At 32.6% G+C, this 70,496-nt stretch overlaps 10 protein-coding genes and 2 pseudogenes across 11 annotated transcripts in view; 7 read left to right on the top strand and 5 right to left on the bottom strand.

The window, feature by feature from the left end:
- Positions 1–2,197, bottom strand: part of LOC112416363 (uncharacterized protein At5g41620) — a 3,340-nt gene extending 1,143 nt beyond the window's left edge. The window contains exons 1-3 of the mRNA XM_024769966.2: positions 1,793–2,197; positions 976–1,101; positions 1–664 (exon numbers count right to left, since the gene is read on the bottom strand). The exon at positions 1–664 is cut by the window's left edge and continues 1,143 nt beyond it. Coding sequence (XP_024625734.1) covers positions 1–664; positions 976–1,101; positions 1,793–2,053 — 1,051 coding nt within the window. The 5' untranslated portion in view covers positions 2,054–2,197. The remainder of the gene's footprint in view (positions 665–975; positions 1,102–1,792) is intronic.
- Positions 2,198–5,623: 3,426 nt separating this feature from the next.
- On the bottom strand, positions 5,624–6,962 carry LOC11435140 (uncharacterized). The gene has a single exon (XM_003626476.4). The coding sequence runs from the start codon at positions 6,761–6,763 to the stop codon at positions 5,993–5,995; it is 771 nt and encodes a 256-aa protein (XP_003626524.2). The 5' UTR covers positions 6,764–6,962; the 3' UTR covers positions 5,624–5,992.
- Positions 6,963–9,148: 2,186 nt separating this feature from the next.
- LOC11434665 (hevamine-A) lies at positions 9,149–10,256 on the top strand. The gene has a single exon (XM_024769821.2). It carries the CDS (start codon positions 9,158–9,160, stop codon positions 10,067–10,069), a length of 912 nt encoding a protein of 303 aa, XP_024625589.1. The 5' UTR covers positions 9,149–9,157; the 3' UTR covers positions 10,070–10,256.
- Positions 10,257–21,745: 11,489 nt separating this feature from the next.
- LOC11431765 (DNA-directed RNA polymerase III subunit RPC10) lies at positions 21,746–23,955 on the top strand. Its single transcript, XM_003626468.4, has 4 exons — positions 21,746–21,898; positions 22,288–22,416; positions 22,510–22,603; positions 23,674–23,955. The coding sequence occupies exons 2-4, from the start codon at positions 22,288–22,290 to the stop codon at positions 23,802–23,804; spliced, it is 354 nt and encodes a 117-aa protein (XP_003626516.2). The 5' UTR covers positions 21,746–21,898; the 3' UTR covers positions 23,805–23,955.
- Positions 23,956–28,938: 4,983 nt separating this feature from the next.
- LOC11431764 (rRNA-processing protein FCF1 homolog) lies at positions 28,939–32,491 on the top strand. The gene is made up of 9 exons (XM_003626467.4): positions 28,939–29,182; positions 29,265–29,330; positions 29,434–29,539; positions 30,254–30,296; positions 30,501–30,573; positions 30,958–31,045; positions 31,630–31,686; positions 31,774–31,852; positions 32,108–32,491. Exons 1-9 carry the CDS (start codon positions 29,112–29,114, stop codon positions 32,119–32,121), a joined length of 597 nt encoding a protein of 198 aa, XP_003626515.1. The 5' UTR covers positions 28,939–29,111; the 3' UTR covers positions 32,122–32,491.
- Positions 32,492–34,287: 1,796 nt separating this feature from the next.
- Positions 34,288–38,108, bottom strand: LOC11431339 (protein ABIL1). Of its 2 annotated transcripts, none has more exons than XM_024769583.2 (10): positions 37,927–38,108; positions 37,722–37,802; positions 37,361–37,443; positions 36,549–36,699; positions 36,358–36,457; positions 36,154–36,246; positions 35,945–36,032; positions 35,763–35,815; positions 34,983–35,103; positions 34,288–34,789 (listed from the first exon to the last, which is right to left on the bottom strand). In XM_024769583.2, the coding sequence occupies exons 2-10, from the start codon at positions 37,767–37,769 to the stop codon at positions 34,780–34,782; spliced, it is 747 nt and encodes a 248-aa protein (XP_024625351.1). In that variant the 5' UTR covers positions 37,770–37,802; positions 37,927–38,108; the 3' UTR covers positions 34,288–34,779. The 2 variants fall into 2 exon arrangements, with proteins under 2 accessions (XP_024625351.1, XP_003626514.1); XM_003626466.4 differs by having other exon boundaries at positions 34,983–35,089; positions 37,927–38,107.
- A 3,134-nt stretch (positions 38,109–41,242) lies between these two features.
- On the top strand, positions 41,243–42,312 carry LOC120576801 (DNA-directed RNA polymerase subunit beta''-like). Its single transcript, XM_039827294.1, is given in 1 exon segment — positions 41,243–42,312. A coding segment is annotated over 1 exon segment (864 nt). The 5' UTR covers positions 41,243–41,346; the 3' UTR covers positions 42,211–42,312.
- A 131-nt stretch (positions 42,313–42,443) lies between these two features.
- LOC120576802 (30S ribosomal protein S2, chloroplastic-like) lies at positions 42,444–43,340 on the top strand (annotated as a pseudogene).
- A 33-nt stretch (positions 43,341–43,373) lies between these two features.
- LOC120576803 (ATP synthase subunit a, chloroplastic-like) lies at positions 43,374–47,957 on the top strand (annotated as a pseudogene).
- Positions 47,958–50,801: 2,844 nt separating this feature from the next.
- On the bottom strand, positions 50,802–54,490 carry LOC112416518 (uncharacterized). The gene is made up of 2 exons (XM_024770553.2): positions 54,321–54,490; positions 50,802–53,022 (listed from the first exon to the last, which is right to left on the bottom strand). The coding sequence occupies exon 2, from the start codon at positions 52,884–52,886 to the stop codon at positions 51,099–51,101; it is 1,788 nt and encodes a 595-aa protein (XP_024626321.1). The 5' UTR covers positions 52,887–53,022; positions 54,321–54,490; the 3' UTR covers positions 50,802–51,098.
- A 4,459-nt stretch (positions 54,491–58,949) lies between these two features.
- Positions 58,950–61,804, top strand: LOC11425690 (probable serine/threonine-protein kinase PBL26). The gene is made up of 5 exons (XM_039828030.1): positions 58,950–59,061; positions 59,240–59,418; positions 59,541–59,730; positions 60,118–60,509; positions 60,845–61,804. The coding sequence occupies exons 1-5, from the start codon at positions 58,950–58,952 to the stop codon at positions 61,802–61,804; spliced, it is 1,833 nt and encodes a 610-aa protein (XP_039683964.1).
- Positions 61,805–64,295: 2,491 nt separating this feature from the next.
- On the bottom strand, positions 64,296–68,721 carry LOC11432841 (wall-associated receptor kinase-like 21). The gene is made up of 7 exons (XM_024770026.2): positions 68,612–68,721; positions 66,585–67,169; positions 65,665–66,117; positions 65,449–65,564; positions 65,091–65,351; positions 64,795–64,995; positions 64,296–64,699 (listed from the first exon to the last, which is right to left on the bottom strand). The coding sequence occupies exons 1-7, from the start codon at positions 68,691–68,693 to the stop codon at positions 64,640–64,642; spliced, it is 1,758 nt and encodes a 585-aa protein (XP_024625794.1). The 5' UTR covers positions 68,694–68,721; the 3' UTR covers positions 64,296–64,639.
- Between the last annotated feature and the right edge of the window lie 1,775 nt (positions 68,722–70,496).

Raw genomic sequence — 70,496 nt, 5'->3', positions numbered from 1 at the left:
TTGTATGAAGAAATGTTTCAATATCAACATGTAACTTGTCAACTATTGAATGTGTCTCTAGGAGATCACTGCCAATACCATCTTGAACTAGCTTCATTTGCGTGCGCTCGTCAAGCCAAGCCTCTGAAATGTGAAGTATTAGCCTATCAAGGCTATCACCTTTAATGTGATCCTTATCAGCACTATTATGCATAATAGAACGTAATTCGTGTTCATAATCTCTTACTCCTTTGGCAAAATCATCACACAAATTCTCCAAAAGGATCCTTTGTTTTTTTTCTCTTTCGAGATCTCTCAGAGTACCACGTAACAAAGACTTCACTTCATAAAGCTCACTAGCCAGTTTCTGATACAGGCTTTCTGAATGCTTTCTTAACTTCCTTTCATCTTCAATCTCTTCCTTGACTGATTGAACTACAGCTTTGATCTTTTCATGCTCTTTGTTCTTGTTAACAAGTTTGTCTTCTGTTATTTTCTTCATTAAGCTCTCTATTTCCTGCTTATTCATTTTCTTTTCTTGTAGTAACTCTTTTACCTGTGTTTGAGAAAGATCTAGTTCCATTATCAGAGCTTTCACTATTGCTATATTCAACGCATCCTGTTCTTCAAGACGCCAGCTACGGTCGAGAACCTTGACTAACTCTCTGGATGACTCTTGTGTAACCTGTTTTATGAAAAATAACACATTCATCTTATTATACCGGATGAAAGGGTAAAAGTATCATTTTAAAAACCATCTGGTTTACATACACTTTTAAAGACTTTCATTAAAAATGCCTCAGAAGGTTCATCAACGGTAAATCCCTCATGGTTTACAAATTAAGATGCAGATTTTCCTCAAATCAATTTTAATGCTTCATATCCTTGTTCAAATTCGTATTTACATGTTCATTCATTCATATTTATTTTTCTGGTGACCTAATATGTTAAAAACCATAAACTTCTTGAGATTCAAATGGAATCTATTTTACTTACTTCCATCGAGCTAAGGCAATTAGCAGGGGCCACAGACTGTAGAGCCGAACCATTTCTGTCAACTGATTTACCCTGCTGAACAACTGATGCTTGAACACGTCTTCTCGAGTCTCTAGCAGATGCTGGCTGTATTGCGGAACAAAGTAAGAACCAGCAATTGAAATTCGAAATATATATATAAAAATGTCATCAAACATTAGTATACAAAATGCTTCAAACATAATCCTGACTCTAGGAATTAGTGTTTGAATTGAAAGTCTTTCAGTTATCAATAAAGGAAGAACACAATTTTATGGACATTGGATATGGATACTATGTCACCTCTCTTCGTAAAGAGCTCATTATCATAATTCAATGTTATTTCATTCTTTGGCATCAACATTAGGTAATAGTTGATTAGAAAAGGTTCATAAAAAAATAAGAAGAAAATATTTAAATTAAAATTCCTCTAATAAAAAATCAAAGAGCAGATCAACTTCATAATGATAATTCCTAATGTAAACCATGAAAGTATAATGTTATTCATACAATTCTACATCACCCTCTTAATTGATATATACAAACTACAAGCCAAACTAAAGTCACCAACTTTTAAAGCTGAAACAGAAATTTCCAATTATAGGCATCTGAAAACAAAACAGTATACAAAAAGATAAGAAGAAATTTAGTACATGAATAATTTTACCAAAAATGTCATTGCCATGTAATATACATGTGATTGAACAAAGTGTAGCATATCTTGATTAAACTAGTACATAAGCAAATTATACATGAAAAAATAAAAAAATTGAAAATGGATACAAAACAAGAAAAGTACCTGGTGAGAGGGAGGATGCTCATGGTGGTGGGAGTGAAATTCCCAGAGTTTAGCACAGAGATTTCTTGCAGAGAGTGTTTTTGAAGTGGGAAAGTTGAGGAACTGTTGTTGTTGGGAAGAAGGAAAGTCAACAAGTCTCCAAGTGGGTGGTGGTGTTGAACTTGAAGACCTTCCTCTTCCTCCTCTCTTCTCCACAAGTTTCAGCTTTTCCACCATTATTCCTTCTTCTCTTTTCTCCGTACATTTTTCTCTTCTTTCCATCTTTAACTTGAAAATTTAAACTTCAATTTTTAAAAAACATTCAAAGTGTTTTGTGTTTGAAAGTTGAGAGTGCCGTGTGTCATGAAGTAGAAAGAATATTAACCTGTTAAGTAAGTTACAAACTCAGCTTTCTTCTCACATAGCCACATCAATAGTTCTTCACTGTGGGGTCCATTCTTATTGAGTATTGGGTCCTGTCTTTCCCAATCACCTTAATTTTCTTGTCCCTTTTGTCTTGTCTCCTCGCTAAATTATTTGTTTCTTTCTCACTTTTTTTTTTTTTTTTTAACCAAGATTAAAAAAACAGGAAAAAAAAGGATAGGTATCTTTTTGTATTGTAATTAAATAAGTTACCATACATAAAAAAATACTTGAATGAGATAATAAGAGATCTCTTTCAATTTAGCAAGAGATCATGGATTCAAATCGAATTATAGAAAGAAATTTAACAATCTCTACATATGCATAGAGGAATCCAAAACAAAAAAGACTAAATTCTAATCCAAGTCTTTATGGTTATGTAGACTCTCAATTGGTTTAAAAATACATTGCAAGTTATTTATGCACAACTGAAGTATTAGCAACATTTTCTTATCTTTTACTTGGTAAAATTCATGTAGATTTTCATAATTTTATGTCGATAAGAATTTTAAAAATGGTGTGAACTTGCATGAAATTGCATCCAATAAAAAAGAATGTTAAATAAAGAGTGTTATTTTTGTAAAGTAGTCCAGTGGCTAGATTCACACACATTGAGCTACACTTACGGGACAAATAAAGAGTGTTATTAACACATTTCTTCGAGACACATATCGGTGTTCATAAAACAATCACATAACTTTGATAATACTGCGTCATATCTGCTTAAAGAAAATTCAACATATACATCGAACAACAGAACGCAACCGTTGGATGAAGTGTTTGAGCTTCATCATATTGGCTTTGAAAGGCAAACAAAAAAGGCCATTAACCAATTCTATTTTTCTGGTGGAAAAAATAGAAAAGGAGGGTAACATTAAAAAGCCTAAAGTTCAGAGGTCAAGATTTGAATTTGTCATTTTGATTTCTTACATGCTAGGGTAACCTAAGCTCCCCCTATGGATGCTACGAGCATTGTGTTTGTTTGTTCAAGAATATTATGCATCTCATTATGACTAAACACCTTACTAAAGGAAGATTGGAAGGGTGTTTATGTTTTTGACAATAAGATTGAAAGAGTGCTAAAATTAAGCACGCGACTTATTGAATTATGGGATGGCACAAGTGGCCGTGATAAATATTGTGGTTCGTTGCTTCACCAAGAAAGAATACAAGTAGATAGATTTGTGGTCCATCTTCCCTCTCATCACATTCACATGTCATGCCTTGGAATTTTTTCCTCTAAAGGAGACATAGGAATGAGAGGATTGGCTAAAAATAATTGGTTATTGGAGAGCAAAAGCAACTCCATTAATCATTATAATTGAATAATTCTAAGAAGAATATAACCAAACTTCCTTTCACATACTTCGGTACGGGTTTTTGCATAATTGAAGATGTTATGGCAGTGATGTATCATTCTGTTTTTTTTTTTTTATGAACAAAAAAAAATTAATGGGTGCTATGGTCAAGAAATAATTATTAGTCCCATAATTAAACTATCTTATTGTTTGAATTTTTTCCACCCATGACAATAAGAATGGGAAAAAAAATATTATGATTGCTATACCAAAAAATACACTGGTATAGACGTATTTTTGTAAAATGAGAAGAAAAAAAAATTAAAAGTATTATAGGTAGGAACTTATGGAGTATGAAGTAGCTTCTTCGAGATATTAATATCTAAATGGGTCCCGTTTAGCGTGCGTGACCTTAATAGGTTTCGTATGGTAAGAGAGCAATTTTTTTTAATTTTTTTTTTTGCTTTGGTCCACTAAAATGACCTTTGGTTTTAGTTGCACTACAATCCTTATCTAGTGTAGCAAATTAAAGTAATTAAAAATTTTCACAATAATTTCACTCAAACATTATTGCTATTAATATTACAGGGCTAATGTATGAATATATTAATTAAATGATTAATACCTCAAATTCGTCTTTGAATTTTAAAAAATCGGTCAAATTCGTCTTTGAATTTTGCGAAATATCTATTTTGTCCCTGAATTTACAAAATGTCAATCAAATCAGTCCCTCCATTAAGTTGGTGTGTTAACGGAGGTGACGTGTAACGTTAACCTCTTACAATGCTTACCACGTCAGATGCCACGCAAGCAGGGACCAAATTGATGAATTTTCAGAAAATTGTCAACGGCTCTTTCTCCTCTTTCTCATTAACGGCTCTTTCTCCTCTTCCTCATTAACGACTCTTTCTTCCCCAAATATATAAATTTGGAACCCTAAAAACTGAAGAATGATTCTAGAGAAACTAAAATGAAAAATTGATATATTTATAAGGATTAAAAACATATTTATCCCTATTTAAAAATACCATAATATTCTTTAAAAAACATAATATGTAATTACTAATGTTATTTTTATTTATAATTATATAGTTATTATCATTAAAACTAAATCAGAATTAATCAAGGCCTATGAGCATGCTGGGATTTTTTCAATTTTTCCAACATTGCCAAAAACACCCTTTGTTAAATGTAATTACAAAATCAATTGGTATTTTTAAAATCTATATATATATATATATATATATATATATATATAGGGTTTTGCTGGAAGACACCTTTTATGAAGGTGTATTTTAGCAAGATATTCTATGATCATTTGCTAAAAGACACCAACTAATTTTTATAAAGGTGTCTTTTAGCAAAGTTATAACTAAAAAGTGGAAATCACACCTTGAAGTGTGGGTTGCTAAAAGACACCTTCATGAGTGGCTTCTAGCAAAACTCATATATATATATATATATATAAATCTTAGTAGTCAAGTAATTTATAAATCTTGACCATTCAAAATCTTCCTAGTACATGTATGTGTAATTTTTCTTTATAAATTGTATTTATAATATATTTTCAATTAATATATTTTTCTTCCTTAAAAAAAACTATATTCTTAACTATTTCATCAAATTGTCAAGAACATTGCTTGCTGGAATTTTGACTAGAAGATAATAGAGATGAAATGTATTATGTTGCTGGGAAAACTTTTCAATTTTTCAACAATGACAAAAACACCCTTTCTAAAAATTGAATCCAAAATCAAATGCATTTATTAAATCAATATATATTAAAAAGAATACAAGCATAGTGGGTCACTTAGCCTATTAATCTCAACCATTGAAAATATTCAAACTTACATTCAATGGATAACATTCCTTTTGCAAAAAAAAAAAAAAAAAAAAAAAAAAAATTCAAGTCTTACACCGGTAGGAGACCCATGAAGGTCATGCAACTTAGCCTTTGCCATCTAAAGAGCCTGTATCAAACATTGATTCATCGTATTTGTTGTGGATGTCTAACCCCTTCTTGTACGACCCGCTATTGTTGGCGGAGTAGGAAGCAATTTTTTTAGTAGGACTAGGAAGCTACTAAAAACATTGCGGTTTAGGAAGGCTAATAAATAACATTGCGTATGAATTGACAAATTTGGCTTGTGATTTTACTAGTTAAACCACCATCAAAATTTAAAACTTCTCACTAGTATTGTCATGGAAAATTGTCCTTCTAAACTTTATTATGTATTTTTGAATGATTGAATTACTAAAAAGCAACAAGTAAAAAACTTGAAAACAGAGTGTAGTGTAGTGTACTCTACTTTACTACAACAACAAAAGATAATAGGGACTGAATTACTACATAATAGTCCCAAAGCATGGGAAAAAATGTTGCTAAATTTGACTCTAAATTTTCCAGGAGAATCTCCACCGTCCATCAAAGTCTGATTACACTATATAAACTACCACTAATCATAGAGTAGTTTTTTTTTTTCTTCTCTTTTTTTCACTGTTACCTGCTGATATGGCTATTCCTCTGTGCAACCAAACAGCATAAGAATCCTGAACCCACTAATCCTTTATTTCCCGCCGATAATTCTCTCACTCCATTCCATTCCTTCAACGCCGTCGTTTTGGGTGATGAAGTAGACGACGTCGTTGTGGACCCTTCATCCACTGATGACTCCGCATCGCAAGATTCGCTTGAAACTTCTTCTCCGGCCACCGTAACCTCCTTCGGTTTCTGTTCCAACAACTTTTTCCGGCGGTGTTTTATCTTCTCTCCCATTAAGTCATGGTAACCTATCGCTGAGATTTTCTCCAGTGCCGGAAAACCTGAACCGTCTACCACCATTGCTCCTATGTTCAATATACCGCAGAAACTCCCCGACGGCCGGCGTATTTGAACTGCACTGAAACAAGGAGTTCTGTTGCCGGAGTCGGCGGAGGAGGATGAGAGGATGTTGCTGATTAAGAATCTGACAGTGCCAACTAAGTGATCACGAAAAGTACCGACGGCGTAGATCGCAACAGAGACGCCGGAAGTTTCGCTGGCGAGAAACTCCGGTGTGATACGAAAGAGAAATTTGTCGTTCCATGTAGGGTTCTGACCTCCGATTTTGTCGACTCGTGTTCGGAGTTTGGTGGAAGAATCGATCCACGTGAGTGCGTAGGTTTGAAAGTTTCGCCGTGGTGATGACGGTGGTTTCAAACCTTGTGCTGAGATCAAGTTGATCTCTAATACTAGTTGCGTCTTCGCCGGTGACTTCACAAGAGACGCCATCGCTGTTCTTTCTTTCTCTCTCTCTCTGGAGCCTTACCGATTCATCTTTGTTGTTCAATTTCCGGTGAGATGAATCAAGAAAGGATCAACGGTTGTGATTGCGGCGGAAGAAAGAACGAGAGAAAGAAAAGGGAAGGGTCTCTCTCGGTTATGAAAAAGAGTGGGACCTACTACGTATATCTATTTTCATAGGTGTAAGTTATAACCGTTAGAGTGTTAATGTGAATATTAGCATTAGTGAAAGTAGTTTCGTTTTATTGCTAGTTTAACACCATTTTAAATCAAAACCAACAAAACTAACCCATTTTGACAGCTATTATACAGTCTATATTCTAACAAATTAATTTTATACCGTTAAAGATTTCAAGTTAGATATTGTATCAACTCAAATTATCATCTAGATTTTCTTGATGTGCATTTATCCAAATTATCATCTAGATTCAAGTTTTTCAAGAAAGAGTGGAGTACTAATATTGGGATTTAACCAAGTTACTTGGACTTATGTGGGAAGGAGTTCTTTCCAAGGACGTATCCAGGGAATATCGAGTTCAATTTCCATGGGAACAACGCTTGATCAGTGCGCATGTATCTACGTATGAGTCAAATTAGTCCTTCATCTTTGGTGGGTCGAAAACCAATGCGAAAGCAAAAAAAAAATATATATATATTGAGATTTTACCATTTTATTTTTGGAACCGTTATATTCAGCTGTAGCAAATGCAATTTCGCAACCAAATTTTCAACCCTGCTTCTTGACATGCACTACCCCCTCGAGTCAAAAAATATAAAAATTTGATGTATACTGACTTAGATAATTGGATTACCAACATCGATTTTCATTTTGTTTATCGTAAACTATGCCAATAGGTAAATTTATGATTAGATCCAAATGTTTGTGATTTTTTTTCTTTTCTTTTCTTTATGATTTTGGGTAAAAAGAAAGAGGAAAGAAAAATAGATCAAAAGATAATCCTCCAACTACCTCAGAGGAGGAGAGACCTCATTAAAAGTGATATGTCATATTGCTTGATAGAGATTGGTCAACAATAGAATTAGTGAATATTATGCACGAATAATATGGTTACAAAAATTATCTCTAAATATAATTATTTTCTTTAAAACATGTCAACAAATATAAACACCATTTCATATCACTAGACATACATATTGGTGTCCTCTTAGCTTAGCTCAGTTGGTTAAAACAGTGCATAAAATATGCATAGTTCGGGGTTCAACATCGACCAATACAAAAAAAAAGACATACGTATTGGTATATTGATGAGACAAACTTTTGAAATATCTTTCCCATACCCGGAGGGATATTGTCCAACCATAATATGCTTATAGTATGTACATTTACATATATTTATATTTATATGTATGTGTCTTCACATTCTTTCGCAGAAATGTATTTGTCTTCACAAAATATGTTTATAAAATTATGTTTAATTATAGTTTTGGTTCCTTTATTTTTACTTGCTCACGAAATTGATGTCCTCATTTTAAAATCATTCAGTTTTGGTCATTCTTTCATATATTTGAACTTAAAAATGGTTATTTATCATATTTAAATTGATAATTTTAGGAAAGTTTTGGGTAATTTCATGGTTGAGTATAATACTACATCATCGGATCGTATGACATATTGTTTAAAATATGTCACATATGAAAATGGGACAAAAATCAAGTAACTTTAAAATATAGAGATCAAAATTGAAATTAAACCAAAAAAATTATAAAATTATTTTTTACATGATGTTTATTAATTTTTTATTTTTTCAGGGGATTTTTTTTTGACAAAATTATTTTTTTAGGGGATGTGATGTTTATTATTGTCGCAAAAATAAGATAAAAGATAAAACCCGAATCTCCCTCCATTCAATCAGACAGACAAAAGATTAAAACCACCAATATATATATATATATATATATATATATATTCAAATAATAGCTCTACTGACTACCAACAACATTGGACAATGGAAGCTGGTGGTTCCAATCCAAACCTTAGTCAGCAAGTATGAATGAGTCCAGCTGAAGAATACGACTACTTCCTTCATTACATGTTCTAACACATTTTTTTGCATGTAAACAAAATTGGATAGTGTTATTCTAATCTTAAGATGCTACCTATTTTTTACTCATCTTTTTTGTTTTGATATGTCCATGAAGAATTTCCAAATAATCAACTCTTATTTTGCTCTTGGTATTTTGTCTTCAGTCACGTCGCGGCTTTTGTTGTTACACTACGTTAATAAAATAAAATAACAATTAGGAAAATAAAATTTAAGTAAATTATCAATTTATATGAATTGATTGCTTAACAACATTATCCCGTGGCCTCTATTATAAATGGTTCCTTAGGATAAGCATCAAGCTGATAATAGTATTGCAATGGGAAATGAAACACGTAGGCTTTCAAATTCAATTATCTTTCTCTTAATTTTTCTTACTTTGGTTTCTAGTACAAATGGTGGAGACATTGTGGTTTATTGGGGTCAAAACGAGAGAGAAGGTTCATTGACCGAAACATGTAACACTGGACTATACGAAATTGTGAACATAGCATTTCTATCAATATTTGGTAGTGGTCGTAAACCTCAACTCAATCTAGCAGGTCACTGTGATCCCACATCAAACAATGGTTGCAAGAGTTTGAGCATAGACATAAAAAATTGCCAAAAGAAAGGCATCAAAATCATACTTTCAATTGGTGGTGGTGTCAATGGTTACTCTTTATCATCCAATGAAGATGCTAGAAACGTTGGAGATTACATATTGAACAATTTCTTAGGAGGGACATCAAAATCAAGACCATTAGGTGATGTTGTGTTGGATGGTGTAGATTTTGACATTGAAGTTGGTGGTGGTGAAGTTTTTTATAGTGAGCTTGCAAGAAGACTGTCTCAACATAGAGGGACCAAAAAAGTGTACTTAACAGCTGCACCTCAATGTCCTTTTCCTGATCAACATCTCAAAGGAGCATTATCAACAGGACTATTTGACTATGTTTGGGTTCAATTTTACAACAATGGTCCTTGTCAAATTGAAGCTAGTAACCTCAACAAGTTCCAAAAATCTTGGAATCAATGGGTTTCGACTATTAAGGTTAGTAAGATTTATGTTGGAGTTCCTGCCTCACCATCAGCTGCTACTGCTAGTAGTGGTTATGTGCCAACACAGGTACTTATAAGTAAAGTGTTGCCTTTTGTTAAAAGATCAAGAAAGTATGGAGGTGTGATGCTTTGGGATAGGTTTGCTGATAAGCAAAATGGATACTCTAGGGACATTAAGGCATCTGTTTGAGATTTTCTTTACTTTGGTTAATTTGTATTGTATCCATAAATAAATGCAAGTCGTTGTAATGAGTTTGGACTGTTGAGTCAAGTTAATAAAGTTTTTTATTTCACTTAATTCAACATTGATCTTGTTCCATTTATGTGTGACATTTTTTTGTGATAGCTAAATGTTAATATCTTTTGTGGCTTCTTTATGTACTGTTTTGTTGGACTATCCTTTTTGTGGTGTCAAGTTATTAGAACTTTAATTGTGCAGTTTTTTTTTTTTATCGTGCCAGCATGCATTCAAAAAGAGCCACCATATGCTTAGAATTCTGCTCATTACCCAAATCATTCCCAAAGTAAATGTCCAAAATACCCCTACGCATGCTAACATGTGTAGCGTGACTTAAGTTGCGCTACGTGACTTAAGTCACGCTACGTGCTGTAATTAACCCAGCCAGAACCTTCTGCCTCATTTTCAAACAACACACACATACAAATTTCATTTTTCTCTCAAATTACCCAACTCCAAAATTCCTTCAACTTCAAATCAAACAACACTCTAACACTCCAACAACAAGAACAAGTAAGCTTTCACTTAAATTATGTTGGTATGATAGATTTTTTCACTTAATCTAGAATTTTTTAAGTTTATTGTTTTGTTAAAATTTTAATTTTTTTTTTGCAAGAAATGATAGAATGTTATATGCAAATGACTTATAGTGCTTAATTGTTATGATGTTTAGTTACTATGTTAGATTTTATACACTTAGATTAGATTTTTTTAGATTTAGGGTTTGTTTAAATTTTATTTTTTTTTGCAAGATATGACCCAATGTTACATGCAAACGAGTAATATTGCTTAATTATTTAGATGTTTGCATGTTTATGTTGTAGTTATCATTTTTAAGGTTTATGTATAATTTGTACTCCAAGTGTTTGATAAAATGTTGGAATGAGTTTTTCATTGATTGTGTTTAATTTCTTATTGTGTAGATTTGAAGCAACGGCCGGATGGATCGACGTTCATGCAGAATTCAACGGCGGAAAACCTCAGAGGTTGAAGGTTCGGTACCTTGATGTAACGTTAAGAGGTCTCAATGATGAACTGACTGAATTCAACCAAGGAGTCAACCCCAGAGATGCAAGGAGGGTGGAATACGTTCGGTATAAACGTCCAACGCTCGACGAGGGGAGAGTATCATTCACTTTGGTGGAGTTAAAGAACGACGAAAACGTGACGAGCATGTTGGGAGCACAGCATGTTCCAGTGGATCAATATGCAGGTGACGGTGCTGAGATCAACTGAAGATATCATCAACAGCTTGATTCCACCATAAGATCGTCATTAGTTAGGGTAAGGTGCATTCCAACTACAACAATTATCTTAGCTCTGAAATGGGCTAATTCAAACTTGTCAAACGGCCATGACTCAAGCATTTCGTCCAACGTTCATGTTTTTCCTTTGAAAAGATTAAATTCTTGTTATGCTGGTTTAGATGAAGGTATTAAGTGTCAAGGAATGAACCTCATTTCGTTGGCACTTGAATACCATCATCTAAAGTAAGCCTAACAAAAATTTATTCTTTCAAAGGAAAAACATGAATGCGGGGCGAAATGCTTGAGTCTTATTGTTTGGCAAGTTTGAATTTGCCCCATTCAAAGGTGAGACAATTGTTGTAGTTGGAATGCACATTCCAACTACAACAATTGTCTTACTTTGGATGGAGCAATTCAAACTTGTTAATCGGCAAGACTCCAACATTTGATAAGTGTCTTGAACGCTGGTATTCAAGTGTCAAGGAATGCACCTCATTCTTTTGACACTTGAATACCAGTGTTGGAAGGTGCATGTAATGTAATGTTATTGTTGACATACATGTCGTTTATGTAATGTAACGAAACCTTAATTAGACTTTATATTCGAATTCACGTTGTCGCAATTTTTATTCGAATTCGCGCTGAATTTATTCTAATTTATTTATTGACTTTACTCGAATTTATTTATTTATTGACTATACGCACGCAATCAATCATAAAATAAATGCAACAATGAACAAAAATAAAGAAACAAAAATAATAGATATAAAATATCATTTTATTAATATAATTCTTATTAGATTTACAATGGGGTAAAACTAAATCTGCGAAAAAATAAAAACCACTAGAAAACCGACCACCCTGGCGTAAAACTAAAAGAAAATCACCAGAAAACCGACCTCCCTGGGGTAAAACTAAATCTGCACATTTAGTTTTATCCAATCGGGTTCTTTTTTCAAGAAAGTTGCTCACTGCTTATCTTTTCCCCAGCATTCCCACTACTTATCATTCTTTCTCTTTTTATACCAAAATAAAGAAGAAGAAGAAGAAAGGAAAGGAACAAGGTTCATGGGGGAGAGACTGAGGAGGAGAGTGAGAATGCGAGATGGTGTGAGGAAATGGGGAAGTTTAGAGGTGTATTTATAGTGGGAGATTGTAACATAGGTTATATCTACCATAAATAGGGTCAAAAAACGTGTAAAAACTTAACAAAAACGTGTAAAAACAATTAAAATGCATTGAACAAAGTCATAAAAACGTGTGTTCTTGAGCCCAGGATTAACACTAGCGTGAGTTAACTCACGCCAATTTGGCCGGTGGTCAAGAACACATTTTTTGAACTTTGGTCGGTTATTCAACACTTTTATTGAGTTTTATACGTTTTTTTTATTGTTTTTTTACTGAATTTAGTGCATATGAAACTTATGCACTAAATAATTTTCAATTAGGCCTTTATTCTTGTTTTTTGGTTACATTTAGGCCTTTATTCTAAATTATTTTATTAACTTTATTCTAAATTATTTTATTTACTTTATTCTAAAAAAATATTTACTTTATTCTAAATTATTTTATTATCTTTATCCTATATTATTTTGTTTACATTAATCTAAATTATTTTATTTACATTAATCTAAATTATTTTATTTACTTTATTCTAATTTATTTATGCACTTAAAATAAATATTGATTCAATATTATTCATTAAATAAAGACAAATATAAATAAAAGTAAATGAACTAAATTAATATTTATTCATTAAATACAAAATTTAAATATAAAAGCAAATATAAAATAAAAAGGAATGAACTAAATTGAGACATATAACAATATCTCATTTTATTAATAATTCATACAATACAATAATTCTTACAATAATTTATTCAAATTCACTACTTATTTTCTCCCTCTTTGGGGTAAAAAGTGATCAATCTTCATGGGGTAAAATAGTGAGCAGCCTTCTTGGGAAAAATACATGACCAACCCTTGGGCTAAATTTAAATTTGATTTTTTTTTTATACCCCAACAAGAATCTTTTTACCCACGGTAAAAAGTTTATGGAGTAAAAAAAAACAGATTTAAACTTATCCCAAGGGTCGATCACTTCCCCAAGTCGGCTACCCACTATTTTACCCCGAAGAAGTTTGATCACTTTTGCCCCCAAACAGAATATTGAAAAAAAGAAGAGAAATAGAGGGAGAGAGTGAGGAGGGGGAGAAAGTGAGATGGTGTGAGGAATTAGGGAAGTATGGAGGGGTATTTATAGGTGAGAATGGTAGTATAGGTTGATATAACACCCCGTTTTTCCGACTTGAAAAATTTTGCATTAAAATCAGAGTAATCAACTTAACAGGATGTCACACTACTTTAAAAGATAAATATAGTAAAATTACTATTTATTCATAACATCTCAAGCCATCAATTCAAATCTCATTGCAGCGGAAAACATTAATTAAACAACGTAATGGCACAACGGCCCCAACATAAACAACTTATTAAAATTCAATCTAGGTGATTCATCAACATAAAATCATAGCAATTACGTAACACATGGAAAAAAAGTAAGATCATCATCCCGTTACGTATCAGAGCGACCCTAAGACGACGCGTGAGAGAGTCAACTCACTTCAACAGCTATTCCTGATTATCTGCACATTACCGACGTAGAGGCAACATTCAAACAGAAGGGGTGAGATTTCACATTCAATAACAATAAGTGTATGATTCTTTAAAAGAATTTAACGACACATAACAACACCTATTCATCTTTAGTAAAACTAATAAACAATAATTTAAGGAAGAGAATTTATCAACATAGAACAACAACAAATCATCAACAACAATGCTTCACATAAACAACATAAACAACAATGATAAATAATATTTATCCTTCACTGTTATCGTGATTTTCGGGTGTCAAGTCATTAATTAGGCTTGAACCTTTCAATCTTTGATATTCTCTATTTTTTTTGGGAAGGGCAAAATTGAGAAAACCCTTAGAAATTCTAAGTTCAGGGGTCGTTTTCACTACGGGAAGGTGTTAGGCACCCGCGATGACTATAGTACTCTATAGGAGCCGTTTTCTTAGTTTTATGTCTACGCTTTATTCTTAATGCTATTTATAAAAAAAGAAATTTATTTATGTTAAGAATGGGGGGAGAAAGTGTTTGAGGTTTTATTTTAGTGGACTTGGAGAGGTTTTGACCTCATGCCTACATACCCATTTAAGGGATCAAACTCCATGTAGTTCTCTTTCAAAAAATGTTTTTTTTTTGTGTGTTTGGTTGATTTTAGTTTTTGTTGGAAAATGGTTTTGAAGAAGAGAAAGAGGCCTTAAAGGCATAAGAGAAGAAAATGGTGAATGGTTGGTTCAATTGTTATTAAAAAAGTCTAAGTAGGAATTAGGATTCATTTGGATTTGATTAAGAAAATAAAGGAAAAAAAATTCAATGGAGTTTTGACTCCAAGGTTTGTTTGGAAAAATTTGAGTGATGGAATTTGTTTATTATTATTTTTGGAAAATTGGCATTTGTCTAAAGATCGCGTTTCCTAAGCATACATCTAAACGGTAAACATGCAACGTGTGTGCGTGTCGGTGCTTGTGTCGGTGTACATCATTAGAGTCCATTGTCCTTTACACTTTGCCCTAGTTTACATACTATGGTCTTGCGAGTAATTAAAAGAAAGCTAATCTACCTAAAATTATTACAAACCCATTTGATATAGAAATGAATAGAAAAAAATGCCTAAACTATGTCCGGTTCAGTTGTCTATATAAGCATGTTCACACCGGTTTTTTCATTTTTCTTTGTTCTCCCTCTCTCTTCTCTCAACCTAGTGAGAGAAGCTCTCACCTCTCTCTTCTTCTTTCTCGCCGGATTCTGGAAAAAAGGTGGAAGATCTTCATCTTCTCCGGTGAGGCTTGTTCCTCCGGCGTGGTGGTCGGCCGCCCAAGGGTGGCGGCGCCGCCGCCGGAGTTGAACGAACTTCTCCGTTTTCAAAATTTTTTATATTTTCAGATATCCTTTTTTGTCCTGAACACGAATATGGCACTAGATTTTGCATGCAAGATTTGAATCAACGTAGATCTGAAGTTTGTGTTTGCGGTTTTGAAAAAATTTTCTTGTTTTTTCTTAGTTCTTTTCGAATGGAAACTTCCAGAGCTTCACGGATCTACGTTAGATTCGTCCTTGTTGATGTTTCTTGAGAAAGAAAGTGAAGCTTAAGTGTTACCTGTGGTTTTAATCGGAGATTTCGAACCGGAATCTTCAGGAAAAGCTTGAATCTGGTTCTGCTTGTTGATTTCTTGCTTTAAAACCGAAAATAAATCGGCGCTGTTCCTTCTTCTTCTTCACCGGTTCAGATTCTGCTTCTTTTCCTCTTCTTCTCAAGCTTTCGGATCCTTCGTGATCGTGCTTGAATTCGTCGCCAATGGTGATGAATTCGCACTGGAATTGCGAAGGATTTGATTCGATGATGAAGATTCGCAAAGAATCTCTGAGAATCACAGAAAGAAATGATGAATTTGATGAATCTGGAAATCTAGGGTTTATGTGATTGTTCTTGTTTGTTCTTGGAGAACTTTCTATTTTGATCTGTAACTGAAAGGAGAGAGATTGTGATTTCTGTTTGTGATGTGGCGTGTATTCAATGGATCTGTGTGGCACTGTGCACTATTTATAATCTGACAAGTGTGCTTGAGACCCAATGAAATGGTGACACCTGGACTTGTATGAAAATGGCTCGGCCTTGGACTTGTTGTGATCTAGGGACCTTTCTGCAAAAAAGTAAAATTGAGGACTAAACTGCAATTAATAAAAAAATGGATTAAAAATGCAATTTTGAAAAGTTTTGGACAAAAATGCAATTTTGGAAACCTTTTGAGGGACCAAAATGCAATTAAAAGAAAATTGAATTAAAATTGGTAATTTGAAAAAAAAGTAAAGTGAAACCTAAAATAAAATCAACAAAAGGACTAAAACGAACCAATTACTGACATGAGGTATTTTAAAATACCTCCCTGCCGAAATTTTGACAGGAAAAGACCAAAATGCCCCTAGGGACTAAACTGACTCAAACTGACTCAGATGCAATTTTTGAAATGATTTTTAAACAAAGACTCAACAATGATTCGTACAGACAGGTTGAAAAGACTCAGAGGCAAACACAGGGACTAAAATGGGTTCCACTGCAGGAAATGACCAAAATACCCTTTTGTATGATTTTTTGAAATAAAACGCAAGAAAAGTAATGCGATGTTTCAGAGAGTTTTTAAATGACTTGTAATACAAGAAAAGACAGACAGAGGCAGTAAAATACGCTTGAAAAGAGAGTAAAGGTTCAGAGTAAAATAACAGTGAATCGACAAATATCAGTGTTAAAAGAAGAAATTTGAATGAGTATTTTTAGGTCCAAAATCAGGGTATAACATTCACATAGTTCCAACTATAAACCATCAATCGACTTCAAATCATCATTAACAATGCTTCACATAAACAACAACCATAAATAATATTGATACTTCACATAGTTCCAACTATAAAGCATCAATCAACTTCAAATCATCATTAACAATACTTCACATAAACAACATAAACAACAACAATAAATAATATTGATACTTGATGAGATAAAACCGCAAGTGCATGGTCTTACCGAAGTAGTAAAAATAGAGTATCGTTCCGACACGGAGTTAGGAATTCAATTAACTTTAAATAATAATTAGACTGAAGGTTTAGAAGGTAGAAAAGTTTGTATTTTTAATTAAAAGAAAAACAACAAAAGAAAAGATAAAAGTCTTGGAATTATTGGTTCATCCTAATGGCAAGTCCTTCACAAGCCAAACTATTAAACTTATAACCTTATGTTAGACCTAATTTCTCAAGACAGTTTCTCTTTTGTTCCTCTAGCAACCAAGCCTATTTCGCTGACTTGATTACTATTAGATTTTGGTTCCTCTAACAACCAAGCCTATTTCGCTGACTTGATCATTATTAGTTCCCTTGAAGATCGAAACTATATGTCTCAAAGATTGTAAAGACTATTTCGCTGCCTTTACAATCTTTGTCTAAATTCACTTGTTCGAGTATCAAAGCTCCACTTTCGTTTTATGAATTGATATTTGAGATGATGGATAAACAATTATCAAACCCTCCACTTTCGTTTCCACAGTTTGATAATGGTTGATCCATGTTAAAGCGGTGAATTTAGATAAGGAATTAGGGTTACATAAGATTAAGGTTTAAAGCTTGGTTTGATTAGGATTATGTCATTAGACTTATTCAACAATCCCAAGACAAGAGAAGTCTACTCACTAATGTTCATCGTAGACAAGGAGAAGAAGAGAGAAAGCATAAAAGTAAATAACAAGAAAGTAAATGAACTTTTATTAGAAAGACAATTGTCACATATTGTATTCCAAGAAAAGATGAATATTTGTGATGGATGGCTACTCTATTTATAGCATACATTTGACTTGAAATCTAAGCAATTACATTCGGGCTAAAAATATAGTAGCTTAAAATCTAAGCAAAAGCAGCAAAAGACACTCTGGAGGGTGGCACGACTGTGCCAAGCTTCTGACTTTAGGGGAGACATATTTTGTCTTCCAATCTTTGTATTTTCGTACCGAATCAGCTCCAAGTCCCTTTCTTTTGCTCCAAGACTCAATCCATCCAATATTTATTCCTGAAATATAATAAAATGCAATTTGTAGTAAACTATCTTAAAAAGGAAATAATATTAATATAAAATAAACTAAAATCTAATTAAAACTAAACTAAATAATATCTAGAAATAGGTAATAAATGACTCATCAATACTTCACATAGTTTCTCATTAACAACTCATTAGTAATTGACAACTTGACAACAACGACAATGCGACAACATCGATAGGGTTGGGAATAGGCCAGGCCGGCCTATAGGGGCCTATGGCCTGGCCTGTTTAAGCCTGGCCTGGCCTGGTCTGTTTATTAAAAAGGTTAGGCTTAGGCTTTTTAAAAAGCCTATTTAAGTAAATAGGTCAGGCTTAGGCTATCAAAAAAGCCTATGAAGCCTAATAGGCCAGCCTGTTTATGCATGTTAGGCTTCATAGTGGACTTTTTAAATAGGCTTTAAAGCTTTATAGTGAAATAGGCTTTTAAGGCCTTATTGTAGTGATAGACAAGTCTTACACTGAAATAGGCTTTGAGGCCTATTAAGCCTATTTAAAAGTAGATAAAATGGAATGATTAGTGACTTTAATAGTAAGCAGGCCTGTAAATAGGATTTCAGGCCAGGGCAGACTTTTAAATAGGCCAGGCCAGGCCAAAAAAATAGGCCTATGAAAGGCCATAGGCCAGGCTCAGGCCTGCAAATTTTTTCGTAGGCCAGGCTCTGGCCTAGGCCTATTCCCAACCCTAAACATCGACATCAACTCGACAATGCAACGACAACAACATCAACTTGGCAATGCAATATGCATGTGGTACCGATCACGGCATCAAGCCCCCAACGTATAAAGCAAACAGGCTCACAGGGCATCAAGCCCTCAATTTAATAGAGCAAATAGGCTCACAGGGCATCAAGCCCTCAACTTTAATGAGTATGCATGGACTCAGCAACCAACAACTTTAACAACTTAGACAACTTATACGACTTCAACAACTTAGAACAACAACTTACAACTTTAACGACAACAGCGGCAACGACAACAACGACGACTTTGCATCATAATATCATAATTCATCAATCAAGATATTTATGTAATAATTCATCAATCATGAACAACATCATAAATCATCACATTCATCAACATATACATTCATATAATAATTCATCAATCATGAACAACATCATATAACATCATACTCATCAACATATACATTCATCAATCAAAGATATTCGCGTCAAACCAAGTTAGATTCATCACAACATAGGTTAAATATTCTTAAACACCTTAATTGAACTCATAGTACACATGCTTTGAAGTTTGGAGACAATCCATAAGTTTTAGGTTGACTTAAAAATAGTTATGCGGAATTTTCATAAAATTTCACTAAGACCTCCTTGAAGTATTTTCATCATAACTCAAAAACCAAAAATCATTTTCAAGTCAAACCAAAGCGAATGGAAATCTAACACAATTATCTACAACTTTCATGTTTACACCAAAGGCCAATTCAAAATAGAAACGTGTGAAAAAGACGCAAGAACATGAAACAGGACGTGTTGTCAGAGAGCAACTCGGGAAAAACTCATTTTTCACCCAAAATCCCAATTTTAACTTCCCTATGCCCAAATTTGATTCCAAAACTTGTCTAACCATTTCTATACATGATAAGACACTCAAAACCATATAAAATTTGACCTAAAACATTATTTTAGAAAATCATCAAAAACAACATCTCATAACAAAAACAACAACAATTAGAAGTGAATTCATCAACAACAACATTATACTTCATCAATTTTGAGACATATATATATAACTTGAGCATATAAATTCATCATCAACAACTTAATTAACATCAAATTCACATACCCAAACATTGCATCAAACATAAGCCCAAATTTCACCAATTAAATCCACAATAATCACTTTATACAAATAGACACTTTTGGGTAGAAGTAGAAAAAGAGATTATACAAAAGATTATGAATGAAATCTAACCCTAATTTCTATAACATCAAAACTAACAACAATTACAATGTTAAACCCCTTTTTTTAGAATCATACAACCTATTATTGGAGAAAGCTAGTCACACCCTTACCTTAGGTTAGATGATCGCAAGGTTCTACCACTTTCTCTTCTCTGACTCTTCTCTCCTTTTGGTTTCTCCCTTTTCTCCCAAAAACTGTTTTCACGTATTCTGTTTCTCTATTTCTAACCTCTCTTTTTATAAACCTAACATATTCTCCCTTATTTCAAATATGCCCCTCACATCTCAATATTCTATTTTAATATATATATATATATATATATATATATATATATATATATATAATATTTCTATAACAAATAACAAATATATATCTACCCCAAATAACAAATATATCTCTATAACAAATATATTTCTACACCAGATAACATATATATTTCTACACCAAATAACAAATATATTTCTACAACAGATAACATATATATTTCTACACCAAATAACAAATATATTTATACACCACATAACATATATATTTCTACACCAAATAACAAATATATTTCTACACCAAATAACATCTATATTTTTACACCAAATAACATATATATTATACTAATAAATACCAACATATAACATAATAAAATATCACTCATCAAAATAAATCGACTAAATTATAAAAAAACATCTAAACTCAATAAAATAAATAAATAATAAAATAGGGTGTTACAGTAAACATCATTAACGTGGTCAAAAAAACGTGTAAAATAGTGTTAAAAACGTGTGGATTGAATGTTGAAAAACTGACCACAGACCAAAAAACGTTTGTTCTTCAGTTATGCACCAACCAACTGGTGCGAGTTAACTCACGCTCAGAATACACTAGCGCAAGTTAAGTCATACTACGTGACTTAACTTAGGTAAGAAAATACACTAGCGCATGTTAAGTCACGTAACACGGTTTAACATAAGTAAAAAATACACTAACACATGTTAACATGCGCATGGACATTTTAAAAATTTACTTTAGGAATGAGCGATACCATTTAAACAATGAGTTGAATTCATATGCTTATAATGTTGCGGTACGATTGCTAGAATAACTGTTGGTACTATTGTAGCGTTAAACCCTAATCCCTTATTCTTGAAAGTATCAAAATCTCGTTGTTGTTGCTGAGTCCAATTATCATTTTGTTTCCCGTAAGTCAGTCGTCATTTACGACACTATTCTTTAAGCATTTTCTTTGTTTCCCGTAAATTTTGTGTAGCTTAATGAAAATGATAAATGTGCAATTGTTAAATTTATGTGGTTCAATGAGTGGTAGGATGCAATCATTAAATTAAAAACAATTTTGCACATAAATTCAAAACATTTTGAATTATATATTAATTGATATAACAATTTTAAATATTTTGATTGGTTTTTGTATGTGCAAAATAGTTTTGGATTGTCAATCCACCACCATTAAACTCATAATTTTTTATTAATTTACAAAGAAAAAAATGAATAAACAAGAAAAGAAAGTTATTTTTTTACAAAGAAAAAAGGATAATTTTACATATGACAAAAAAATGAATAAACAAAAGTGTCATCCTTATGAAACAAGTTAAAAAGTTTAAAATAAAATTAAAAAATAAATTTTATATTAAAAACAGAACTTTTAAAACTTTTAAGATATTAAATACCGAAAATAACATAAATACCCTTAAAATAAAATAAATTTCCAATTCTGTCCAAAACCCTCAAATCACACAACTAAAAACCTAGTAACTGAACTGAAACTGCGTATTGTGTGGAATTCGTTCTGTTTATCGAAAACTTGAAAAACATTCAAGTCCAGACCTCCCATTCATCTATTGCTCTGTTTCTTGTTTCTTCAAGCGCACCTCTTTCAATTCAAGTATGTTTGATTCGATTATGTTCAATTCTGAGTTTGATTCGATTTTATTTGATTCTGTGTTTGGGTTTCATGTCATGATTTTCTTGCTCTATTATTGTTCAATTTCCATTCAAACTATGCCATTGATGAGTATTAAACTCAAAGTGAATTGATAGGTATAAAAGTAAAAACAGAAATCTGAATGTGAAGAGTGAAAAAACCTAACTTGTATTCAGAAAACAGAAATCTGTATTAAACCGTTGTATTCTCCTTCTGTATTGTACTTTTATTGGTCATATGAAATTTCGTTATGTGTTTAATTAGGTAATGGTTAATTATGTTCAGACTGAGTCATTCGGTTAACTCAAATGTTCTGACGTCGATTGCATTGTTTTTGTTGGTGTGTGAAGATGGAGTTTTGCCCTATGTGCGGGAGCATGCTGATGCTTGAATTACCAAATGCTACGAGTCACGGCACATCTCATCCCACAAGGTTTTATTGCCTCACTTGTCCATATATTTGCCCAATCAGGAAAGAGGTATGTTATTTACTCGAGTCTATTTTCCATTTCTATTACCAACCAGTTACCTTCAATTCATCTTTCTTTATCATCATATTTTTTACTTTACAGGTTAAGATTAAGAGAAGGCAAATGCTCGTCAGGAAAGGGATTGACCCTATTATCTCCCATGATGAAATCAACAAGAATAAACCAAAAGCCGACAGTACTACTTTTCTTTTACTTTTCTCACAATTTATCGCAATTTTTGTCAATCATCCTTCTTTAGCTCATTGTGGACTTGTTTACTTGGATAATCAAATATCAATCAGTTCTAGTTTATTGTTATTCGTGAAATAATTATATCAACTGTCTGAACTAATTGTATTGGTTTATTGGTCGATCTAGATGATATGATCTGTTTTTAGTGATTTGACTCTGAAGATAAATATTTGGGATTACCCTTCTTATCTTATTGACTAAAGACCTTCTCTTGAGTTGAATGTGATCTAATGCAAAGGGATAAACGAGGCTTTAGTTTAGTGTAAGCATGTTTGTTTTTTCTAGCATTGTTGAGGTAACCTAATATATTTTGAAGGTTTAAATGTCAGAATGTGAAGCCAAATCTAAGTCAGCAATACTTTTACCATGCATATAAGCTGTCTGATATAGCTTAATTTTTAGCTGCCAATACATATCACATTTCTGTGATTTGGTTTTAAGGACGGTGTGCTCAAAGCTATATTTATGAGCTTTTGAGAAGTAGGGAAGTAGAAGTTGTAGTCTGGTTTTGTTTGTGTGAGTTTGCTTGTTTCCGTTTGGATTATCAACTCCTAATAGAAACTTTTGAGTTTATTTTCCTTGTACCAAGTTTGACTTGCTGTTCATCTTGCGATTCCATTATGCTTTTCTTTTACATGATTACTGTTTGAGCAGTTGAATCACGACGAATTAACATTGTTTATGGTTCGGTTATCTGAGCAGTTCAAACACCGTTTTGTCTAGGTTTGAGCGGTTTAAAACAGTTGAATCATGATCTTGACGTCTTGCCTGCTCGATGTCTGTTTTTTTAAAAAGTTTGATTGATTTTGTCTTTGTATGTATTCTTTCAGACCAGATGACTAATAACTATCACCCCTAATTTTTGTAATACTGTTTTGTTCTTTTTGGTACAATTTGTAACACTGTTTTTGTTAAAGGATATTGAGTAATTATGCAGTCCTTGTTTCTTTGTTATTTCCTTTTCTATCTCTTCCTTTTCTCACCCATTCCTCTTTTTTTCTTCTCCCCTCGTAGTACCATGCCCAAATTGTCGCCATCCTCAAGCTAGTTATCACATGGAACAGACTCGATCAGCTGATGAACCTGCAACAATATTTTACAAGTGCATGAATCAAAAGTGTGAACACCAGTGGAAGGAGGGATAAAGATATAGAAGATTTTCATGCTGTTTCTGATTGGAATTATCTGACAGATTAATGCCTTTTTTTAATTTTATTTTACTTTATGAATTAATTAATTAATAGTTACAAAAATGACATAGCTTTATTATGTGGTTGTTGCCACACAATTTCCAAATAGTATTTCTCATCTATTTCTCAATTTGATGATTTCATTTTCACAGAATAATGAAATAACGATAATAATACAGTAGAAATACGGCGACGTAGACTCAGGAGTGTGTCTTGTAAGTAGAGAAGGTGATAGATAGATGAGATGGGTTTTATATTTTCTTACAAAAATTTATTTTCTTTACTTAAAAATGGCTATAGTAGGAACGTCATGGCCTGTGTCACAACCATGTATGAGATTCTCTTTTCTTGCTATGGAATTTGGATTTCAATTAATTGAAAGATCGAGTCTGAATGGGGGTCTTGTGTGGATTGAGGGAAAGAGCTTTATGGAATCGGTTTTCTTTTTTAAGTTGATTTTGATGGATTACATGAAAATTTATGGTAATTGGCACAATTTTAGAATTTTAAAAAATTAAAAAAGTTTATATGCACGAGTCATATGAGTGTGTGGATATCTTACTTGCAAGGGATCTTTTGCATCTTAACCATGGATCATGGTTTATTGGGGTTGATTCTAGCTCTAGAGGGCTTTGTCAATCATTGTGATCTTATCTTTAGGTTTGAGCGATTACTCCATGCTGTTGCACATTGAGAATATCCAATTAACACAAAATAAAATAGACCTTTAAAATAATAATAGTAATAAAAAAATATATCAACTTGGTTTTTTTTTTTTTTTGACAAATTGAGATATTACATCATTCAACACCGCTAAAAACGTAAAGGATGAATCTGCGAAAATAGCTAAAAACGTAAAGGATGAATCTGCGAAAATACTCACAACATCCAAGTTAAATAGCATATAACGGCATAATGCCAACAAAAATATATGATAAAATTAAAGTGACCGGAATATCCATGGCCTCCGGATCTGCAACGTTGACGCCCAAATCTTTGATTGTATAATGGATCTTCAAAATGAATCAAATGAACACCGCAAGAAGACGGGAAATCAAACAGCGCAGCACAAGACGACGAACAACAAATCACCACACTTAGATGATGAAATCACAAAGAAAAAACATAGATCTATGTGAAAATCACTTATTTAGATTGAAATATTGAGAAAAAGATGAAGAGGGGTGATTTCAGGTCAAGAATGACCCAAAACCACCCTCGATGAAAAATCTAGAAGAGAAAACCTAAAGAGAGAAAACTATGGCCGACTTGTAGAGTAAAATAAATATTATTTTTTTTTTTTGAAGGAAGGAAGCTTATAGCTTTTCATTATTAATCAAAGTAGTTATACAATGAGGAATGTTAAGATGCAAATGGAAACTAGCATGTGATAGTGCTTCCCTAGCTAAACTATGGGCAACACCATTGGCTTGTCTCCTAATAAAACTCACATCAGAGTTTACTAAGTCGGTCATCAAAAAGTGTCTACAATCATGAATTATTGCCATAAAATCAGAGTCACCATTTCCTTTATAAATGCTATCTGCCACAATCTTTGAGTCTGTTTCGAAATCCATGCTCACCATGTTAAGCTCTTTCGCCCACTGCATTGCTTGTAGCAGCCCTATTGCCTCACCTATCTCTACATCGAGTAAAGGGGATATAAAGGCTGTTCGACCTGCGACAAAATTACCTTTCGCATCTCTGATACAAGCTGCAAGACCAACCCGGTTAAGTGAAGTTGAGAATGTTGCATCCACATTACATTTAAATCTCCCTAACACCGGTTTTGTCCAGCAGGGAGAGTCATGTTGCACGCTAGGAACTTGGATGTGTGGCTGTATTTTTTGTGCACTCTTCCAGCTATTCAAAAACGCTTCAGCCCTCTCACTTATTTGTTGATAAGTTTCCACAACGTTGTTCCATACCTTGTTATTTCTATGTTTCCATATGCTCCATAGAGTGACCGCAAAAATCTGTTGTTGTGAAGTATCAAACTGTTGGAGGAGAGAAAATATTAATTCAGCACAAGTAGCAGTTGGAGAACAGCAATGTTGAATAGAACTCTAAAAATTTAGTCGTTGCCAACAAACAGTACTTTTACCGCATTCAAAAAACAAATGCTTTCCATCTTCATCCTTTTCCATACATACTGCGCAAATGTTAGGGCAGTCCACTCCTTTTGCAATCAACCTCATCCGTGTCGGTAAGCAATTGCGACAGATGCGCCAAAGGAAATTCTTAATCTTTGGGAGAAGCTTAAGTTTCCAAATAATACTCCAAGAACCAGGAACTCTGTGCTGCATCATGTCATCATAATTGTTGAAAATATCTCGATATGCACTACGAACGGAATATACGCCATTCCTTTCATAACGCCATACAGCCGAATCCATTCACACAGAAGGAGAAGAGGAGTCTGCAGAATTTTGCTTGTTGTTCCATCATCAAATACATAGTGAATAAAGTTTTCATTCCATACCTTTTGATTTGGCTTGAATAAGTGAGCAACAGTAAGCGCGTCCCACATAACTTGTACTTATATGATCGGTTGAAGGCAAATAGGATCATTTAACCAAGGTTCATTCCAAACAGAGATGGTTTCTCCCGTACCTATATTCCATTTTAACCAACGCTTGATAAAATCTCTCACGTTCCAAAGACTTCTCCAAACATAATTTGGATTATGTCCTAAAGAAGCACTAGAGTAAAATAAATATATATTATATCAACTTGTTAATACATTAATATTTAAGTACTCTTCATTAATATATACAAACGAAAAGGTAATTATATTCTGCACTCGAAGTTTATAATGGTATTTTTTTTTTATTAAGTTTATAATGGTATTTTGATATGCACTTTGTTGAACAAATCATATTTTTAATTTTAAAAAATTGTGTTAGTAGCACATGTGCATAAGAGACTAAATACGTTAAGTAATATTTAAAAAAATTAAAATTAAACTTATTGAATCAACTTATTTTATAGTTAAAATTTGAATTCGTTATGATGCAAAAAGATAAAGAAGTGATAAGTAATTAAATCTTATTAATGAATTAATGATTTTTTATCGCCGTTTAGTGGTGAGCGATTAATCGTGGTCGCGTTAACAATGATTCATTGTGAGATTGATATCTTCCCACTTGGACCAATCTCTCGTTGAGTACAAGTTCGAGTCTTAACATATGCAAATTACAATTTCATTAGGGTCCAACTCTCGTTAGAGTCAATATCCTCTCCATTTCCCTCCAGTTAGAAAGATAAAGACACATAAAAAGAAAAATAATTAAGAATGGTTGAACCCACCACCTATTTTTTTTTTTGTGTTTATCTCTCTCCAAATTGCATCTTCCATTTATTTTTATAAATAACGAGGATCTTAACCCCTCTACTTAATGTTTTAATAACTGAACCAAACCGGCTAATTGAACCGGGTTGGAGAGTGAAAAAAAGGAGTCCATCTTTGCTCCATTTAACCATGCTCCATTTACTCCTTTTGAATGCATAGATGTTTGACATATGGAAAAAATAAATCTAATGAATGTGGTAGATTTTTTTCATTTACTCCTTGCTACATTTGATTTGATAAAAAAAATAAAAGAAAAGAAAATCGGTTCTTCTCCCTCCGATAAACAACAAAAGTTCCTTCTGCTTTCGTCGGAGCTGTCGTTTTACCATCTTCTTCCTCCCTCTAAATCGCCATTTACAAAATGAAAATTGCCACCAACATGAGATATTTTCTTTCACCCAAATAGATATCCAAAATCAATTATTGGTGGGAAACTCGTCAATCTTTGAATTGAATATCACTTATTTAAACTCATTGTTGAAATTTTGGTTTATATCTGAATTGAACTTTTGTAAACATATACATGTTTCTCATAATAATTTGATTTAAATATGCAATCAATAAGTTATTTGAAGGAGGAAGCGGTGCCGAAGTTGAGTTCTGAGGTGGTGTATGTAGTAGGTTTGCTCCATTTACACCATTTACCATCATGGATGTGTGACATGTGGCAAAATAAAAAATCAAGGGCTGGGATTAAAAGGGTTGGAAAAAACATTGTTTTGTCAAAAACAAGGGCTACGCGCGTCTGTTTTTTCTGAGATACAACTCCACACCATTCATGACCCTTCTTCTTCCTCTCACCATCATCACTTCCATGTTTCTCTCTCCCTCTCGTCGGCGCCGGCGCCGACGCTGCCCTCTCCATTCATACAACGACTGTGTGGAATTCATCAATTTTAAAGATAGCTTAGGTTTCTACTGTATTGAACATCGATTATTTAACTCGATACTGGTGTTCCTTCTTTTCAGTCTGATTATCTATGAAAATGCTAACAATGGAGAATAAATCTCAAAACACCGTTAATCCCCAACAGACCAACATCAATTCATTACCGTCACAAGGTGGGGGTAATCCAACCAAATCTAAATACCCATCAGCCAGGTTTCAATATGCTTCAACAACAACAACTGAAACATCAGCAGGAACTTCCATCATTTCAGTTTGTCACAAGAGAAGCCTTTGATCAGTTTGTGGAACAAGCTCAGAACGTCATTGATCTAACCAACAAAAGGCATGACAAGGAGGAGTTGCTATGCAATCAACTTTGGATTTAATCTTGGCTAAGCTTCCCTCTCGCCGGCGTAGCCTTGTTAATTAAACAAAAAACAGAAAGAAAAAAAAAACAGAAGCGCGTAGCCTTGTTTTTGACAAAACAAAGTTTTTTCCAACCCTTTTAATCTCAGCCTTTGATTTTTTCTTTTGCCACATGTCATACATCCATGATGGTAAATAGGATAAATGGAGCAAACTTAAATGGAGCAAAGATGGACTCAGAGTTCATCTTTGCTCAATTTAAGAAGGCTCCATTTTTCCCTTTTCACCTCATAGATAACTGACATGTGGCAAAATTAAAATTAAGGGTTGAGATTAAAACGTTAAAAAAAAACCAGCATGCTCTCTCATGTATATGAAACAACCCACCGGATTTTCGTTTTAAATTTTCCACATGTCAGTCATCTATGAGGTGAAAAGGGAAAAATTGAGTCTTTCTTAAATGGAGCAAAAATGAACTCAATGAACCAAATTAAAACATCCTTAAAAAAAAAAAAAACCAAATAAAAACATCAAGCTGTAACCCTAATTTTGCTTTCTTCTTCACTTCGTTTTTGTCTGGAGTATAGCGAAACCTCGGCAACAGTTCACGTTTACAGTGAAGCTATAACTACTAGCTTGTCAATTTCGCAGAACAATGGGTAAAGCTAAGAAAGGACCCAAATTCGCTGTTATGAAGAAGATGGTCACTTCCAAAGCAATCAAAAGGTAATTTATTTTCCCCTTCTCTAAATTCATATGCTTCGTTTTTTCACTCTATTTTCACTTTTAATTTTTGTTTCAATTTCAGCTATAAAGAAGCGGTTTTGAACCCAGAAAAGAAGAACACTCTTAAAGAAAAGTTACCCAGAAACGTGTAAGCCTTTCTTCTTACTTTTCATTCCTATTCAATTTATCAAATTTTTTTTATTTTTTATTTTAGGTTTTAATAATCACTTTTCTGAATTTGCATTATTCAGTCCTACTCATTCTTCGGCACTTTTCTTTCACTACAACACTGCTTTGGGACCTCCTTATCGTGTTTTGGTCGATACCAATTTCATCAATTTCTCCATTCAGAATAAAGTATGTGTTATTTTATTTTTTTAATTTCCTTTTTGATGTATTTTTTATTGTGAATTTTATATCTTTTTTTGAATAGGTAAGTGATTTTTGTTCAATCTTATAGTGTATGATGCCAATGATGTTTGTGATTGTATTTTGGCTACGTACTTATGATAGTATGATACTTATGAGCGTTTCCTCAAAGCATTGGAATGATAAATTTAACAAATTTCTAGTGGAAAATTAAAACATGCGGATAAATCTGTGGAAAATTAAAACAACACGGATAAAATAAGCCTAGAAGAAATGAGGATGTTAGAATTAGAAATGACAACATTAGAGAGAGAGTTGGGGTAACACCTATGGTGGAATCTAGGCTTAGGTGGTTTGCGCATGTAGAGAGAAGACTTGTAGATTCTGTAGTAAGGAGAGTAGATCATATGGTGGATAGTCAAATCATTATAGGCAGAGGAAGGCCTAGAAAAACTATAAGAGAGATCGTTAAGAAAGTTGTAGAGTTTAATGAGTTGGATTGAAATATGGTTTATGTTAGAACATTGTGGTGCAATTTGATCCATGCAGTCAACCCCCTTGGTTGGATAAGGTTTGGTTGTTGTTGTTGTTGTAAATCATTTTAATGTTTGATTGATCTAATTCAAACAGTGTGAGTTTTATAATTTTATTTTTGAAGTTTCTTTATTGGTGTGGCTGACCTAAAGGACTTTTTTTCTGCAGTTGGATTTGGAGAAAGGAATGATGGACTGCTTATATGCAAAATGTGAGTTGAATTGATGATTACTTCACTTAATCTGTGTATTTTGATGTATATGTTTTGTTGAATGTTGGGGTTCCTTTTGAGCTTGTGTTTTGATAGCCTTTCCTATGATTGGAAAGTTGGTCTTCGAATGTGGTATGGCATATTTGAATCTAACATCCTATACATTATTCTTATCGTTGTCCTGTTAATACTTCGGATTTTCAGGTACCCCGTGTATCACAGACTGTGTGATGGCAGAACTAGAGAAGTTGGGCACAAAATATCGTGTAGCTCTAAGGTAGATCTTATGTGCCTTGATTTTTAATGGTCTATATTTTCATACGCCTGCTATGTATGCGTAAGAATTCGCAATTGTGTTATGCATGCTGGGCTTTACGATGCTTTTTGTTTAGTTTTCATCTTTACTATACGGCTGCCAAATTTTTTGTTGGGATATTTTTATACTAAAATCCCTATTTTTCATTTTGGAAGATAAAAGAAATCAGATATCCAGACTTCATTCATCCATTTTCTCCCGTAAAATGGGAAAAATCATTTCTTTTCATGCTACTATTGATTATATTTATGATACAAGCCATCTCTCAGTTTATTACAGAAAATGAATTATATTTTTCCAGTTTTAGCTTCAGGTTGTATTGATTTATCACTTCTATAATGGCAGGATTGCAAAGGATCCTCGATTTGAGAGATTACTCTGTACTCATAGGGGTACCTATGCTGATGACTGCCTTGTTGACAGAGTTACCGAGGTGTGATTTGTTTTTAAGCATCTGTTAAATAGCATATGGGATTAGTTTGATTGTTTAGGTTGATCAAAGGCTGTCAGACTTAACGAAAATGATCTATTACTGTTTTTTTCGTGTCCTATGATCTCATGGAAAGAAAAAACGGTTTTAGATTATTGTTTTGATCAAATAATGAAGGCAAGATCCAAAATAATGACAAAGAATTTCAGTGTCTATTTTTAGGTCTTGCATATTTTAATCTCTTGGCAGTATATGGGGTCATCTTGATCAACTAGTTTTGAGTTTGAGTACTTTTCTTCTCTCTTAGCTTAATCTACTTTTGAACATTGCAAAAAAGTTTTTTTAACTGTGAATTCATAGCTGAGCTAATGATTACAATCAAGTATTATTTGCTTAATTCTTGGTGTTCATGGTTTCCAATTTCTTTGGCGATTGCTATGTATATCCATTTAAGTATAACAGTTTTATTTTATTAAGGAATAATTTGAAATAAGAATAAAAGAGTAACAGCAACAGCAACACACACCTACACCCTGTTTCATTATTTTGTTCCAAATTATTTAAACAAACCATTTTCTTGGGAGCAGAGTAAATGCTTCATTGTCGCGACATGTGATCGAGACTTGAAGAGGAGGATCCGGAAGGTAAAATAACTAATCGTTTCTCTACTTGTCATTGCTTTGATGTTGAACCTGGATGCATGACTCATGGACTTGGTTTCTGTATTGCAGATTCCTGGTGTGCCAATAATGTACATCACCAAACATAGATACTCAATCGAGCGGTTGCCTGAAGCAACAATTGGTGGAGGTAGATACTCTGAATTTATACTGATATGTATATTATTTTCTATGAAGATTCAGTGGCTCTCAGGAAGACATTTATGCTAGCTAACTAACTATGAGTTTCAACTCAGTTATTTGGCAAGCCAATCTTATTCATCTCCTATTAGCAATTTTGCGTTGCTACACTGTTATATGCTAATTGTTTATTTTCCTGTGGGTATTTTACTATATATGTTTTTCTGGCATGCAACTGACAACGAACCTGTGATTCTTAATGCAGCACCTAGAATCTGATACAGTAAAACAGGGAAAGCTATGCATACCAAAAATTTTGTCACTCCTTTTCTATGTTTAGAAGCAACTGTGTACCATGCATGTTTGATCCTTTTGCTGGCTGGATTGGAATCTAATTGAAGCTTGACAGTGATCAAAAAGCAACTCTACAATGGTTGATCCGTTGAATTTCCTTAGCGTTACTTGGTAGTTTTTTGGTGTTGTCAAACAGATGTATCAATGTGAACTTTGGAGTTTGGAGAGTGCCTGATATTTATTGTGGCTTATCGCATTTTTTTATAGTTATAGATGTAAACCTATTGAAATTAATACTTTATGATTGAAAAAGAAAGTGTTTTAGTTGAATCTGAATCGTTGGGTTCATCCTTCACATGTCAGAAGATTCAAAATCACCATTTTTCTTAATTCAAAATCAAATGTCAGAAGAAAGAGTGGTTTATGGCATTTTTCTTGTTATAACTGTTTAATATTTTAATACTATTGGATTTATGTCATTCTTATCACCATTCAAAGGGCTGGATGAGTAGAGTAAGATAAAGTATATATATATGCACAAATGTTGTGTGTCTGAATCTTGCACCAAACAATTGTTGCTGTTTATGTACTGATCATGCATTCATTTAGTGATAAGGAAATAGGTTCAAGTTTTGATCTAAGAATTTCTCTATTTCCTCACAAACCAACCATTAGCAGTTCGAATGAATAATAAATAAAAGTTGGGCATACTAAAAAAATATTGAGACGAAAAAGTTAATTTCAATTTATATTTATATACATATCTGTAATATTTATTTCTTAAAAGTATTTATCTATTGGTTTATTACTTATTAAAGTATTTATTAAGTTTTACCTAAATAGATCAAAGAAATGGCACCTCAACTAGTTAGTTGTGATGTTGTTTGAGCATCTGAAGTTAAAGCATGTTCCTCCCATGATATTTTTTTTTCTTTTTGAAGAAGCCAAACTAGTTAACCGAAATTAACAGCGGAGAGAATCGAAACATGAAAACTGAGATCTTGAAAATTCACTCCCATTATTCTATTAACAGTTGACCATATAATATTTTGTGTTAAAAAATGTCTAATCATCTAATATTTGATGATTAGAAAATTATTCTAGTCCCTCATATCATCAATATTTAAAGATGATTTATCTAGTTACAAAATTTTAATAAAATTTAGTTGATATTGTAAGGTCAAAATGACATTGAGTTGTTAATATTGTAGATAATTTGAAACTTTTTTTTTTAAAAACTCATTATCCGATTTAAGAATCGACTAATCTGAGAGGTCCAATTCCACCACCCACTTGTGGGACCCATTTAAAGTCAGAGCAAACTTTTTTTTTTTTTTTGAAAAAAAAGTCAGAGCAAACCTGTCCATCGAAATAACCGATTAATCTGAGAGGTCCAATCCCACCGCCTACTTGTGGGACTCATTTAAAGTCAGAGCAAACTTGTCTACCGAAATTGACACTAGAGGAAATCGAACCCGAGACACTGAGAGAGTACACTCCAAAATCTCAAACCAACCACTAGACCAACTACAAATATTAGATAATTTGAAACTAATTAATGGTAGGGGTACATTTGATAACAAATTCAAATAAACAAATAAACTTCATTGACATTTTATAATTTCATGAATTATTTTAGAATATTGATAACGTAGAGGCTAGGCTGATACGATCATACAATTTCAAAGATCAACTTCATTATTAACATAATAATATACGTGACTAATTCATGGGTATATATCATTCAAAATCGAATAATACAAGTGAGTTTTTAATTATAATTTGTGCCCTTTTCAACAAAGATCAAAACTAGTCCTTAAAATTATAAGATCGCATCAATCTAGTTCCTTTCATTAGCGATTCCAAAATGCTTAATGAAATTACAAAATTTTAATCAAAGATGCTTGTAAAGACTAGAATGACTTTAAGTTGGTTAAACATTTGTGTATCCACCATTATCATCAAAATGGAATATAATACCTTAGAAGTGATGAAAATAATTAATAGAGTACAATTGAAAGAAATAAAAATATTACTATTATACTGAAAACTGAAAATGACATATATTTTAGGACAATATTATTAGGACAATACATCATAAGTCAAGTTGTGTGCCTAAATAGTGTGTGTGTCAGTGTATATGGATCATAATTCACAAGTATATGGCTGCCTTGAGTAATCTAGCAAGCAGAAGATTATATTTTTGATCATCATTACTTTGGGGCTACCAGCTAGCCTTACTATACAATTATTATGCACTGTCATTATTCAAAGACATAAACTACAAATATAAAATAAAGTAATTCTATTCCGCAGTTATGCACGGGATACTTTGATTTACCAAAAGAAGAAAAAATCAAGTAATTTTGGGCATTTGTGGACGCATAGTGAATGGAAAGGGCATAACGCAACTGAGTAGATTTAAGTGTTTCCTTAACTCTTCTGTCAAAATCTGTCACAAAACAGAATGGCTAGCATTTGCCTGAAGAGGTATTTATGAGACCGAGCCGGCTCTCAATTTTGCAGATCTTTGCTTGACAAAAAAACTTGATAGCACACTTTTGCTGCGACTAGGAACATGGACAGTCTCATGCACATTTCGATTGTCAAAGGACCCAAATGTTGTCAATGGTCGGAAATCCTCTAATGCATCCTGCAGACAGAATCATCAATAACATCACCAAAAAAATGTTACATAACAAAAGCACTAAAAAGAATAAATGGCAAAATATTATCAGTTTAAAAAACATGTAAACAATTGCGAAAAATGGGTTAATATAATTACAGTTTGACTATTTTATTAAGCATGGAACAACATTTGGACTTGCTGATGAATATGACATTACCCTTCCTGTGACACCGAGTGTTTGGGTGGCAGCACCAGAAGTAGGCACTCCATTTGGTACGTGGTTGTTCGATGCTGAAGGTTTGAACCGTGTAATCTCTTCATTATCTGCCGGCATGCAACTAAGCTATTATTTTTATAGGGAAAAAACAAACATTGGTTGCCCAATTGAACTGACTGATTAAGATCTAATATATGATTATTTGATGATTCAAAACAAATATATACAAGTGGTGAATAAAATGGAATCCCCAAAACAATTGAGAAAGATGACATCTGTGAATCTAGTCTAAGGTAGCTAAATCATATTGACGGATGAAAGAAAACAAGGAAAAGAATAAAAATAATCAACACCCCTAAAACTAGAGCTTATATGCCAAAAGTTGATCATTAGAATACACCAAAGAAGTCTTATCTCTTAATGATATTTAAAAGAGTCTTTTCCCAAAAGAAATAACAATAAACCTCAATCCGTATAGTCCACTCTTGCAAAACTAACATAAATGCCTCGAAATCAAAGAAGTGAAAACCAACTGCAGCAAGGCTAGTCTTCTTGATACCAACTCAAAATGATGAAAAGACAGTCTCATATAATTTGACGATACAAACCAAATATATTTACTATACAAAAGGGAGTCCAAAAATCTTATGGATTGAGAGGTCAAAGCTGTGAGTCCCACTGTCTAAGGAAACTAAATCATATCAAGGAATAAAAGAAAAACAGAAAGAATAAAACACAACCAACAAATACCAGGGACACAATTATTCAACAACTACAAACCTGTAAGGTGGAAAACTCCAGTGGTCTTGGCAGAGAATTTTGCATCCTTGATTCTGCAAAAGTGGATGTGTAAACTTGTTAAAAAAACACTCTGCAACTTTGTGCAACAATAATACCATCAATGGTAAAAGAGAAAAATAAATAAAGCAACAGCCGTGTGCAGCCTCAAATTAAAAACTTACTTTTTTGAAGCATGTGAACTCCGTTTTTTTAAGGTCGACTTAGTTTCTGATGCTAGATGCCATGAAAGAGTTTTTGCAACAGGGGTACCTAAGTACAACAATACACATTCAGTTGATTAAAATAATGTCCGCCACTTACCAACAAACCTTAGGGGGTGGGGGGGAGAACATACATTAGGACAAGCGACAGAGTTTTCCCAACCACGCACCTGAAGGTTGAGGACGATTTCTGGTTCTAAATGAATTTTGTTTTGCATCAGTCTGTTTGTATGGACGGAAATGCACCTTTTTATTGACCGAATCTAGCTTGCATTGTGTAACAGAAATGAACAAGAACCATAAGTAAAAACAAAATTCAAAGTCTGTGGAGTCAATAACTACTTATGGAGAAAAGTTATAGCAGTTAAGCCTACTTGGTAAAATGTAGTGCTTGTGATGTCTAGGAATAATAGCCAACAGCTGTTGTTGCCGAACACCCTCTTTGTTTGTGTATACTTGGCATGTAAGAAGTCTCTGCATGTAGCAAGCAAATATGAAATATGTCACTTCAACTCCATTAGAAATACCTAATTCTACATGACGTCTCTAAAGTTTTTGTTGTAACCTGATTTAGAGTAGAGATCTTCAAGTCCATGGTTGAAACATCCAATGTTTGCTGCTCAAGAAGATCAGATAACTTGCAGGCTACAGTCCCAAGATGATCAACAGCATTAACAAGAGCTCTTGCAGCGTAATCTTTCATGTTGTCAAGAACTCTGAAATCCATGCAGGTCAAATACACAATAATTATCGGTAAGCAGATGATGCGCGGGCTTATAATATCTCCCACAAGCTGTTAAAATAACTAGTCACAAAAATTTCAAGGACACAAGTTCATGTCCTTTAAAGAAGGACGATATGCCACAACATCCATTTTACGCTTTACTATTGAGACAACATTTTAAGAATCAGAATAACAAATGCTTTTGCATATAAACAATAATGCTGATGCCGGAAACCGGTAATAAGTGCTCACCACAAGTCACATTAACAACAGCAAATGTTAGTTGGTGTTCTTTGGTCACCACTTTCAGACTGTTCACAAATTTTTGTCATCAGAAATTGTCGAATTAAATTACTATTGTTTAAGTACTCTAAATTTACATATCTGCTTCTTTATTCACATAATTATATTTTGTTCTAACCACATAAAGCAAAACATACAAATTAAATTTATTGAAATACCTAAAGAGTGGTACAATAGAAAAATTTAGCCATAACATTAACTAGCAAAGTGCTCCGATAAAATCAACTGTTTGTAGCAGTGTTACGATATAATAGTTTTGATTATTTCCAAAAAGAAAAGTTGAAAGAAGGGGCTAAGATTGCCTTCTAAAACAACAAACTAAAAGTCTAATTACAAATCAAACATCTTACATTTCTTTCTGATCACTACGGAGATAAGACTTTTCACAGTAGTCTGCAGCAGAATAGAGTTGAGGCCTCAGGTTCTTAAGTTCCTGAAAAGACATAAGAGAAGGATCAATATTAGAAATTGTTCAAACCACAAACTTTTCACATGAAACCCAGTCTGCATATAATCAGAGGATGGAAATGCAGTCATTCAATTATTATGAGATGAGTCGGGAGAACTCGAGTTTGATTCACGAGTGATATATTATTTTTCCAGGCCTTAACAGTTCCAACCCAAATGCATAGAATTGAAACTAGTTAACTACTTGAACTCAAACGCTTGATTAAATTATAATAAAAAATAGATAGATCTGAATGAAGGTACCTGAAGGGCGAAGACAAAGCTCTTACTCTGTTCCATTGCAAACTCCATCTCTTACTCTCTATGTAATGCAATACTAGCTAGCTATAAACAACAAATCAACAAGATTAATATATAATTAATTCATTTATTTCATTTTCAAGTGAAGAAAATCACCCAATTCATTGTTTTATTAACAAGTAAGTAAGTAACTAACTAATATTATTACTTTATTTATTCTAAAGGAATTGCAAAAAGAAGAACATCTCGCAACATATCTGAAAAGACACTCCTTCTACTTATTCTTATTCTTCTTCTTGCATTGCCGCTTTGTTACAACTACACCGCTGTCCTCTCCTCTTCTCACTTTGTTTTCTTTTGGAACAGAATATTTGCTTTTAATATTCCTCCTTCATCCTTCAAACAAATTTGAGAATTGCTGTTCCCACATTACATAAGGCTGTGATACACGAGTAAATGACGTTTTTGCCCCTTCGGTAGTTAGCTGTCGAGGAAAATGTTATAAGAACATAACAGACATAGGAGTTTCCAAAACTCTATTGTTGCGTTTTTGATTTTCCTTGCTGCGATTTTGAGCAATTTGAAGCTATTCCAAGCGAATTTCAATCACAAAAACAAGTAAGTTTTCTGAATCCTATTGCATTGTTGTTTTGTGGTCGAATTGTTTGTTTTTTTTTTGTTTGTTAAATTTCGATTATATAGGTTCGATTATATTGATTTTATGATATGTTAGGATTGTTTAGGTTAGAATTGTTAGAGAACTTTTATTGAATTGTTAGGTTTAGGTTTTGATGAATCGTTGTAGAATTGTTAGAATTGTTTAGGTTTAGGTGATGAGAAGAACAAATAAAAATCGCCTATGACATGACACGAAATTGTTTGCGATGGTTTGGAAAAAAAGAAGGGTTCGAAGGTGCTGGTGTACAATCACTCGAGGTTGAGGAGGAGCGGGAGGACATGCTATTTTGGTCCTCAACCAAAACAAGGTGCCGCAGGGACTATAGCGGGAAACCTGATTGACTTGTGTGACGAGGATGAATGAATGAATGCCTAATTGTTTTCGATTTTTTTATGTTTTATTTTTGTGTTCCGCACATTTTGTTTGACATTATGGTACTTAGAATAAAATCGCATTTGGAATAATTTCGATCAAAGTCGCGTTTTTAATAATTGCGTATTTGAATAAAAATTAATTAAATCTAACGTGACTCTAACTAATTAAAATTGCGTAATGAATAAATAAATTCGAAAAGTGAATAAATAAGCTAATTATTGTTTCATTCAAAACAAAATATATGTTATCACATTACATTGCATTACACATTACATTGCGTATTAAATGCATTTATTATTTTTTTCCTAAACATACCCCCTAATTAATACAACTAATTTGTCTTGAAATATGAAAAGTCAAATTTAATACTAATATAAACAAAGGATAATTTGGTAATATTAACACACAAAATAGACACATTAATTACACTAACAATTTTTCTTAAAAAATGTGAAAAATGCAAAGGGGGCTTACATACATGGACGGAGGTAGTAAAAACATATGGTAAAAGATAAAATATTCAATTTGTCTCGGTCAATATTTTCAAAATATCAATTTTTATATCTTTTATTAAAAATGTTTAAAAATATTAATATAAGTAAAATAATCAATTACGATATATATTTAAAAGGATTTGCTAGAACAAACCCATTAGTTTTTATGTGGGAGTGTTTTAGCAAGTTATAAATAAAAAGTTAATAAATACACCTTAAGGTGTATGTTGCTCACTTCAAAAAAAAGAAAAAAGGTGTATGTTGCTATAACACATCTTCTAATAAAAACAAGTGGGTGTGTTCTAGCAAATCCTATAGGCATTTGTTAGAATACACCCACTTATTTTTTAGAAGGAGTATTTTAACAAATGAATAACTAAAAAGTGGTTAAATACACCCCAAGATGTAGCTTTGCTAAAATACTCCCATCTAAAAATTAGTGGGTGTGTTCTAACAAACCCCATATTTAAAAATGGTGGGAGTGCTCAATACAATCAGAAAAAATGATTAATCCATTTTTGTAACCGACAGACTTCTTCACTAAGTCGAATTAACCATGAGCACATTAAGCAGTGATCTTATTAATGTAGTTAAATCATAAGCTTTGATAAAAAAATTCTAATAGATACGTTTTTTGATATATTTTCGTTTAGACGAACCCTAAAATAGTCCCTCGGTAATATTTTTTTTGCCGCGGTTGCAGTCACATATAAACCCTATAACACTCCCTCCTCTAAGCAAAAAAAAGAAATACTGCAACCTTTTTCTTTCTCTTATTTTCCTTGAGGTTAGGGTCAGGGATTCAGCGCGGAAAGTTTCTCCTTTTTTTATTTCGTATCGATTTTATAAAACTTTTTTTCCAAAATCTATTTCAGGAAAGGAATAATCTGGAACTCAAAGTTGTCAATTATATTCTTTATGGAAACAGAAATTCCATTCGGGGAATTTCCGACACAAGGATTCAATTAGTTCGGACTTGTTTAGTCTTGAATTGGGATCAAGGCAAAAAAAAGTCCTTCTATTGAGGAGGCCCCCTCTTCCTTTGTTGAAGTATGTACAAACGGTTTGATTGAGTATTTTCTAATAGGCTAAAATATGGTTTTGGTCCCTGCAAATATGCCTCGTTTTGGTTTTAGTCCCTGCAAAAAAAATTTGTTGTTTCTGGTCCCTGCAAAATATTTTGTTTTTGGAAATAGTCCCTGCAGGGACTATTTCCAAAAACAAAATATTTTGCAGGGACCTTTTTCAAAATCAAAAGATTTTGCAGGGACTATTTCTCTAATAAATGGTTAAGTCATCATGTGACACGTGTGCAAATTATCACAAAAGTGAAGCCAGGGACCAAAACCAAAATGAGACATATTTGCAGGGACCAAAAACAACAAAATTTTTTTGCAGGGACTAAAACCAAAACGAGGCATATTTGCAGGGACCAAAACCATATTTTAACCTTTCTAATAACTGACTTAGTAAAATCGAATACTGCATATATCAGAAAAAGAAATGACCCATCTGATTTAGGATTGATCGCGGATAATGAATCGGATCGGATCAATACCAATCCATTTTTTTCTATTCATTACAAGGCAAAAATTAAAAAATCACTTAGCCAAAATCACGAAACTATTCGTATGTTGTTGAATAGAAATAAGGAATGTCGATCTTGGATAATTTTTTCATCATCTAATTGTTTTCAAATAAGACCATTCAACAATGTTAAATATGACAATGGGATAAAAAAAATAATCCTAAAATTCCAATTAATAATAATAATTCATTAGGTCCTTTAGGAATAGCCCGTCAAGTTGGAAATTTTTATTCACTTTACCGTTTAATAGCTCATAATCAAATATCAATAATGAAAAATTTCCAACTTGACAAAATAACGGAAATTTTTTAAGTCATTAAATATTATTTAATGGACGAAAATGATAATATTTTTAAACCCGATCTAGACAGTAATATCGTTGTGAATCCATTCCATTTGAATTGGTATTTTCTCCATCATTATTATTGTGAAAAAACGTTTACAATAATTAGTCTTGGACAATTTATTTGTGAAAATATATGTATAGCTAAAATGAAAAATGGACCACATCTAAAACTAAAATCGGGTCAAGTTATAACTGTTCGGATTCTGTAATAAATAAGATCAACTAACCCATCTTTGGCGACTCCACGAGCAACCATTCATGACCATTATGGAGAAATCCTTTATCAAGGAGATATTTTAGTTACATTCATATATGAAAAATCGAGATCCGGTGATATAACACAAGGTCTTCCAAAAGTGGAACAAATATTAGAAATACGTTCGATTGATTCAATATCGATGAATCTCGAAAAAGGAATCGATGCTTGGAATGAGTGTATAACAAGAATTCTCGGCATTCCTTGGGGATTCTTGATTGGTGCTGAGCTAACTATCGCGCAAAGTCGTATTTCTTTGGTTAATAAAATCCAAAAGGTTTATCGATCCCAGGGAGTACACATCCATAATAGACATATCGAAATTATTGTGCGTCAAATGACATCCAAAGTCTTGGTCTCAGAAGATGGAATGTTTAATGTATTTTTACCTGGTGAATTAATTGGATTATTGCGAGCAGAACGAACTGGGCGTGCCTTGGAAGAAGCAATTTGTTACCGAGCTTTATTATTGGGAATAACAAAAACATCTCTGAATACTCAAAGTTTCATATCCGAAGCGAGTTTTCAAGAAACTGCTAGAGTTTTAGCAAAAGCCGCTCTTCGGGGTCGTATTGATTGGTTGAAAGTTCTTAAAGAGAATGCTATTTTAGGGGGAATGATACCCGTTGGTACCGGATTCAAAAGAATAATGCACCGTTCACGGTCAAGGCAATATAACAAAATTACCTTGAAAATAAAAATTATTCGAAGTAGAAATTCGAAATCTTTTGTTCCATCACAGAAAATTATTTGATTCTTTTCATTTCAAATAATTTTCTGTGATACATTAGAACTATAGGATTGAATGCGCTTTTAGGAATCATTCAATTCATCCCTTTAAATGCAGTCATTTGATTGGGTGATTTTGGTAATAAAGTATAATAAATAGAAAAAAATCAATGGCCTGATTATATATTAACTGCCAATCATCTAGAAAAGAGAAGGTTCCATCGGAACAATTATTTATTGTTATTTCAGCAAACCTGGTCTCGTTTTTTTCACTTTTAAAAAAAAATGTGTGGGGATAAATGACAAAAAGATATTGGAACATAACTTTTGAAGAGATGATGGAAGCTGGAGTTCATTTTGGCCATGATACTCGGAAATGGAATCCTCGAATGACACCTTTTACAAATCTTACTCGAACTGCTCGTTTTTCATCAAAAGCTTGTGATTTGGTTTTTGATGCAGCAAGCTTAGGAAAACAATTCTTAATTGTTGGTACAAAAAAAAAAACAGCCGATTCAGTAACACAGACTGCAATAAGAGCTCGATGTCATTATGTTAATAAAAAAATGGCTCGGAGGTATGTTAACGAATTGGTATACTACAGAAACGAGACTTCGTAAGTTCAGGGACTTGACAACGGAGCAAAAGACAGGGAAACTGATCTCTCTTCCAAAAAGAGATGCCGCTATGTTCAAGAGACAATTATCTCATTTGGAAACATATCTGGGTGGCATAAAATATATGATAGGGTTACCCGATATAGTAATAATCGTTGATCAGCAAGAAGAATATACGGCTCTTCAAGAATGTATCACTTTGGGAATTCAAATGACTTGTTTAAGCGATACAAATTGTGACCCAGATCTAGCAGATATTTCGATTCCAGCTAATGATGATGTTATGGCTTCAATCCGATTAATTCTTAACAAATTAGTTTTTGCAATTTGTGAGGGTGGTTCTAGCTATATACGAAATTTTTGATTAATAATAAGATAAATAAATTTTTAGATTTGGTTGGACGGTCATAGATTTATGGAATCAGTTATTATAGCATTACAAAATTGTGCAAAAATAATTATTTTGTGATTAGTAGGTATTCAAAATAGAAAAGGAAATGAAAGTCAAATAAGGAAATGGTTGAATTAAAATAATTCCCTTTCAAGTTATATATATATATATAATATTTTTTAGAGGGCAGGGCAATATGAATGTTCTATTATGTTACATCAACACATTTGTAAGATCCCGGTATTTTATCATATTTTTATTCTAGATTATTTTATCTTAATTTGACTTTAAAATAATTTACCTTTGTGATTTATTGAGTGATAATATTATTATTTTGTATTTTTCTTTCAAAGTATATAGCCAAAATCTATTACAATTAAATAGTGTACCCTATAACTATTTATGCCTATTATTATGATAAAGAAAATGACTTGATCTTTGATTCAATTACCTTATGCAATAGTAGTTAACCGTATCATATCATGACTAGCCCTAGCTTTCTTCTTTTTTTTCAATGTGTGTAGTGTGTATCTGTAGCACGTCTCTCTTCATCTTTATATCATGTTGCTATTAAACTAATTAATTATTTTGAGTGATCCATAATTGTAGAAAAGAAATGGGGACATGTATTTAAAAGAAAACAATGTAACCTCCTTTCCTAGTTACATGGTCAATTTCACTTTCCACTTCTTAAGCATAGTGCCACCCATTTAGGAAGGGGTTAGTGGGAGGTTATTTCACTATGAACAATAGTCGGTTGCCTCTCTCATTCTATGCATTCATTTCTTTACTGATTCTACACTTAGAAAAATTGAAAAGAACTGATAGAGAAAGGTATCATTGGAGAGACTCTTGAAAGAGAAAGAAAAGAGAATTAAGGACCAGCAATTAGACATCATATAAGTAAGACTTTCTTCACTCTTGCTATAATTTTTCATTAATACTTATTTGCTAGAGAATTCAACCATTTTATGCCCTTGACACCTTTTAGTGTAGTTTATGGAAAAACTTTGAATTGTTAAACCCATAGTCCAGTTTGTGTTTTTGCTTTGTTCTAAAAGTATCTTCAAATTTTAGTAACTGCTGCTCTTGCATTTACTTATTTTTCTTTCATTTTCTTATGGAATTTATTCCCTATTTCGTGTCATTTATGTCTATATGAATTTAACCATTGAGTACAAATGGACTGCTGTTTTATTAATCCTCATTAAGTTAAAAGTGTGTTTTTTTTGAATTAGTAGTCAAACTTTTAAGTGTAAAAGGAACATTGATGTGAACTTTTTGCATGTAAGAGAGCATGATTGCAATTTTTGTTGTTCTAGTCTTCAGTTAAGTTTTTGGAAGAAAACAAAAGTTATCATAAGTTGGAATTAGAGAACTATTTTTGGTTATGCACTATTCCAATTATTTTTGTTAGGTCTAAGGTACGTTTGGAGTTTGAAATAAAACTTTTTTTTGGTCCTTCATTACATAATGTGATTTGAGCAAAATGATTGTTGAAACATCAGGAAGTCTAAGTTTTGAGAGTAAAGCAGATTTTAATTTGATTATTTTTGTGTAGAATAGAATTGATGGTAGTAGTAATGTATACTATATGTGGTGCGTACTAGAAAAGATATATAGGATAGATATAATTTTGAGTGGTCAAAGTTAAGTTTTAGAGTCAGAGAACTAGTTGTCAAAATTATTTTCATTAATTAACATATCTTGAATGTTAATACTGTTTTATTTTATTTTATTTTATTGCAATGGCTATAGTTGGTCGACAAGGGACTTCTTGTAACAGTACTGGTTCGAATTGAATTCAAAATATCAAAGTATACTTGATAAAGCTAACATCCTATTTTATTTACATATCCTGATTGTGTTTTATTTTGTTAAATTTAAAAGAATATAATGTTGTACGGTTTATTTTGATGGGTTTGCGTAAAGAAACTTGTTTGAAGTTATTTTAATTAAATAAATTGCATTTATAGTCTTTATTTTTACTCATCAAAGTGTATTTAAAATGTTACCCATATAGGTACTCTAGTTAAAGATATTGAGTAGTCAATAACATAGTAATTATAGTTATATTTAATACTCGTGTTTACTATATTATATTTTGACAACAAAGTAATTAACCAGGCAAGAGTTAGTTACCTTAAACCAAACCAAAGCCCTTAGTACGGATCAGGAGTACCTCAAGTATGAAACTAAGTTATTAAGTATTTAATTGTGAAGGTATAGAGGTAGTAGAACAAAGACCGTTGCTTATGGAGCATGAGGACCGTTGTTGTAAAGGTAAGGGCATCACTCCACGCGCTTCCATACGTGTATGTGTGAATATATTTGTGTTGTGATGATTATCATAGTGTTGTTGTTTTGAAGTGAATGCTATGTGCTATATATTGGTGATGTGATAATTATCTGAGAAATAATAAACAAACACACAATTTTAGACACAAATACGACACCAATGGCAATCTCGTAATTATCACTAAAGTGCAAAGGACAGAATTGACATTTCACTTGCAAAAAACCTGTCACTTTCCCTCTTCTCTCAAACTCATCGTATCCTCTCTCTTCTCTCTCTCACAAGCTGGTTCTTTCACGGCCAAATTTCGACGACGGAGAAGGCGACTAAAATGGCGGTGGGACAACAAGGGAAGGCGGCGAGACAAGTCTCTTATTCACGTTCCGGTGGTGTGTGGTGGTTTATGAGATCCGAGTGGATCTGAGAAGGAGAAGGATGGTGATGGTGGTGGTGCTATGAACAGAGAAGAAGGCTGAGGTGGTGGTGTGTGAGATCCGGTGATGGTGTTGTAATCCGAGAAGAAAGTTAAGGTGGTGGTGGTGTGTGATCTGAGTGGATCGGAGAAGGTGAGGGATGGTGGTGTTGTTGTAAACGAAAAGAAGGCTACGAGGCTGCACGACGGCGGTCTCCGGTGGTCGGAGAGAGTTGCAAATGGAGAGCGAGAGAGGCGTAGTTGTAGATGGGTGAGAGATGAGAAAGAAAGAAGTCGTGTGGGAGGGAGAGGAGAGAAAAAGAAAGAAAGAAAGAAAAATACAGGATTCTATACCGTACGGTGTCTGTATTGTGTTTCATATTTTGTGTTCAATTATCACATCTCTAATTATCTTGGTGTTGTTGTTTTGGCATGAATATTATGTGTATTATTTTTGTGGTGTTGTTTTCATGTAAATACTATTTGTTTATGGGTGAATAACCTTAAGTAACTAAAATGGTGATTCAAAACTATATCCAATGGTGGGGTATTAGACTTTTGATTTTAGGAGTTTATCCAACGGTGGGGTATTTACGGAGATATTCATGCATTAGATGACTCAGACAAATGCCCAATGGTGGGGCACTGACCATCGAGTTTTAGGAGTTACTACCCAATGGTGGTGTAGTGACGATTCATATGCATTAGATGATTCAGAAAAATGCCCAATGATGGGGTACTGAACATCGAATTTTTAGGAGTTATTACCCAATGGTGGGGTATTGCCCAATGGTGGGGTATATTTTCCAATGGTGGGACAATTGGCTCCGTTTAGAGGTGAAATCCGGATCATGAGCATGCACATATAGATTGACCATTAGGGACTAATGCATTTTAGTCAGAGTGTAACTTGGTGCTAGGGGTGATGATTATGAAACTGGAGTAATGTGTCATATATGTTTCATTTATTTTTATTTTCATGAAATCTATGTTGCATGCCTATTTGTACCATGTTTGTTAGTTGGAGATGACCCTTACTTTTGGACAGATAACCGTCAATTCGTCTTTCCTCCTTGGCGGTGACGTCAGGGAGGCAAAATGATCTAGTAGAAGAAGGCACAAGTGAAACAGTGGTGCACATTTGGAGTCTTACTATTTTCTGACACTGGTATTAGTCTTGTTAAGAAAACTTTTCACAAGCATCCACCGCTATGACCAGCTAGGATTTGTCTTGGGTAGGAAAAGGTCAAAAGTCTGGTTCTTAAGAATTTATACTTTTAATGTAAGAACTCTAATTTACTGTTTTGAAAATTTAAGAGAAATTTATTTATTTTTATCTTGAAGCCAAGGAGTTTTAAGTTATTGTTATTTTTTTAGAGAAAAAAAATATTCATCTTTGCACTAAGAAGTTGCTAATTAACGTCCGAAAATTTGGGTCGTTACAACATTAATCTATGATATATCTGCTGTCGAAGTAGGTCAACATTTCTATTGGCAAATAGGGGATTTTCAAGTGCATGCTCAAGTACTTATTACGTCTTGGGTTGTAATTGCTATCTTATTAATTTCAACCATTCTAGTTGTTAGAAATCCGCAAACTATTCCAACGTCTGGTTAGAATTTCTTTGAATATGTCCTTGAATTCATCCGAGACGTGAGCAAAACTCAGATTGGAGAAGAATATGGTCTGCGGGTTCCGTTTATTGGAACTTTGTTTCTATTTATTTTTGTTTCGAATTGGTCAGGGGCTCTTTTGCCTTGGAAAATTATAAAGTTACCTCATGGAGAATTAACTGCACCCACAAATGATATAAATACTACTGTTGCATTAGCTTTACTTACGTCAGTAGCCTATTTATATGTGGGTATTTCAAAAAAAGGATTGGCTTATTTTGGTAAATACATCCAACCAACTCCAATCCTTTTACCGATTAACATCTTAGAAGTTCCTATACCTGTTATGTTTCTGGGATTATTTACAAGCGGTATTCAAACTCTTATTTTTACTACCTTAGCTGCGACTTATATAGGTGAATCCATGGAAGGCTATCATTGATTAGTTATCAAAATAGTCTTTTTTTGACAATTTGTATTTTACTCCAATGAATATTATTTTTATTTATTATTTTGTTCATTCAATTAGAACTATAAACATATTCTACCTTTGTTATCAATATATTAATTAATTAATTAAAATTCTTATTAGATGTCAAAATTGATTAGTATATTTAATATATTTAATGATTAGTATATTATATTAATTATTAGTATATTATATTTAATTAATATTATAAATATTAGATTGGGAACTATAATTTCGGATGATATCTATGTTGTTTACGACATGTGATTCAAAAAAAAATGTTATATCGAACTACAAAATATTTTCGTTTCATTCATTCACATTTAATAATTGACAAAAATTTATTTGATTTTCCTAAATAAAATTAAATTCGAATATTTCCATAGTAATAATTTGGTCTTTCGAATTGATTTAGATTAATTCGATCCATATGGGATAATAATGAATAAAAGAAAGGACAAAAAATAGGGTGAGGGGGTCGAACTAAGTGTATATAGAATCTAATCGTTACAAGACAACTCTTAGTTTTTTAGGGGTTTCCAAGAATGATTCTCGAATCCTATTGAATCTAAGGTATAACTAATTGGTTTACGGTATTGAACAAACACACATATATGTCATAATAGATATTCATTAGTTATATATGACTATCTAAATTTGTTCTGTTGCTACTCTAAATTTAGGTATTGAATAACTCAAAAATAGAAATAAAGAAAAAGAAAGAATGAAGAATTAAAAGAATGGTTCAAAATTTAAGATAAGAACAAAAACTGTATGTATTCACAAAAAACTACATGGATAGAAATGAAAAAAAAAAGAATATCGAAGTTATTTGGATAATTCAATAAAAATTATTCATGAATTAAACTTCGACTAGATAAATGAAGAATGAAATAATTAAATCATAATTTCTTGGTTGATTATATTATTAACTATTTCTTTTCTTTATTTTATTTGGAATAGAATCGAATATGAACATTAAAAAAACAAATTTTTAGGTTTCAAGACAATGTAAGTTCCACCAAATCGTAGGAAACAACCTAAGATTGATTAGTTGAACATTTATTGACCAATTATAAAACACTTTATTTATTTTATCTTTATGTCTATGCTAGCGACAACAACACCGGCAACGAGACCTCCGTTTGAAATCAACTTATAAAAATATCTTCTATGTATTGCTTTATTATGTTAATTTCTGTGAACAAGGAAAGGCATATTTGTCTGCATTTTATTACAAAAATGATCATTTGTAAGAACTAATTAAGTAGCAATGTTCATTGTAGTTCCACTATTTAACTGTAGTTGAATGTTAGTTTCTCTTTCTTTTTAAGAAGAACGTTGGTGTCTCTTTCTTTCAAGTCTCTCTCTCTTTCTTTCTTTCGTAATAATATAAAGTTTGATTTCATAACAAAATAAGGTTGAATGGTATTTTTTATTTCATTTAAGGTTGATTATTGTTTTGGTAGCAGCTAAACATTATGATAATGATAATAATAATTATTATTATTCTCCTAAAAAATTATTATTATAGATGTATGAAAATTTTGAAAATAGGTAGTACTATTCAATCTATTAACAGGCTATAATATTGTTTTTCCAATTTACCTTTAAGGAGAGAGGATTAATTGATTTTTTTCATCCTAATATTTTAACATATTGCAAAAATGTTATGTAACAAAACTAGGGACATGTTGGTAAATAAATAAGTAATACACTTGTAAATTTAAACTAAATATTTAAAAAAAGGACAATTTGGTCTAGTTTAGTGGAAAAACCTTGCTAACATGACTGGTGGATCATGATCATGTGTTCTAAGGACATGTGGGGATATCATTTTTTTTTTAGGTTTATTATTATTATCAATTTTGTATATTAAAAATCAATCCCGTCTTCTTTTTTCCATTAACAATTAAGAGACATTGAGAGGGTTTTTATCCTTTATAAATCTGTGTTTTTGCATTTGGTAGAAAATAAAAGAAAAATAATTAATTAAAGGAAAGAGGACAATGTCAGAAGTAGTAGTACTATCTTAGGTTGGATCAAAGTGTAATAAAAAAACTCACAGAGAAAAATGGTGTTTTAGGACGATTAATTTTTCGTTCAAACGAATTTTAACTATTTAAAAAAAATTTGGGACGATATTAAACCAACGATTTTTATCTTAAATATGTTTTAAAATTGTTTGAATGTTTCGAGATCATATTCTAGCAAGATAGTATCATACAACTTTCGTAAGGATTTCATTAAATAAATAAGTTTGTCCGAAAACTATATTAAAAGTTAGTGTTATATTTATTTTTTTTGAAAAAGCAAAAATGGTATATATTCACAAGACGTGCCAAAGAGGACGCTCAAAAATACAATACAGAGTTCCTCTCAAAAATACTAGAAAATAAAACCAGATGTCAAATTTAGCATAATAACATCTCTAATAAATTTGAATAAAATGCTAATTTCTCTGATCTGATTTTTGAATCATGTTATATGATCACACATAAATTGGCCCTTGCTAGCAAAACAAATAAACACTTCAATATAAGCAGACTTTAAATACTAAAACCTGCATTGAATAACAATGTATATTGATCCGATCTTCTGGCAATATCAACTTTGACACCTTTGATTCACCAATAAGATCAGTGCCTGTACTGCAGTTCAGTTCTCAAGTCTCCCTTTGAAAACGATTTCTGTGGTACCCTCATTTTCTATTGTCAGTTTCTGTGGTACCCTCATTAAAGTTGATAAAAAAAATTATCAAGAAAAGCATATATTACTAACTATAAGTCATTATTTAGAGAACAAAAGTTGAAAGACTTCAAAACCATGGCCCCATTTCGAGGAATGATATATACCAGTTCAAATAATTTTGCCCAGCTTCAAGTCATCATGAAATAGTGATACAATTTCCAGAGCAGAGAAAAACCAGTAAGACAGTTTTCCGACATTAAGTATTTGTTTTGTGAGGCAAAATAAAAACAGATCATATGTATCCTTACTTTGCCACTGACTGGTTCAGCATAAGTTAGACTTAGATTTAAATTACAACACAAACACAACATACATTCTATTAGCTGTAATGTTGATGAAATTTTAATAGGTAAACTAATTCATTCAAATGGGCATTGTGCATTTCTTTTGAGAATGTCCTAACATATGGCAGCGACCACATTGGACAACCCTTTTGGGTCGCTTAAAGTTCTCTACTCTCAGAACCTTCTTTTTCGGCCTTCCAGGGGGACGGCGAATTTTTGGTGGGTGAATTACGATATCAACTCTTGCACCTCCTCCACCTTCTGCTCCTTCTCCATGTTCTCTCCATTGACTTTTGTCTGGAATGGGATTTATCATCTGTGAATAGGCCATTCTATAACTTTGTACAGTGAAACATGGTTCAGCAAACATATGGGCATTATGTCCGCAAGAAATAAGTGCAGCAGCAGCATGAGCACAAGGTAAACCATAAAGCTGCCATCGGCGACAAGAGCACTCACGACTTCGTATATCAACAATATTGGTTCTTTCAGTTGAGACAATTTCAAACTCAACTTCATTTGCCCGGAGTACTTGGTAGCAATGAGCATCAGCTATTGCCTCCGAAATTCGCTTCTCAGCAGATGGTACAAGAATTGAAGTCCATTCCATGCCCACTTCTCGTCGATCATTAAACCAAGATGTCATCTGCTGGCGGATGTATTCCATCATTTGCACTACAGGGAGCTCATGACATTCAAGGGCCCAGTTATACAACAATTCAGTTACCCCGAGGGTGAAATGGCCATATCGAACACCATCAAAGTATGCAACAGCCCAAAGAAAGGGAGGGAAGTGTTGAAACCATGATATAACATCCTGAGAAACCTCTATCATCTCAGTAATCTTGCTTTCAAATTCAGCAGCTGTAAGGGCATAGACAGCGTTCCAAAAGATGTTCACCAACTTTGTGTTTTTAAATGTATCGCGAAAATTTTCGCTAACATAACGCAGACAGAAACCATGTGAAGCACTGGGAAAATGTGTTTCTACTGCCTCCACCATGCCTCTTTGCCTTTCAGATAGTATTGTAAGTCTAGGCATGTTGTCGGTGTTTACTCCAAGAAGTTTCCGTAATTCTGACATAAACCACATCCAGTTTTCATCGCTTTCAGTATCAACAACAGCAATAGCCAAAGGAAATAAAGCATCATCAGCATCAACAGCTGCAGCACAAAGTATTGAACCAAGATATTTTCCTTTAAGATGTGCTCTGTCAAGCTCTAAAAGAGGCCTACAAGCATTTATAAACCCATAAATTGATGCGCGGTAGGAAATAAATAGGCGTTGAAAACAATTTTCTTGTCCAGTGGCACCAACAGATGCAATGCTACCAGGGTTTGTTTTCCTTATTTGCTCACAGTATGCAGGGAGAAGACGGTAACCTTCTTCAAATGTTCCATGAAGGGCAGCCATGCTTCGTTCCTTTCCTCGCCAAGCTTGCATGTAAGAAACAGCAACTCCATGCTGATCACGAATATCTTGCAAAATTTCCCTTGGTTTGACTTGTGGATTATCTCGAATGCGTGATTCTACAGACCTTGCAACCCAACCTACTGATGCCTGCTGATGGTGAAGGTTGCGAACTCCTTCACAAGTGTGGTCTGCTTGCAGGGTTCTGATAGTAAAAGTCGGAACACCAGGACATTTGGCTACATGGACACGCCATGGGCACCCTTCTTTGGAGCACTTAGCGATAAAACGACTGCGATCTGACTTAACTATCCGAAGATCGAAATGCATAGCTATGGCAATATCTTTCAATGTTCTTCGACAGGTTTCCACATCTGGAAACTCTTGACCAATGACTAATGGTTGTTCTGCTATAGCAACAGAAGTATCATCTAAAACTAAAGAATGATTATCCATATATATCTTCCAAAACAAGGAACCAGCAACGTCACATGACTTTAAGGGTCTTCATCATATTCATGAATTATCAAGGACTGCAAAGGATAGGCATTGAAAAATGCCACCATATTAAACCTCCTCCCAATAATAGACTCTGCATTACATAAAAAAAATGGATGGTTAAATCCTACACAAGTACACAGTTCAGAACAGAAAGCCATTGAAACAAAATAGAATACAGAGTTATCAAGCAGACAAGGAAAGTAAAGCTGTAAATAAAGTATATGATGGTCTATGTTGCCGAGAGAGTGATAGTTGATCCTAAATAGTTGGATTATGAAAATGAGAAAAATGAAAACATTGAAGAGGAAAGAAATAAAACTCTAAATAGTTGGATTATTGAAAATGAGAAAAATGAAAAAAATGCAGAGGAAAGAAATAAAACTCAAAAAAGTAAAAGGACCCATCAGTAGACTTGCAATATAAATCTAAATCTGCAAACTTATACACGAAAATAAAAGTTTGTGAGTAGATTATTGCTTGTTCATCAAGAACATTATATATAGTCCGGCCAACAGATGGGAACTATGTTAAAAAAGAACATTCACCTCTTGCAAAAAATAATGTTTTGGGATAAACATGTCCAAATCCATTGCTTTGGTCAATTTAATTACACCAGCTATGATTTTGAATAAGCTATGAGTATAATACTATTTAGATACAGAAATCATATTTATTAGAACTTGATCTAGTTCTTACTTCTTATGGAACTTATCCAACTGCATTTATCCATAATCTTCATTTACAGTTACGCAGGTCACTATAACCTACACATAACCATCTAATTTCTCATAGTTCATAGGAAATCAATAGTTAAGAAAAATACGAGTTCACGAATAAGATTTTTGTCTCGTGCACTTGCCTACACTACCCAGATGGTCTATTAATTAGCCCTTTGCGCAAACTTACTACCTTTGAAGCAATAAATGACATCACAGTAAATGCAAGCTAATTTTTTCATACAAAAACCTAAATAGTTAATCCCAATCATTGTGCTCTCATATCCATTAAAAAAAAATAAAAAAAAAAATCATCTTTCTACCTATTTTGATCCAGAAACTGAGTTCAGGGTTCAATTTTGAAAAAGCAAAGCATAAAAATACAATATTTTGATAAGGTAATTGAAGAATGGATATTGAATCTTGAAAGCATAGAGTGACATTGACATTGAGAGAACAGGAACAAGATTGGTAACCTAGGTCAAACAACCTCTGCAACACGACAAGTGTTAAAACACAGTTCGGATCCAATAGAATTATTCCCAATCTGGAGATTTCAATTTATGAATCCAAAATTTAATTAATATTTGTAAACTGCGAGGTCGGAATTTTCCCATGATTAAGATGCGGAAGAAGAGAGTTTCATGGAAAAAGAAAAAGAAAAAGAGTGTACCTTAGTTTAGACAACTAATTGTTGTTGCTGTTGTCGTTGGTATTTGAATGTAATGTTTGACAGTAACGTTTTCTGGTACTGTTGTTGTTGTTTCTTCAACTTCCGCTTCTGCAATTCCAATTCCAATTCCACGAGAGATGTAAACCAACTTTTATTTTATTTTTTAGATGAAAGACTTAATTTCTGACAAAAATAAAATCAAAATTTGTCTGTCATATTTTATGTATTTATGTAGTTGACAAATTAATTATGACTCATTATTATCACTATTTTTAAGTCATACCATCCTTTTTAAAAAAACAAATTCTAGTCACACTCCAATAAATCTTGGTTACACCCTCCCTTAAAACAAAATCTTAGTTACACCTTAAAATAACCAAAATACACTTAACAAAAAATAAATTTTCAATTGTATATGAAAGATTGAATTGTTTCTCTCCATCCTAGAACACGTGTTCGTCTCCAATTGCTTACCACTTGCAAACTCATTTTACGTGATCTATGTATGTTGGACATAAACCGTAAATTGAATTTATGTAGCCTATCTAAATTATGTTTACGTGTATTCTACATAAATCGTTCAGAAGATAACTCTTAAACCCTATTTCTTGTGTTTTTAAAGATTTCAGAACATAATTCCTACAGGTTGTTTTTCAAGATAAAAAACAAAATAGGAAGACAAAAGAGCAACCATCCCTATTTTATCCCAATCGCCTATGTTCTAGGAATCTTTTTTTACAAGAAAAATGATATTTACACAATCATTTTGTGATAACTTTTGGAATAACGTCATCAGATTCACAATATGTTTTTACTCTCTCTCTCACCTTTTCTCTCTATTGTTTTTGTCTCAAAAGGAAAAAATGTTGTTTCATTTGTCTCAATAGTAAGTTAAGAAAGTTAATATAATCTTTAGGCTATGTATTTATTTTATTTTATTTTTTTGGTGAGGAGGCTATGTATTTATTTATAAAAATATATTGTAATATTATAATTTAACTTCATAACCTATGGGATAGAGTTCAAATTCCACGTGGATATTGTAAAGCGGTCATAAACAAGGCCGATCTTGTGCAAGTGCAACAAAACCTTAGCACAAGGACTCAAAAATAGAAGGACACAAAATTTAGATTAGCGTTACAGGTCCAACACACATCTACTCTCTCTCCTCTCATGCGGGCAAAATCGCAAGGAAAACGAAGAAAAATGAATCATGTTTACAAAAAAAAGTAGAAGAACGTCTTTTTTCTTTTGTGAAGTAACATAGTGGCTAGTAATTTATCTCTTAAGATGATTAAGTGGGTCTCTAATGTTCAAACCTCAACTCCTACATATATAATACAATGTTCCTCTATAAACTGAACTAAACATGCGAGAGCAAGGATGTCTCTTTTTTTGTAACTAGAAAATTAATCTTTTAGTGTTATTGATGTTATTTAGAAGTTTTTTTTATATCACTTACAATCTAAGGCTGCGATTGTTTCGGATTTTTCTTAGAAAAAATATATTATTTTCCCTTAAAATAATCACTTTTTTCATTTTTAAGTATTTGTTTAGGATTTTTAGAAAAATTATTTTATCAAAAAAATCTATTTGACCCTAAAATGAAAAGCTACTAGGATTAAATTTTCTTAAAATCTATTTTTTTTTTTCAAAAACAAGGAGGTAACACATTTACAAGTTGAAACTCATTTTTTTTAAATGGATTTTTATGAGTAGTAGGCAAACAAAAATAACTTCACCCTAAATAAGGATCCAATTTTTAAGCGTAGAATATGACCTCTAAATTGTTAGACTGTATGTTTGGTTATACCGTGGAGAGAATTAATTTTGATGAAATTAATTTAGCTTGAATTAATTTTAATCAAAAGTGAGTTGAATGTAAAATTATTCATGCTTGTATACTTTTTTTTGGTTACAAAGCTAATCAAAACAAGCAAAAAAAAAAAAAAAAAAAGAACAAAAGAACAAACTATTTTCTAGAGAAAAATGTTCCAGCTACATCAATCCTTATAAGACTTCGAAGGCCTTCGGGAGGTGAAGTGTGGAAGAAAAATTCAATATCTGAGGGAGATCCTAGACCAAAAAATGTTTGCATACTTTTTTTGGTTACTTCTCTTTTTTTTTTAGGGTGAGGGGATGGTGCCCCAGTCCAAGGGGAGGGAAAACCTTCCGGCTCAAAAAACACTTACAAAAGTATTTACATTTACCTCCTTCCAAAGGCACTAGCGGGGCTCGAACCCGGATTCTCTCGGATTTAAGATCTGTCTTTTTACCATAGACCAAGCCTTTGGATACTTTCATGTAAAAGTAATTGTTTATATATATATATATATATATATTGTGTGTGTGTGTGTTTTGTTTGAATAGTGCGGATAAAATATAGGCTAAACTCTACTTTTCGCCCCCTAAGTTTCAAAATGTTGCGATTTTGGCCCCCTATTAAAAAAAATGGCAAAAGTAACTCCCTATGTTTAGGGAAATATGCTCTTTTGACCCCTAACATAAGGGAAATATGTTTTTTGACCCCTTATCTTTACAAAAAGTTGCGATTATGACCCCTTTTCTGGGACACGTGGCATCTTCTGAGCAATTTTGGGATGAAAGGGGCCAAAATTGCTATTTTTTCTAATAGGGGGCCAAAATCGCAACATTATGAAACATAGGGGGCGAAAAAGTGCAGTTTAGCCTAAAATATACTTTTGAATTTGAAATTACCAAAAGAGTCGTGATTTGTTGAACAAATCTCAACTGTCTATTTTGTTTAATTAAAGTGTGCGTAATTATTTGTTAAATTAATAGGGTGATCTTTTCTCCCTTACTCGTTTTTCCATCGGCCGTCAACACACAAGAGAGTTTAAATGAACAACGGTGATTCATGTTTCTTGTCGCTATCACAGGTCTCAAATTCTCAATTACACTACTATCTCCTTTTTCATACCTAAAGGGTGTGATCTTTTATTTAAAGGGATTTCTATGTGATCTATTGAAACCATTTTCTGAAATTCAATGCAGTTGATATGAAATAAACTCATCTACAATGCCACAGATTACTAGCTTCATCTAATTGCGATTGATCTTATAAATTTTAGATACATTGTTTGCATCAGTTTGAATCCATGTGTGAAATGGTGGAGAACAACGAGTTTTCAAGAAGGAATGAATGAACATCATGACAGTGACGTACGGTGCATTCAAATTGAGTATTTTTTGTTAAAACAAATTGAGCTAATCAAGTTCATAAAATTCAAATTATCATGAAACAAATTGAGCTAATCAAGTTGATAAAATTCAAAGTTAGCACAAAAAATAGAATTCGCAACTTTACATATTTTTCATAAAATTCAAATTAGGTTCAAATTATATTCGACTCAGTTCAATTCTTTATCAATATCATTTGCACCTTTAAATTTTGATTGTCAAATTCTCTTAATTCCGTCTTAATTGGATGGATGAGAATAAAGTTTAAATATGGTTTTAATCTCTAATCATTTGTTTTAGTCATTTAAGTTGTTTTATTTGGATTCAACCATTTCAAGTTAAAAAACGACCGTTTTTCTTTATTGGTCAAGTAACCTACTGGCTAGAATTCACCTTTTCAAGGGGAATAAGTGGGGTGTCCGGGGTTCGAACACCGGCCCCTGTATATAATAATGCATGTCCTTGCCAACTGAGCTATACTCACGGGGACAATAAAAAAGGTTGTTTTTACTTTCTAACATCGATTTTCTGAGTCATATGACGTGTTTTTATTTGGTCACGCACGACAAGTCATAGATTAAAAACAACAATTTTTTAATTTACATGATCTAAAACTAAAAAAAAATAAAAAAAATTATAAGATAAAATCTAGGCTATTATTGCATGCATGGACTAAAAACATATAAAAATAAAAAAATACATAAATAAAAAGACAAATCTTCCAACTACCACAGTACCACGTACACGTTGTCTCCATTTCATCTTCAATATTGGCTGATTGCATGTACTTGTAATAAGTTGTCTCAAAATAAACACCACAAGATTGATCGATGATGTTAGTTATAAGATGCTTACTCCAAAGTTGATTTATTGAAAGAAAAGTATAAGTCAAAATATAACCGTAATTAACCAAAAGAAAACAAAGGAAACGTTGGATCCATCCTAGAATGGAACACAAATACTGATAAAACATACAAAAACAACAACATATATGCCTGAAATCCACAAATATCGGAATCTATGCATGTAAAAGGACATGCACGTACCTCAAAATAATGTCCATTCAAATTCTCCCCCTTTTCTCTCCGATACAACCTCAACATTTTTTTTTGCATTCCCATCATCATTGCATGCATGGCTTCCTCTTCCTTTCACCTTTTCTTCTTGATCATTCTCCTTCCATTTTTATAGCCTCTGCTTCCCTCTCTTGCATTGCGGGTTCCTTCAACCTCTTTTGAGGGAACCTTCCTTCACTCTTTTTCTTTTTTTATTTATTAACCAAAGAGTATAGAGAGATTTTGTTTTTTGTTTTTTATTTTTTTTTCCTATAACTTTTTTTGTTCTCATTGTTCTTGAACCAAAATATTTTTTTCGACATAAACACACCAATAATCTTTTTTGAACGTTTTCTAGATCCTTAGAACAAGAATGAATTGCTTTCCTTGTTTTACCTCTCAAAAGAGTAAGAAAAGCAATAGCAGGAGGGAAAATGGGGTTGCACCACCTCAAGAAAATAATAACCTTATAACCAGAACACCAGGTAATTAAATTATCACAATGTTTCAAAAAAAATTATAAATAAATAAAAAAAGTAGATTATATATTATTTGGCATTTTATATTCTTCATATAATCAATGGAAATAACATTTGAGAGATTTAATCAAATTGTTTTAAGCGATTTTGTTATTGACTTTGTCTCTCCAAATGTGACATGCAGATATCAAGAAACCAAAGCCAGCTGATGATCCAAACCAAGTTGACACATCAAATATTCAAGCACAAAATTTCACATTTCGCGAGTTAGCAATCGCAACAAAGAATTTTCGTCAAGAATGTTTGATGGGTGAAGGTGGTTTTGGTAGAGTTTACAAAGGAACAATTCCTGCAACAGGACAGGTCATAATAATAATAATATCAATTGAGTTCTTAATTAGTACATAAACAAATACTTTTTTTTAATATTGTTTTTACACTTTTATTACATGTGTTTGAATGTGTGTTTTTTCTCCTCTCTCTAGGTGGTAGCAGTGAAGCAACTTGATCGAAATGGGATTCAAGGAAGTAAAGAATTTCTGGTTGAGGTTTTGATGTTGAGTCTCTTAAACCATGAAAATCTTGTCAAACTCACTGGTTATTGTGCTGATGGCGATCAACGTCTTTTGGTCTATGAATTCATGTCGGGGGGCTCTCTAGAAAGTTGTCTTCTTGGTACTAACCCTTTCTTTCTTTATTCTTCAATTTTTTTAGTTATGCATATATTTCTATGTGCATGACAATGTCTAGTAAAATCATCATTTTGGATTTTTGGTCCTTAAATGTATGAGGCGTTGTTGCTCCTAACTGTATTGAAATTATAAAAGCATAGATTTAACTGACTAATAGAAAACAAATTAGATATTTTTTTTTAATGGCAAATGTTAGTAGTTGCTATGTTAGTATTTTCTCTCTTGTCAAGATTTGATCCCCAAACTCACTAAAGAAAGACACATTCATAGATGTTTTAGTTATGTAAAATGAATGTTTACTAGACATAATCTTTTGCAATTTTAGTTATGTAAAACTAATATAGAGCACATTTATTTGGTTTTGGCGCAGAGCGAAAAAATGATCAAGATCCATTAGATTGGTATAGCAGAATGAAAATAGCATCTAATACTGCAAAAGGATTGTGGTACTTGCACGACAAGGCAAATCCTTCAATTATATACAGGGACTTGAAATCGTCGAACATTTTGCTTGATAAGGATCTTAATGCAAAACTATCTGATTACGGACTTGCCAAACTTGCTGGTAAAGATAAGGCTAACATTGTGCCTACAAGAGTCATGGGTACTTATGGTTATAGCGCCCCTGAGTATGTAAGAACAGGTAACCTCACCTTGAAATCAGATGTGTACAGTTTTGGAGTTGTCTTGCTAGAGCTCATTACTGGAAGACGAGCCGTTGACACCACAAGATCGCACGACGAGCAAAATCTAGTTTCATGGGTACACAAACTATAGCAATCTCTTTTCAACATTACTTTTTGTCCTATATAAAATAAAATACAATATGAGATGATTATGGAGTTTTTTTGTGTTTTAACTCTCCGATTCCAACGGTAAGGGCCTTTGGTAATCTAGAGTTCAGTCGGAACTCTGGTTAATTATTGATTCAACCAGGATTCTAACTTGTGATTCCCGAATGATTTGCCCTTAAACTAATATTTTGGGAGCTTTCCTAAGTGCAATTTCTCCAGTATGATATAAACTAATATTTTAAGCAATATCTTTGATTCTCTTGTATCTGTTTTGATAATTTTATACTTGTAACTGCTGAGCAGGCACAACCAATATTTAGAGATCCTAAAAGATATGGAGATATGGCAGATCCAAATCTGAATAAAAATTATCCAGAAAAGGATCTGAATCAAGTTGTTGCAATTGCAGCCATGTGCTTACAAGAGGAATCAGCAGCGCGTCCTTTGATGAGTGATGTTGTAACTGCTTTGAGTTTTCTTTCCACTTCTCCTCCTCCAGAAGCTGTTCCTGCACCTCTTCCACCTCCCAATTGTACCTCCCAAAAGAGTGTTGCCACTGCCGATGAAAGTGAGAGCGAAGATGATAATGACAGCCATAGTTCCGATGAAGAGCGTTCTGTTCATGAGGATAAAAAGTCTATTACAGCAACTAGCGCAAAACACCAAGAATATGATGATGTCTCGGATACTGAAGGTGATTATTATGATAATGAAAACCAACATGATTATAGTTCACAAGATGCTAAAGAAACAAAGGAGTTCTACTCCAAGTCAAGCTGCAAAAGCAGCACCAAATCAAGGAAGGGGACCGTTTCTTCTGGCCGAAGGAACAACTCCAGTTCAGATTCAGAAAATGACCACGAAAGCAGTAGGAGAAAGCATGAAGTGGATGGAAGTTTAACTCAGAAAAGCAGCAAAAAATCTGCTGCAAGAGATTTAAGCCAGAAGAGCAGTAAGAAATCTACGGTAACAAAGGATTTAAGCCAAAAGAGCAGTAAAAAATCTTCTGCAAGAGTTGTAAGTCGATCATCTCATAGCAGCAGCGATGAGGAGTCACACGATGGAGGTGTTCTTCTCAAGCGCGGTGACAGTAGGCCATCACATGATGGAAATGGATATTCCTTTGGCCTAGTGAGCAGTGATAGCGAGGAAGGATCACATTTTGATCGCACGAGCACGAGGGGGTCTGAGGAGGGAAGCTTTCACCATTTCCAACATTCCAGCAGCAGAAAATCAGATGAGGGAAGTGTTCATTCACGATAGCTTGCAATTGAACATGCATTCATCTATGCACGCCGCACTTTGACACATCTTTGTATATTTCTGTCAAAGTCTTGTTTATACATCAATCAGTTTGGTTGAGCGAGACAAGTATAACATAATCGTATATATATCAAAATATTATAACTTGAAACTCGACCACCCGCACATATATATAAACTTTGTTTTGTTCAGTAGAGTTCAGCTAAATTCATGTATTTACCTTTAGTTCAAGAACAAGTGTGAAGATAACCGTGACCCTTGTTTGTATTATATTATTTCTTATTACTGTTGTCACAATTACATATAATTATCATACAGGAAACAAATCTTATATATTGTCTGTCCTATTGATCAGAAACTCAAATAGCTATTTTATTCTAGCAATTCAACTAGTTAGATAGATATACAACAAGCCATTGAAAATTTGTTTGAGTAGTTATGATAGATTATATCGGTTTATTTTATCCAATATGATAAGTTTGTTTAGCAGCATCACTATAAAGAAGGCTAATGCAAGATCATTGGCTCAAGTAATTTTCTCATGTTCACTTCTCTAACTTGCTGGAAAGATATGAAGAAATAAGTAGCATGAGACGTGTATCTTAAGGATTATTTCACTGTGGAGGTAATTTTAATGATGTGAATATCCATCTGGACTCTTCTGCAATGAGCTCCAGTTAATTTTTTTTGTTAACTCATTGCTGTTTCTTCTTCATTTATGAGGCTAATTTCACGAATCATAAATATAATTATGGGCTTGATCTTCGTTTTTTGGTAGATGTTGTTCTGTTTTGCGTGCAGAAAGTTGCCTTGCCTTTCTATTCTACTGTCATTCTCTCTAGTTTATATTAGGGTTAAGAGGTCTTTACCTCCTGTAATATACACTTTTGGTTTTGCCCCCTGTAAATTTTTTTTTTTTAGATTCCGTCCTTGTAAAATGAAGATTCTTCAAGATTGCCCCCTGAGCCCTGTGACTCAGCAGAATCTATGATGTGGCACCTACATGGCTTTTTCTTTTTATTTTTTATTTTTTTTTGCTTGCCACGTGTAAAAAATAGTTTACACATCATTTTTATTTAAAAAAAATTAAAATTTAAAAAAACGAAAATCATATTTTAAAAAATCTGAAAATTAATTTCCAAAATTTTAAAAAATCTGAAAAAATTCAAACTATTTTTTTAAATCGAAAAAAAATTAGATTTTTTTTTCCAAAAATTAAAAAACATTTAGATTTTTTTCCAAAATAGAAAATTGTCTTATCTTTTTCGAAATTAAAAAACATTCAGATTTTTTTCGAAATAAAAAAGTTTTTTTAATTTTTTCTACAAAGAATGAAAATTCTGAAAAATATTTTAATTTTTAAAAATTTGGATATAAATGTTTTTAAATTCCAAATATTTAATCTGAAAAAAAAATTTGATTTTATTTAAATTTTTAAAATCTTAACTTCAGATATTTTCGAAAATTTTAAATTTAGAAAAAATTCTGATTTGTTTTTGAAATTTTTGATAAAATCCAGTTTTTTTTTTTAAAATACTTCCTAATTTCAGAAAAAAAAATATTATTTTATTTTTATTTTTTTAAATAAAAAATGCTTTTATGGTATATCATTTCCATTCTCGAACTTAATATATTTCCAAATTTTCCAAAAAAATTATACTAAATTTAAAAAAAAATCCGAATTAAATTAAAATTATAAAATTCGAAAAAAAAAAGTATTATCTAATTTTTATGAATTTGTAAAAAATATTTGAATTTTTTTCTAATTATTTAATTTCAAAAAAGAATTTATAAAATTTCTGAAATAAAGATTTTGAAATATAAAATATTTTTTTTATTTTAAAAAATTAAATTAAAAAAATCTGAATGTTTTTTCTGATTTTATCAAAAATCCGGAACTTAATTTTTTAAAAATATCTGAAATATTTTTCGATTTTTAAAAAAAATAGATTTTTAAAAAGAATCTGGAATTAGGAAGTATTTTAAAAAAAATCTGGAACTTCATTTTAAAAATAAAAATTTCAATTTTATAAATTTTTGAAAAAAAATTTGTAATTTTTTTTTTCTTATTTTTAAAATATTTTTCGTTTTTTAAAAAAAAATAGATTTTTTTATTTTTTTTTTAATTATAAATCACATGTAAATTATTTTTTACACTTGGCATCCAAAAAAAAATTGAAAAATAAAAAAAAATGTCACATCATAGATTCTGCTGAGTCACAGGGCTCAGGGGGCAATCTTGAAGAATGTTCAAAAAATTTTACAGGGGGCAAAACCAAAAGTGCCCTATATTACAGAGGGTAAAGACCTATTAACCCTTTATATTATTATAAGAAAATACAAGAGTTTCTTACGAACATGCATATCCATGTACCAGGAGATGGGTAGAGATCTATATATTAGGACAATCAAACAGGTTATTCACTATTCAGTTCAATCTAATTGTATATCATAATATTATTGTGAAATCTGAACTCAGCTATATATATAATTAAATAAAACAAAGACAGTAGCTACGATTCAAATTTCCATTGCTTCAAGTCTATAACACGCTTCTGAATCAAAGATCTGAATGACTGCAAAAACATTTGTTTTTTTTTTCTTTCTGTTGTATGGTTTTTTATGGGGCCCAACACATTTTCTAGGTACACCTTAAGATCTGCGAGCGAGCGAAAGACAAGGGAACCATGTCACATTTTTTAATACAGTAGTGATAGTTGTATGCTGAAAAATAATATTATATGTACTGTAATGTACATGTTCATCTTCCAATTTCCAGTTTCACTTCTTCAATGTTTTACTCATACACACATATATGACCACTTCGTCGAGGACTCAGTTAGAGCTAGATGTTGATGTTGATGTTGATGTTGTTGATGGTGTTGGGGTTGCCTTCTGCATAAACCGAAAACTGTTGTCAGCTTGGTAAGCTCAAAATTACAATAAGCACCAGTTAATGTGCTTGTGCAAATTATTATTAGTAGTAGTACCTTGCGTGAATCAAGGTCCCTATAGACTTTGTCCAATTCGTCAAAAACAACCTCAATTGGTGGGCGACCCGTGCTTGATTTGGCAACACAAAGTACTGCAATCTGTAAAATAGATCCAAAATCCTCCTTATCAACTTGTCCCTTTAGTCGCGAGTCTACAAAATCCGACAATGGACGCTTTCCCATACTCACATCTCTTGCCTACAAAAAGTAAAGTTGCATACATAATTGAGTTGAATTATATACTATATAATCTAGTGTAATTTAATGTCATGTAAATGAGTGAATTGTACTACCTTTCTGGTGAGCTGATCTCTTGCATCAAGATCCAACTCTATGACTTTCTGTCCTGACAGAATTTGCAAAGCAACAATTCCAAAACTATATACATCACTGGCACAAGTTAACTTGGCATTACTCATGTACTCTGGATCCATGTAACCTATAGTTCCTCTAACATCAGTAAAAACCTTGCTCTCTTCCATGCCCATCATCCTTGACAATCCAAAATCCGACAGTTTGGCTTCATATTTCTCAGTCAAAAGAATGTTTGTAAGCTAAACAATAAAATCAATACAAGGCATTAAGAAAACATTTTCTAATCATTCCCAATTAAGTGCAGAATCCATTCCAGATTAACTTCATCACACTTACCTTGATATCTCTATGGACAACACAACCCTCTATATGATGATGGAGATACTTAAGCGCAAATGAACATTCTCTCAAAATCTTCACTCTTGCTTCCCATGTCAAATGGCTGTCTCTTCCTGAACATAGTCACACACACATAAATAAAATCATTGTTTACATTAACATTGGAATATAGTGAATGATTGATCAAGGGTAGTGAAGAGTAGAGAGCATTACTCAAGAGATGTTGAGCAAGATTTCCATTGGCACAGAACTCGTAGACAAGATATCTTTCGCCATCTTCCATGCAACAGCCAAACAAGCAAACAAGGTTTGGATGACGAAGTCTAGAAAGACCAGCAAGTTCTCGAGTGAAAGAATCAGAACTAGAGGTGTTACTCTTTGTCAAATGCTTGATGGCCACAACTTGACCACTTGGCAAAACACCTCTAAACACTTCACCCGCACTCCCGCGTCCAAGGTTTATCTTTTCATTTTCAAAATTCATGGCATTTTCAATTTCAGTTTTTGTGAACCAGTAAAGTCCAGACCAAGTAGCTATCTGTTTCAACTGGACGTGCTTCTTAACAGGCTTCTTCTTTGATACACATTTTACCAGAAAAGCAATAATCAATAATGCTAAGATAGCTATCACCAACATTGCCAACACAAGTTTCTTCATTGATGATTCTAGGTTCACAAAACAAAATTATGTCAATTTCATTGTTAGTTTATTTATGACAATCTACACCATTATTAGTGGTGTATATTTTTCGTCAAAAAAAATCGTGAAATAGACTATTAAACGGACTTACCAAAAAGTCAGGTCAAACCTTAAAAATGAGCCTATGGCAGACTAATAGGACAGATTGAAGCCTAACATTTTCAAAGTAAGTCATGTTCAGCCTAGCAAAGTTTAACCTAGTCTATTTTCACCTTTGTTATGTAGCACCGGAAAATTCGATTGAAAGCGTGTGTAGTATCAGACTCGTGTCAGGATGTGATACCAACACATATATTATATTCAATTATTCACTTTTCTCAAATTATTACCAGTGGAGACATATTAGTGTCGTGTCCAGTGTCCCTATTTGTGTCAGTAGTTCATAGACTCTCACCCCTAAGTGTGATTTATAACATTGGTATAATAATCTTACTCTTGTTATGTACTGCTGGAGGTGGCAAGCAGCGCAAGAATTTGTCAGCAAGGAAAGGATCATTTGGTTGTTCAAATGCAACAGCAACAAGAGCTGCTACTCCACAAATGGCTCTCTCAGTATCATTGCTCATTGTGTCATATAAATTATCTCTCAGATTCAATATTGCACTTGTACAATCCGCACACGACTCATCAAACGAAAGGTCGAAGTGGCTGCATTGGTTCAATGCATCTGAGTACTTTTGCGAGCCTTGAACAGTTAGCAAAGATAAATTGGAGCATTGAGAGCTACCAAAGTAAAAGTTATCAAAGCCACATGAAGACAGTGACATCCCTGGTTGTGGATGAAATGATTGGTTGCAACTTTGCCATTGTTCTTGAGAAAGGAACATTTGTCCTTTTGTGTTACGGACTTGTGAGGCCATGGCATCTGACAAAATGGTCAGAGCATTTCTGCAGCAGAGAGTAGTTGGGAAACCATCACTGCCACTGCCCCATTTGGTTATATCCTCTTTTGCACCCCCACATTCACCAAAAGGCATATATTCATTTTGGTATGCATTGAAATCCAATAAACATGTACCTGCACCAAATGGAAAGAGTTATATAATTTTAGACACGCAAATTTAACATCAAGTTTCAACAACAAATTAGATAGCTAAGCACAGTTCAAATATGTATTTAATTATAATCGGTAAATGGTTAATGATTATAAGAAGGTGTAACAACTCATTAACAATCTATTAACAACTTTTTTTTTTCTTCTTAAAAAAAAAAAAAACAACTATTGTTAGATCAATATTTATTTTTGCGTTTGAGTTTGAAATCAGTTGACACAATCCCCTGTATATATATTGATCATCTAATTAACTGCCTTAATTGCATATTAGAATTGTTTTAACCATCTAATTTACCGTCGAATTTGTGTTAAAATATCCTCACTCAATTGAAAACGTATTCCCAGTACCAAATGCTAAATCAAAAGTGTACTTTCTTTTTTTTCCTCGTGCAACCAAAAAAAAAATCTCTATTTAAATTATTTAATTTTAATCATAAAAAAATATAAAAATGAAATATTTACACACTTATTAAGTAAAGGATTAAGAATTCATACACAAGAATTCAAAGTGTATAAATTTAAGGGTTAATTATGTTTTTGGTCCCTATAAATATGTCAACTTTTCGTTTTAGCCTCTCTAAAATTTTCCTTCAACTTTTAGTCCCTATAAAATTTTCAATCACTACTTTTGGTCCCTATTTTTAAGTAAATTTTTGTATTTTCTAATGAAATTGTGCAGAAATGTATAGAATATTATAAAAATCACTCCTTAAAAAATTTATTATTTTTTAACAAAACTTGAAATAAATATGAATTTTTTAACGCAAAAGATATAAAAGTTCATATTTAATTCATAAAAAATTTTAAATTTTTTTGGGAGATATCCTTATAATATTATACATTTTTTTGCAAAATTTTATTTAACAATGTGAATTCTACATATGAGTTTACTTTAAAGGAGGGAGCAAAAATAATGATTCAAAATTTTATAGGGACTAAAAGTTAAAGAAAAAATTTAAAATGACTAAAATGAAAAGTTGGTATATCTAGAGATCAAAAACATATTTAACCCTAAATTTAACTAACAACTTAAACAATAGAAATGACGTGTTCTTGGAGGCTAAACAAATACAATTAACCATATACTTTGTTCTACTAGTTAAGTTTATGTCCGGAAACCTGTTGCAGATACCTCAGACACATACATATTTTATTTGAGTCGGTCCATCCAAATAGATGAATTTGCTTAATTAAGCTGTCTTAAAGATTCTCAGACATATTATAAATTAACACCTTAAAATAGATTTATATTGTGATTTTGACATTGATATATTATATAGAATTAAATTAAATTCACAATGATAATTGATTGTATAAGATTAACACTAATAATAACACTATAAAAGAGTAAGGAAATAGTAATGATAAAATAAAAAAATAAAAAAGAGTATGGAAATTGAGCTGACCTTGTGTGTCATTGGGTGCAGAAGATAGAGAGTGTATAAAAATAGCAAAAATGATAAATGCAAAGACAAGGTGGCGAGCCATGGCCTTTGATTTGCATAATAGTTATATACAAGAAAAGAGAAAAGAAGCAGCGCAACGTAGAAATTGATGATGACAAGGTGACCAAATTTTTTCCATTGGACAAGTTGAATTGAGTTGATATAGACTCATTTTTCTTTGTAAATATCGAGAATATGGATATTCTAATTACAACACACGCTACTCATATCACAGCTTGTATCTTATGCCTTGCAATTGTCACCAACTGTGAAGCCCGGATACGAGATACAATACGGATACGATACTGCACCGATACGGAAAAATTTCAAAAATCAAGATACGATACGGCTGGATACGTTAATAAAAAAAATTATATAATTAAATGTATTATAAAATTATAATCATTTTTTTATTATGCAAGTATATTAACAAACACAAGAAACCAGGCTCGTAGCACATTAATATAAATATAATATTGACGATTAAGAGAGTGGTAATTACATACGCAATATATACCAAAAAGAGCACCAGCAGTGTTATACATCAATGCTACACTATATCCAAAAGGAACTTGTTAGTGCTATACTATATCGATCCAAAAAAGAATCACTATATCCAAAAAAAGAACACATCAGTACTAAGAGTTAACACTAACAAGTAACTAACGTTTATAATGTTTTTATTCTTATTTTTTACACACAAAAAAAAAACAGAAATCAAAATAATATAAAAAAAAACACAAGTATCCGTGCGTATCAGGATGTATCGGAAAGTATCGGATAATTATTTTTTAAAAAAATAAAATTTAATATTTGGATACTCTCCGGATACGTATCGGGAAGTATCGGGCAGGTATCGGTGCAGGATACGCAGGGGATACGGTACGTCACCCATTTTGAAGTATCGGGGCTTCACAGGTCACCAAAGTCTTGAAACATTTACATATATAGTTTTTTATAATGTATAAACTTTACATATTTCCCTTGCTAAAAAAAAAAAAAAAAACTTTACATATTTCCCTTAAAAAAGTTCATAAATTGACTAAGGATTGAATCCATAAAAGGTTGGACTCACACATCGATGACATTGTTCATCAATAAGAAGAGTGTTTCATATTTAGTTTTTGAAAATATCTTGAACATAAATGAGATACTTATATTTGATGTCTAACATTGTATTTTTTTATTTTTTTTTTAGAATAAGCAAAAAAGAATTATATTACCAAAAGGAACAAAGCCTACTCCCTATACAAGGTGTACAAATAAGAGAGCAAGATAACTATAAGAATCCTTAAGAAAAGGAAAAGAGTCAACCAAACCCCAAACAAACTAGAGGTTGCTGCCACTACATATGGTAACCAAAAGAAAAACAAACATTTTTAGCCAGCCTAAAATAGTTATTTTAACTTTATCTAGAAGCTACATAACAGATTTAGCTTTATCGGAGAAAAGTCTGTTATTCCTTTCATTCCATAACATCCAAACAGTGCAGAGCCAAATAAGTTGCAAAAAAGACCGACAAGATGATCCATAATATGATGGGAATCCACTAAATACGCACCAATCCACATCTTGACATGTTATCAAAGAACTCCAAAAATAGGTTAATAAATGAAAAGGTGATCAGCTGATTCATAATGACCATAATTAGATACGCACCATTGAGATTTAAATAGCATTGAAAGGGAAAAATACTATTTAAAGTGCTTATAGAATGTCCGAAGATATTCATTAACAAAACCCTTTTATAAAAGTTTACATTGACACTACATCATACTACTATCAAACATACACGCTAACATTTTGCTTATCAAATATTATCCTAACCTACCTTATATAGCTTGTT

Source organism: Medicago truncatula, chromosome 7, assembly GCF_003473485.1.
Source record: "Medicago truncatula cultivar Jemalong A17 chromosome 7, MtrunA17r5.0-ANR, whole genome shotgun sequence".
Lineage (NCBI taxonomy): Eukaryota > Viridiplantae > Streptophyta > Magnoliopsida > Fabales > Fabaceae > Medicago > Medicago truncatula.
This window is presented reverse-complemented; position numbering and strand designations above follow the sequence as displayed.

Bases quoted from the DNA above. Each gene is read 5' to 3' on its own strand.
- LOC112416518 (XM_024770553.2), bottom strand. From the start codon at position 52,886: ATGGATAATCATTCTTTAGTTTTAGATGATACTTCTGTTGCTATAGCA.
- LOC11431339 (XM_003626466.4), bottom strand. From the start codon at position 37,769: ATGGAGTTTGCAATGGAACAGAGTAAGAGCTTTGTCTTCGCCCTTCAG. The intron at 36,247-36,357 runs GTAGGCTTAACT...AATGCAAGCTAG, and splicing joins CAAGCACTACATTTTACCAA to ATTCGGTCAATAAAAAGGTG. The intron at 35,816-35,944 runs GTAAGTTTTTAA...CCACTTTTGCAG, and splicing joins AGTTCACATGCTTCAAAAAA to AATCAAGGATGCAAAATTCT.
- LOC11431765 (XM_003626468.4), top strand. From the start codon at position 22,288: ATGGAGTTTTGCCCTATGTGCGGGAGCATGCTGATGCTTGAATTACCA. The intron at 22,417-22,509 runs GTATGTTATTTA...TTTACTTTACAG, and splicing joins TTTGCCCAATCAGGAAAGAG to GTTAAGATTAAGAGAAGGCA. The intron at 22,604-23,673 runs GTACTACTTTTC...CTCCCCTCGTAG, and splicing joins GAATAAACCAAAAGCCGACA to TACCATGCCCAAATTGTCGC.
- LOC11435140 (XM_003626476.4), bottom strand. From the start codon at position 6,763: ATGGCGTCTCTTGTGAAGTCACCGGCGAAGACGCAACTAGTATTAGAG.
- LOC11425690 (XM_039828030.1), top strand. From the start codon at position 58,950: ATGAATTGCTTTCCTTGTTTTACCTCTCAAAAGAGTAAGAAAAGCAAT. The intron at 59,419-59,540 runs GTCATAATAATA...TCCTCTCTCTAG, and splicing joins CAATTCCTGCAACAGGACAG to GTGGTAGCAGTGAAGCAACT. The intron at 60,510-60,844 runs GTACACAAACTA...ACTGCTGAGCAG, and splicing joins AGCAAAATCTAGTTTCATGG to GCACAACCAATATTTAGAGA.
- LOC11432841 (XM_024770026.2), bottom strand. From the start codon at position 68,693: ATGGCTCGCCACCTTGTCTTTGCATTTATCATTTTTGCTATTTTTATA. The intron at 66,118-66,584 runs GTAAGATTATTA...TTGTGAACCTAG, and splicing joins TCCAGCAGTACATAACAAGA to AATCATCAATGAAGAAACTT. The intron at 65,565-65,664 runs GTAATGCTCTCT...GACTATGTTCAG, and splicing joins TCTTGCTCAACATCTCTTGA to GAAGAGACAGCCATTTGACA.
- LOC11434665 (XM_024769821.2), top strand. From the start codon at position 9,158: ATGGGAAATGAAACACGTAGGCTTTCAAATTCAATTATCTTTCTCTTA.
- LOC11431764 (XM_003626467.4), top strand. From the start codon at position 29,112: ATGGGTAAAGCTAAGAAAGGACCCAAATTCGCTGTTATGAAGAAGATG. The intron at 30,574-30,957 runs GTAGATCTTATG...CTATAATGGCAG, and splicing joins AAATATCGTGTAGCTCTAAG to GATTGCAAAGGATCCTCGAT. The intron at 31,046-31,629 runs GTGTGATTTGTT...TCTTGGGAGCAG, and splicing joins TTGTTGACAGAGTTACCGAG to AGTAAATGCTTCATTGTCGC.